General features: G+C 44.2%; 1 non-coding gene across 1 annotated transcript; it reads right to left on the bottom strand.

Annotated features, from left to right (window-relative positions):
* Positions 1-42,886: 42,886 nt before the first annotated feature.
* Trnas-cga (transfer RNA serine (anticodon CGA)) lies at positions 42,887-42,961 on the bottom strand. The gene has a single exon. It is a non-coding gene; the product is annotated as a tRNA-Ser (tRNA).
* Between the last annotated feature and the right edge of the window lie 29,128 nt (positions 42,962-72,089).

The following is a 72,089-nucleotide window of genomic DNA, read 5'->3' as shown; positions in this document are numbered from 1 at the left end:
GCATCGACCGACGCGCGGAATGCAATAACAGCTGTAACCGGGCGGTGGACGTCGTCGCGGGAAGCGCCCGAGGCACGAACATGGACATACACCTCGGCCCCCTCCAGGCTGAGCGCGGCCGAACAAAAAACACTGGCCGTGCGTGAAGAATCCGGGGGGGGGGGGGGGAACTGTCTCTGCATATGCAGGCGGGCAGTGGTCGTCGGTCGTCGATAAGCGCGGTTTCAACAGCGCGGCAGCCCAATCTCTCACGACAAGGGCGAACCTGGTAGAAGGCTCCGTATAGCATTGAAATGTCCGTCTGTGCTTGGCAAAAAGTGTTTATATACAGAGGGGTCCAAAAAAAATGTACCCACTGTTCAAAAGTCCATAACTGGCAAACTAATTGACGGAGTTGTGTCATCCTTGGTAGAGTAATAGTTTGTAGTTCCGGCAATCGCCACACAGGCGTTGTATTGCGCTGTTTTGTATTGTCAGATGACAGTCGCCAGATAGTGTTTTGTTCTTAGTTGCACCTAGTTACTCGAGTAAACATAGCTGGCGCAAGGCTTACAGTCGATGAAACGAAGTCAGTTTTGAAGAGGTATTTTAAGTACGAAAACATTAATGAGGTTCAGCGGCAATGGCGAAATGAATATCAAACAGAGCCACTGTCACGTTTAATGATTTGTCGCATTCGAGACAAATTTGAAGCAGAAGGCTGTGTTAAAGATGTACACAAACAACGATCTGGACGACCCGTAACAGTAACAAGTCCAGCTAACTCCCGTCGTGTGTTACAACAATTCACTCGCTCACCACAAAAGTCTGTGAGACAGTGTGCCCGTGAAACTGGAGTGAGTCGCTCAAGTGTTCGGCGAATTTTGAAGGCAGCAAAGTGGAAGTGTTACATCCCACGATTGCTACACGCAATGAACGAGGTCGACCCAGATCGCAGAATGGAGCACGGCGAATGGTTTACTAACATGGTGCGCAACGATGACGAGTTTGCAGAGATGATTGTGTGGTTTGATGAGGCACAGTTCAAACTCAATGGTACAGTAAATCGCCACAATTGCATCTACTGGGCCGCCGAAAATCCGAACGTCCGTGTAGACAAAGCCGTGAATTTGCCAGGAGTAAATGTGTGGTGTGGGTTGTCTTACCGGGGCTTGATTGGGCCATTCTTGTTTGACGGCACAGTTACCGGTGAGGTGTACCTTCAGAAGCTTCAGACATCCATTTTACCTGCCATCTGAGACTTGTTTGGAGACGGAAGAGTTTACTTTCAACAATATGGTTCCCCAGTCCACTACCAAAATCGTGTTAGGGCGTATCTCGACGAAAATCTACCAGGAAGATGAATAGGCCGTAGAGGTGCTGTGGAGTATCCACCACGTTCCCCAGACCTAACTCCTCTGGACTTCTACCTGTGGGGAAGACTAAAGGACGTCCTTTATCGACAAAAGCCACGCACATTGGATGAACTTCGAGAATCCATTGTACATTCAAGTGGAAATATCCAACTGAACACGTTGCACTCAGTAGTTCGTGCTGCAGTTCGGTGGCATCGTTTGTGTGTGGATGTTAATGGTGACCATTTCGAACACCTACAGTGATATCTTTAAGTTGGACTTTAAGCTACACTTTCACCAAAAATGAGACAACTCCGTCAATTAGTTTGCAAGTTAGGGACTTTTAAACAGTGGATACAGTTTTTGGACCCCTCTGTATATACCGTTTCTTGATATGTGCAATATCATTTATTTAATATCAGTGATTATTGGAAACTACATCAGTTGTATTATCACAGAAATACACACTACCTATATATTAATATTCTAAAATATAAATCACATATTGAATAATGAATGTTATTTGAACGTTTATTGATTGTAATTCAGTGCAATAGTAAAACTGAACCCTTGAACGTAGCCAGATAGTGTCTTGAATGGAGGTTGTAATGTGAACATCAACAAAAGTAAAAAAAGAGTAATGGAATGTAATCGAATTAAATAAAGCGATGCTGAGGGGATTAGATTAGGAAACGAGTCACGAAGTAGGAGACGGGTTTTGCTATTTGGGGAGAAATATAACTGATGATGCCCGAAGTAGGGAGGATATAAAATACAGACCGGCAATGGCACTAAAAATGTTGCTGAAGAAGAGACATTTATCAACATTGAATATAAACTGGAATGTTAGGAAGTATTTTCTGAAGTTATTTCTCTGGAGAGTAGGCTTTTTTAGAAGTAAAACATGGAAGATAAACAGTTCAAACCAGAAGAAAATATAACCTTCTGAAATATGGTGCTACAGGACAATGCTGAAAATTAGATGTGTGGATGAAGTAAGTAATGAGGTGGTGCCGAATCATTAGTTCAGTAATGGAAGTATATGCGTGGGGTGAAATTGTATAGGAGGATCTAGATTTGTATGCAGTAAGCAGATTCAAATGGATATAGCTCGCAAAAATTATACAGACAAAGAGCCTTGCGCAGGATACACTGTATCGAGTCACCAGACAAAAAAAGGATGACTACTACGTCAACAGTAAAATTATCTTTATTATTCATTTTAAATTCCCCTCCTTGTCACAGAAAATTTCTTTCCTCAGTAAAGAAAAATGTTTCCCTTTGTAAGAACCACGTGAAGTTGTTATGAAGATGTTACCTTCTTGCACTAAGCCGAAACTTCAATAATTCACTTTGTCTTGCTCTCACAGTTATTGATTACTAAGTTGCTGTAGAATTATTGCTGTTACGGTTGGAAATCGAAATTCGTCGGAGGAGCAAAAGTTACTCTTTTTTAAAGGTAAGAACCACAAAGTTTTGCTTACCCTAAGAATTGTTATGTCGATATAAACTGTCATGAAGGCTGAAAATCCAAGGGACTGCTTATGTGAGTGCATGGGTCAATAAATGCTGGAAGAATTCAGTAGTGTGTGCTAAGCTATAGAGCAATGTGCTAAGTGTGCCCAAATTTCTAGTGGTGTAAAATTGCAGGTGAGATTTGCATAAAACATGGCAGTCGGAATCATTTCCTTCGTGTTAATTCAGTTCTCCACAGCACTATGCTTATTTTCCAATAGTAACAAAATACTTATGACGTGGTGAATGGTTATGCGTAGTTAATATTTCAGTTCCATTAAGGATGAACAAAGATTACACCAGAAAGTACAAAAGAAAGAATTTCGTCCCTAAACAACAATAATAAAAGGATGATAAATTGCTAATTCGCTGTATATCATTCATTTCAGGACACTTTCACTTTGGCATACTAAAAAGCCATTTTGCAGTGTCACCGCACTATAAGCGGAGTCTCAGCAACACGGTGAAGTGCAGCACAATGCCTAATAATTATTAAAATAAAAATATATTTTTTATATAACACGTTTTTAAACCTAAATAAAAAGCATAAAATAATTTCTCCTATCCCCTATACACATTCCTAACCCCGTACAGATAGCGGCGAAAATTTGTGCTTGTGTATTTTTAATAGCTGTGACAATACTTGTAAATTTTCTAACGAAAAACGCAGGGCTGATGCATGAGTAGTTCACCTCCTACCTATTTCACTCACACCTCGTTTTTCGTTATGAATCTTACAAGCACTGACACAGCTATTAAAAATTCACAAACACAAATTTTCAAGACTATCTGTGTGGAGTTGGGACCTGTATGTGACTATAATAAATTATTTTATACACTGAGGTGCGAAAGTCATGGGATACCTCCTAATATTGTGTCAGGGTTCTTCCTTTATCCCAGCAACTCGTGCAACTTGTGCAGCAACTCGACGTGACGTTCGCCTCAACAAGTATCCTGAAGTCCCAAGCAGAAATATTGAGCCATGCTGCTCCTACAGCCGTCCGTTATTGCGGAAGTGTTGCCGGTGCAGGATTTTGTGCACAAAAGATTTCTCGATTACGTCCCACAAATTACCGATGGGATTCATGTCAGGTGTTCTGGGTGGCCAAATCATACGCTCGAATTGTCCAGAATGCTCTTTAAACCAATCCCGAACAAAATCAAAATGGTTCAAATGGCTCTGAGCACTATGGGACTTAACATCTGAGGTCATCAGCCCCCTAGAACTTAGAACTACTTAAACCTAACTAACCTAAGAACATCACACACATCCATGACCGAAGCAGGATTCGAACCTGCGGCCGCGCGGTTCCAGACTGAAGGGCCCAGAACCGCTCGGCCACACCGGCCGGCGACCCCATCTCTCCGTCCATCTCCCACCCCCCTCCTTTCTCTGTTCAGCCATACACGTCCTTTCGCATACCGCCTGGACCGCATTTCGGTATTACCTGCACAACATGACAGTGCTGCAGGGCAGTTGCGTCAGATGTTCCTCATTCCCCCCAACACGCAGACAAGAAAATGAGTTAATATTGAATTGTCATTGAGTTCCGAGACATGTTTAAAGTTTTAGAACTTAAGTTTATTGGGCCGTTAGTTCAAAATCAATTGCATAATTTGTACCGAACAGACAAACTAGGAAGCGATCAAATGGAAAGTGTGAAGAATAGTGGCGACTAACCCTTCTTTTTCATAAAAAACGTGGTATGCCCTATCGCTTTTCTGATCAAAGCTTTAAGCCCAGCTCATTTCGGACATCGTGTGCAAATTGTTAGTTTCCAAAGAATAAGGAAGAATTTCCTTTTTCCGATTTTATATTCCTTGTAATTTTGTTTCAAGAGAGTGTCCGACACGAACTAAAGAGGTATTTTCCACAGGATGGTTACGAAAACGTGTAAAATTGGAACGTGTAAAATTGAAATTACTGGTAAAATAAGTTAAAGCGAAACTGAGTGAATATCGTGTAAAATGTTATTTTAATCAAACAGATTTGCTGCTGCCAGAGAGGAATTTTATATCTTTAATTTGTCGTTTGTACGGTGGGTTTTGGAAAATAATTTCCAAAGGAAAGTGATTCCCTTGACACGAAACCTGACATAAATTTAGTAAAAGTAAGATGGCCGGGAGGAGGCAGGGGGAGAGAGCGAAGGCAGCAAGGGGTGCCACCGTATAGTGGTGGGAATGGGTGAACTGTAAAAGAAGCGTGATGTGGGTCTCGTTTCGATTGCTGACCATGGTTTCTTACAAAAAAGGAATTGAAGAAACTGGGCTACTCATTGTCACCCGTGAATTTTACTAGAAATAAGCATTCAGTCGGATGGCGGGCAAGAGAATTTTTTTTTTTTAACGTACGGCAGTTCGTAGTTTATCTTAACAAACTATTTTCCATAATGAGATGCACACAGAGTTACTAGCGCAGTCATTTCCTCGAACTCTTATCAAAAGCTTGCTGCAAAAGGTCTTCAGTTTTCTTGGATAAGGGCATTTCTTACAAATTTTCGTTTTGTCGGAAGCGCTGCATCGTCAGCAGAAGAAGAATCAGGAGCAATGCAGGAGAGGCTGGGGTGGGCGAGGGCTGGGAACTGAATGCCAAAGCAGCCCTCATCCCCTTTTTTCGTATCTTGTTTGTGCCGCCTCTTTTAAAACGCCTTTAAGAAATTTAATAAGCAGTACGGAAACGAACGGCCAATTTAAAGGCGTGGTATTGGAAAAAACTCAAGGCACGGTAAACAAATAAAGTGCTAGGCCCACGTCTTTCGCTTTTTGATAGGACATTAAATCTAATACTGAGTGTTCAATATAGAGCGGACAGAAAAGGCAGAAGCGCAGATGCTAAGCGAAGTAATATGTACTATAGAAGGCGTTAGAAGGGAACAGTAGTTTAATACACGCCTGGAAATTGAAATAAGAACACCGTGAATTCATTGTCCCAGAAAGGAGAAACTTTATTGACACATTCCTGGGGTCAGATACATCACATGATCACACTGATAGAACCACAGGCACACAGACACAGGCAACAGAGCATGCACAATGTCGGCACTAGTACAGTATATATCCACCTTTCGCAGCAATGCAGGCTGCTATTCTCCCATGGAGACGATCGTAGAGATGCTGGATGTAGTCCTGTGGAACGGCTTGCTATGCCATTTCCACCTGGCGCCTCAGTTGGACCAGCGTTCGTGCTGGACGTGCAGACCGCGTGAGACGACGCTTCATCCAGTCCCAAACATGCTCAATGGGGGACAGATCCGGAGATCTTGCTGGCCAGGGTAGTTGACTTACACCTTCTAGAGCACGTTGGGTGGCACGGGATACATGCGGACGTGCATTGTCCTGTTGGAACAGCAAGTTCCCTTGCCGGTCTAGGAATGGTAGAACGATGGGTTCGATGACGGTTTGGATGTACCGTGCACTATTCAGTGTCCCCTCGACGATCACCAGTGGTGTACGGCCAGTGTAGGAGATCGCTCCCCACACCATGATGCCGGGTGTTGGCCCTGTGTGCCTCGGTCGTATGCAGTCCTGATTGTGGCGCTCACCTGCACGGCGCCAAACACGCATACGACCATCATTGGCGCCAAGGCAGAAGCGACTCTCATCGCTGAAGACGACACGTCTCCATTCGTCCCTCCATTCACGACTGTCGCGACACCACTGAAGGCGGGCTGCACGATGTTGGGGCGTGAGCGGAAGACGGCCTAACGGTGTGCGGGACCGTAGCCCAGCTTCATGGAGACGGTTGCGAATGGTCCTCGCCGATACCCCAGGAGCAACAGTGTCCCTGATTTGCTGGGAAGTGGCGGTGCGGTCCCCTACGGCACTGCGTAGGATCCTATGGTCTTGGCGTGCATCCGTGCGTCGCTGCGCTCCGGTCCCAGGTCGACGGGCACGTGCACCTTCCGCCGACCACTGGCGACAACATCGATGTACTGTGTAGACCTCACGCCCCACGTGTTGAGCAATTCGGCGGTATGTCCACCCGGCCTCCCGCATGTCCACTATACGCCCTCGCTCAAAGTCCGTCAACTGCACATACGGTTCACGTCCACGCTGTCGCGGCATGCTACCAGTGTTAAAGACTGCGATGGAGCTCCGTATGCCACGGCAAACTGGCTGACACTGACGGCGGCGGTGCACAAATGCTGCGCAGCTAGCGCCATTTTACGGCCAACACCACGGTTCCTGGTGTGTCCGCTGTGCCGTGCGTGTGATCATTGCTTGTACAGCCCTCTCGAAGTGTCCGGAGCAAGTATGGTGGGTCTGACACACCGGTGTCAATGTGTTCTTTTTTCCATTTCCAGGAGTGTATTTGCTTCAAAGAATGCATGTGCGGCTGTTTGAAATGAAAATGAGACTTGAAGAAACAACTGAACAAAATTTACCAGTTCGCTTAAGAGATCAAGTTCCCACAAAATACACCTGATCGGTTGGTTCGTTCGAAACTGTTTCTGTTTCATCCAACATTCTAATGCTCTCCGAGCTTCTGCTTCGTCTCTGGTGATCTCGTCACCTCCGTGCCGTCGAATCTCTATCTCCCTTGCTCTTATCCATATCTGCATCAGGGTTTTTCATGCTAGTAACACATTTTGAGGCGCGTAATCTGTTTACAACAGGCGAAATATAAACACTGCTATCTAGGTTAGCACAACGCGTTGCAGCAGTTTTACGATGTAATGAGCTTTTCTCAGAAGCAGCATATTGTAAACTTTGTCGGATATTGGCCGGCGGATGTGTTTGATTTGAAGATGAGCCCAACTAAACGATAAATAATTCATTAATTTTTGAATAGCAACGATTGTGAACAGTAATGTGACAGTGTATGTGCCTAAGTCGCTTCATAGTAAGTTTAGACACTTAGATCCAAACATTATGGGAAACTTGTACTGGTGGGCCACGCGAACAGCCAAACAGTTTCGCCATTTCAAAGTTAGTCGGTCCGAGACGCCGAGCCGTAAAAGTCCGCCCTTTGTCAAAGTCTCTTATGTCAGTGGATTTTCCCATTCACAGCCTGTATCGTCGCTAGACTCATTGCCCATTCGTCTCTGCACCGCTTATACGTATACTTTCTATTGCAAACCCTCGTGGTCCAGTTTTGTAGAAGCCTCGTCGCTACTGCTGTGGGGCCGAGTTGCCACTGTTCTTACGGTAGGCCGAGTTTGTGAGTTCATGAAATGGTTTCTGGTGCAGTACACCGGTAAGACAATTTCTCCCTGCCACTATGGCTCCAGTACATTAGGACTTTGTTTTTATGAAACAGATCTGATGATGGTCATTAAAGACCGAAACCGGTAATATTATCAAACAGTTTGTGACCATAGACGTAAATTAAAGGAAACTTACCTGTAACTGTGATGTCGTCTCTCCAACTGACGGAGAAACATTCCAAATAGAACATTCAAAGATATGTGTTATAGAATACGCCTCTGTGTGTTCCTTAAGGGGCCGGATTTAACTGGTGCACCATTTTTCGTGTTGAATCCAGTCTGTTGCGGACTGAGCTTCCGCCGACATTTGCAAGGTGATTTAAACTCATTCGTTCGTCAGCTTATACAGTAAAAACGATATGGGTAAGACAGTATTACAGCCTTCGCCTGTATTACCGCTCTGGTAAGAGAAGCTATGTTCTAATCCAGAAAAGTTTAGAGATAAAAAGGTAATTCGAACAGAAATTTAGTAGGCACTATAGATACCAGCGGGTTATGTAGGGTAACGTAATTTTAAGCTTACTTCTGTTATTTAAGTAAACAGTGTTATGTGAACGCATGAGTGAAGAGTTAATATGCAGCCGTATTCATGCACTAATTTATGACTCTTCATATGATCACGATATACGGTAACTTTCCTGTCCCGTGTTCTGTCCCTAACGGACTGTTTACAACCGACTGGCCGCCAAGTTATCGTCTGCCAATGGCGTCATTTTAATGCAATATTGAGGGTGATGGTGGGGTCAGGGCACAGCTCTCCTGGCTGTTGCCAGCTTTCCAAAACTTTGAGCCTATATTTATTATTGAAGTATCACCTCAAACACCAAAACAAGGCAGTGCTCCCAGTTCCAGTCCTCTAATAAATGGCCCATTCAGTACCAGGAACTGAATTCAGAGCCCTCCACATGGTACCCAGACAAGCCGACCAATAAAGCTACGAAGGTGGACATATTGCTCCACTGAACACTTGACGACTTCTGGCTTATTTACGCCTTTCCCTTGCCTCTGATTGTTTTGAAGGACACACAGTCATAAATTTATGTTCTCTAATTGCATCCTCGTCAATTTAAGACAGTCCAAAGGATCCACTAAGACAATGACAGAGGTAGCAGGATTCAAATCATCATCCTACCATCGAGATACATGGTGGCCAGAAAAGCATGTAGGGGTGTTGCAGGGCAGGTTGTGCTGAGAAATAGCAGTTCGCTCTCATCGGATTATGGAAGGACGGGGAAGGAAATCGGCCGTGCCCTTCCAAAGGAACCATCCCGTTATTTGCCTGGAGCAATTTACGGAAATCACTGAAAACCCAAATCAGCATGGCCGGAATCGGGATTGAGCCGTCGTCCTGCCGAATGCGAGACCAGTGTGTTAACCGCCGCGCCACCTCGCTCGGTCTGCTACGATATGTTCTAACTTCCGCGCGCAGTGCGACTGTAGTGCTGTGCCGCCTTAACGGAGCTGGTTGCCGTCTGCTGTGGAGTGACTACAAGAGTTCTCTTTCGCCGACAGCTTGGAACCCATAGCGACTATCGACGCAGTCCAGCCGCCAGAGCCCTGGACATGTTTCTTTGCTGGCTCCGTATCGGCAATGGCAGCGTCTACCATCGAGTGATCCAGTGTGCAAATGGTCCTCTGTGTGTATCTCGTTGCATACTGGTACGTTCAAACGGTTCAAATGGCTCTGAGCACTATGGGACTTAAATTTTGAGGTCATCAGTCCCCTAGAACTTAGAACTACTTAAACCTAACTAACGTAAGGACATGACACACATCCATGCCCGAGGCAGGATTCGAACCTGCGCCCGTAGCGGTCGCGCGGTTCCAGACTGAAGCGCCTAGAACCGCTCGGCCACTACGGCCGGCTACGCGTAAGTGCTGGTTGGCCCCACTTCTTATGCAGGAAGTCTATGGTAGCGATTGAGAAAACCGTTGGTATGGCTGTCCTAAGGCAATCAGGCTGTCTTAAATTTATGAATGCGGTGGCTCCAGTCTTGGTGATTTGCTGTATTTACTCTGAGCTTACTTATGAGATAACACGTAATACATATAACATTTACCAACTGTGTTGACAAATATGGATGGTTGTTTATTATGTATAGAATTCTTTTATGCTTTATTGACGCTTAATGCCAATCATGTCGTAGCCGTTTTTTCAATGCATGGATGCCGAGGGTTTTATAACTGTTTTATTAAGGTGTTGTGACATAAATTCTTCTAGCTGCATTTTGCAATCGCGGAGGAAGTAGTGGAGGTATATCCATTTAACTATACAAAATATATGTACATTCTTTTAAACTGATTCGATGTGAGCTATGAATATTGTTGTTCCTTCCATTGATTATGTAGCACAATGACATAACCGTATCTGAAGCTCAGGCTCAATGACCAGATGAGTTATACAGGGTGTTACAAAAAAGTACGGACAAACTTTCAGGAAACATTCCTCACACACAAAGAAAGAAAATATGTTATGTGCACATGTGTCCGGAAACGCTTACTTTCCATGTTAGAGCTCATTTTATTACTTCTCTTCAAATCACATTTATCATGGAATGGAAACACACAGCAACAGAACGTACCACCGTGACTTCAAAAACTTTGTTACAGGAAATGTTCAAAATGTCCTCCGTTAGCGAGGATACATGCATCCACCATCCGTCGCATGGAATCCCTGATGCGTTGATGCAGCCCTGGAGAATGGCGTATTGTATCACAGCCGTCCACAATACGAGCACGAAGAGTCTCTACATTTGGTACTGGGGTTGCGTAAACAAGAGCTTTCAAATGTCCCCATAAATGAAAGTCAGGAGGGTTGAGGTCAGGAGAGCGTGGAGGCCATGGAATTGGTCCGCCTCTACCAATCCATCGGTCACCGAATCTGTTGTTGAGAAGCGTACGAACACTTCGACTGAAACGTGCAGGAGCTCCATCGTGCATGAACCACATGTTGTGTTGTACTTGTAAAGGCACAGGTAGAGTATCCCGTATGAAATCATGATAACGTGCTCCATTGAGCGTAGGTGGAAGAACATGGGGCCCAATCAAGACATCACCAACAATGCCTGCCCAAACGTTCACGGAAAATCTGTGTTGATGACGTGATTGCACAATTGCGTGCGGATTCTCGTCAGCCCACACATGTTGATTCTGAAAATTTACGAGTTGATCACGTTGGAATGAAGCCTCATCCGTAAAGAGAACATTTGCACTGAAATGAGGATTGACACATTGTTGGATGAACCATTGGCAGAAGTGTACCCGTGGAGGCCAATCAACTGCTGACAGTGCCTGCACACGCTGTACATGCTACGTACTGATGTGCTTGAGGCTAGTATGTAGAGCAATGAGTCGCATGTCAACACAAGCACCGAAGTCAACATTACCTTCCTTCAATTGGGCCAACTGGCGGTGAATCGAGGAAATACAGTACATACTGACGAAACTAAAATGAGCTCTAACACGGAAATTCAGCGTTTCCGGACACATGTCCACATAACATCTTTTCTTTATTTGTGTGTGAGGAATGTTTCCTGAAAGTTTGACCGTACCTTTTTGTAACACCCTGTAGATGTTCTTGCTACCAGGGGGTGGCATCTCTTTTTTGCCGTATACCCGACAAAACTTCTACAAATTTATGTATTAATCGTATTACTCAAATTTCTTGTAATTAGAGATTTGAAGGAGCGATCGTATTTGCTTTGAAGAAACTTCTAGTAGCCCTGATCGCATTCGATACTATTTATTCCTGATAACTGGTTTCAACAGTTAAGACTGTCATCATCTTGTCTTCAAAAGACGTCTTGCTACACGTCCTCTTCCATTATGACTGTATCACACGTCATGTGCCACAAATAAAAACAATGCACATAAAAAGCTAGTTGTTTAACTAGGGATGTCCACAAACACAACGTTCCACTGATGCTTGTACTATGTAACAGTGCAAATTTGTGCACGTGTTTACGTGTACATGACGAATTAAGTACATCATGGATTCACATGGTCTGAGTTGAACCGTGTACCTCAAAGAATTTGGATCCATGATTTATTTAACTTGTCTTGTAAATGTGTACATGTGCACAAATGTTGAGTGTTATGAAATTCAACGTTATACAAGCATCAGTGGAATGTTGTGTGTGTCGACATCACTAGTTACACAAGGTGAGTTTTAACAGTATTGTTTTTATTTTTGACAAATCTGTCTTTATTTTTAACGTGCGTGCGTGAATTCCTAATGGACCAAACTGCTGAGGTCATCATTCCCTAGACTTACACACTACTTAAACTAACTTACTCTAAGAACAACACAGACACCCATGCCCGAGGGAGGACTCGAACCTCCGGCGGAAGGGGCCGCACAATCCGTGACATGGCGCCTAAAACCGCGAGGCCACTCCGCGTGGCTTTATTTTTAACAAACCTGTGCGTGTTATAATGGAACAGGACGTGTAACAACAAGTTCTTTGAAGATCAGAATATGACAGTCTTTTTTTTAAATATTTATTTGGCCTTTGAGTGTATACTCAGTTCAGCCATCGGCAACACATAGTGACAATGTACACATAATTGAATAAACAAATACAGAAATGCATATTTACAAAAATAAAAAGCTTAACTGTTACAGATTTGTACATAATGTTTTAAAAATTGAATTGAATTGGAAAATAATTAAAAGTGTCTTGGCTTACAATTCACACCAATTCTGAAATATCTTCATCAGCAAGACATATTTATAATTTACGTACACCATTAAAACCTACAGATTGTAACCAGTACTCTTGATGAAGTTAACTATCACATTATAGAGACGAACGTCTTTGGTACACAAAAGAGAAGAAGCCGATTGAGGAAGATGGTAGCCCATACGCAGCAATGTCTTCAGAAAGGCCAACCGTTCACGGTCAAATTTGGGGCACATAAATAAGATGTGGTTGACATCAGCTTCCGACTCAGGATCACACTCACTTGCTGGTGAACTGTAAACGTTGATCCGATGTAGATTTTGTGGGAAAGAGGCATGATTGAAGCGGAGTCTTATGATGCTAGAAATCGTGGATCTGTCCAGATGTGTCCTCATGAACCACGGCTGTGAAGGAATCCGAGGTTGTAGCACTGCGTAATAACCGCCTTTTGTCTGCTGAGAAACGTTCCACATTTTCTGCCATTGTTGTCTTGCGTGATCCTTGACTTCACGTATGTAGTTTGGATAAGGAAGGTGCAGATCCAGGACGGTGCCTAAGGTTGCCGCTTGTAATTGTTGAAACCGGCCATCAGCCATAAAAAGTGTTGATTGAGATCTTAGCTATTAAAAGTTTGTCCATCCTACTAAAACTGTACACCCAGAGTAAGTAAAATTTGGTTAGTTGAGCCTTCCTGTTGCAATTTTATTGGCAAGCAGTGAAACTGCGCCCCATTCGCGCTGTACTCGTTTATTCTCTAGAGTTTCAGGCCGCCTTTGGCCATTATTGTTGAAATTTCATAGACCCGTAGTGCTCCTTTGCAGCTACAGCCGGTGAGCATTATTCGACCTCCGCCGTAGCATTAATGCAAATGTAGACTACGTGGTGGCGTGGCGTCTTCGGCCCGCAGCGTAGCGCGGAGCAGAGGATGCAGGGAGCGTTAATGAGGTGGCGAGTTGCCCGAGGCCCGGCCCTTGCCGAGACGACGGCGTGTGCTGGGAGGGCCCGCTGCGCTGATGAGGAAGTCGCCAGCCGGGGGCAGCAGCTAGCGGCTTCCAGCCGCCTGGGTCAAGATTGCGCGCTGCGCCGCTGCTGATGGGATGATGGCCGGCGACGACGACGACGCCTACTCCGCCCCACCGTGGCCTCCTAGACGCCCACTGTCCGCCACAGCCGTTCGCACCTCACCGGGACCCACACGCTGTAAGACTCCGCCAAAAATCTATTGCGTAATTTCTGGGGGGTCTTGTTTTCGCTCCACTTAAATGTTTAACAAAACATTTCCAGTGTTAACCAGACAGCAAAATACATCCTCTGCGTGCTGTCATTTTCGATATCTTGAACCGTTTACCAGATATGACGACTTTTACGATCACGTTATGCACAGGGATGGAATTGGCGCTCTACCAGTCCACCAGATATACACACATGTTCAGAAAAATCAGAACAACCTGAACGACTAGAGATAGGACGTTCATATCGACATGGAATGTACATTAGTATGTTCTGCAGAAATGATTAGCATTTGAACCATGTCGGCCTGCAGTTTCAAGGTCAACATCACCGGTAAAATGTGCCTGCGGCTCTATTTGTCGCTATAAGCCGATAGATCAGTGTGACTTGAGCAGACGTGCAGGATGCCTCGTAGACGTATGCGCGAACCGTACCGTCAAATCAGTAGGTTTGAAAGAGGGCGCATTATTTGTATGAGAGAATATGATGCATCCATCCGGGAAATTGCTTATCGTTTGAGACGAAGTGTTTCGACAGTGCAACGGATGCGTCCAGAATAGTTCACGGAAGCCCTTAGAAAAATGGTTCTGACAAGGGAACTTCCCCATCGCACGCCCCTCAGATTTAGTTATAAGTTGGCACAGCGGATAGGCCTTGAAAAACTGAACACAGATCAATCGAAAAAAACAGGAAGAAGTTGTGTGGAACTATGAAAAAAATTAGTAAAATATACAAACTGAGTAGTCCGTGCGAAGATAAGCAACATCAAGGACGCTAGCAGTCAAGGAGCGCCGTGGTCCCGTGGTTAGCGAGAGCAGCTACGGAACGAGAGGTCCTGGGTTCAAGTCTTTCGTCGAGTGAAAAGTTTAATTTTTATTTTTAGTTTATGTGACAAACTCCTATGTTTTCATCACTTTTTTGGGAGTGATTACCACAGCCACAAGCAAACCTAAATCGGGCAAGGTAGAAGAATCTTTTTACCCATTCGCCAAGTGTTCAAGTTAGGTGGGTCGACAACATATCCTGTCATGTGACGCACATGCCGTTACCAGAGTCGTATAGAACATATCAGACGTGTTTTCCCGTGGAGGAATCGGTTCACCAATGACCTTGCGATCAACTGTTTTCGGTTCCCATTGGAGAGGCACGTCCTTTCGTCTACTAATCGCACGGTTTTGCGGTTCGGTCGAAAAACACAGACACTAAACTTATTGCAGTGAACAGAGACGTCAATGAAGGAACGGACAGATCATAACTTTGCGAAAATAAAGAAAGTAAAATATTTAGTCGAGGGTAGACTTGAACCAAGGACCTCTCGTTCTGCAGCTACTCACGCTAACCACGCGACCACCGCGCTCCTAAGTTCATATTCTCCTGAGTTCATATTCTCCTTGTGTTGCCTATCTTGCTCATGGACTACTTAGTTTGTATATTTTAGTATTTTTTTTCATAGTTCCACACAACTTCTTCCTGTTTTCTCGATTGATCTGTGTTCAGTTTTTCAAGGTCTATCCACTGTGCCAACTTATAACTAAATCTGAGGGGGGTGCGATGGGGACGTTCCCTTGTGAGAACTATGGGACATAACATTTGAGGCCATCAGTCCCCTAGAGCTTAGAACAACTTAAACCTAACTAACCTAAGGACATCACACACATCCATGCCCGAGGCAGGATTCGAACCTGCGACCGTAGCGGTCGCGCGGTTCCAGACTGAAGCGCCTAGAACCGCTCGGCCACCCCGGCCGGCGAAGGCCTTAGAACACGACAGGATGTTTCAGGTGGCACCACGCAGACCACCACCCGAGAAGATCCGACACATTCGAATGGCACTGCAAGACAAATCTGCGTCCTCCTCGGCTCTGGCGCAGCACTGGAGCAGTGTAACACATCTTATACTACCAGCGATGACAGTCCGTCGCTGTTTATTACGGCCTGGTATGATATTCCTGGCTGTGGCCACCAGTATTTTATTTTACTAGATGCTCGCCTTGCAGCTTGGTACACGTGAAGCAGCATATAATACATAAGTGGAGTGAGGTACAAGTAACAGATGGTACAATATGTACCAGTCCCGTGGGAGAGGCCGGCAATTGCACTGAACTTGCTTCTGATTGATCGGCACGTTCGGGTGCTACGCGCCTAAACGCCTAACTTCTCTTATTAATTATTTATATACTTTTCATTGTACTTAACCCAGTTTTTACTGTGACAGTCTCCCATGGTTAACCCACGAGTCTATCGTTTTTGTTTATTAAATTTCACTGGTTTTGAGAAACATAAGAGTAACGATATTGCAACCGAAGTGCTTCGGACACCATCGGGTTGCTGTGGCGCGCCTGGGAGACGTACTTCGGCTGCGCTAGTAACTCTGTTTCGAGCGTACTGGAGGGCCGGAAACGTATCTCAGTATCGAGATTTACGTAGATGTAAATATGTAATTGTCACTCTGTTCCGGGTGTTCTCCAGAGCGGGACATGTTGTACTCTATATCGGGCGTAACTTAGGGAGCATCGGAGAGCCGGACATGTGTATGGTATTTGGGAAGTTGGATGGAAAAGGTACCATACAATTAAGAAAGCTATGTCGAGTGTTGTAAAAGACAGTGTAAATATCTGAATAATAACCAAACAGGATACATTAATGAGAAGTGTCGCCTACCATCATTGTCAATATTACATATCTTGCTCTCTGTAGATACGGAGACTAATCTGGAGATGTACCATCCTGCAAAAAGCACAATCACAGGTTCAAATTGACAGAGTACCAGCCTCCGCTGAAGAAGATCCCACGACCGACGATCTGCCTTCTGCCCTGGGGACACAACTTTAGAAGACGAGGTCGGTGAGAAGAACAGTCAGAAACTCTTGTTCAATCTCTCCAGATCTGACTTCCAAAGGGACACACAATTTACATTGGGCTACGTGCGCGTCGTCCACTTCTCCGCCTACCTCTGACGAAAGTGCAGAAACATGCTGGATGGCAATGGTGTATGGAATGACGTCACTGGGAACAACAGCAATGGCGTAACACAGTGATTTCGGATGAATCCAGGTTCTGTCTAGTGCACTTTGGTTCGCTGCAGTCAGTGGTAGTGGCATCACAGCGACTGCATTCGCAGAAGAGATGCAGCACCAACTGAAGGCCTTATGGTGTGGGGTGTTATTAGGTACAACTATTGTGTAAAACCACAAATCACTGTTGGTGCGTGTCCAGGGCAGTGTGACCCACGTGAATGACATCCTGCGACCCGTAGCCGTACCCTTTATGCACGGCACCCCAGACACCGTTTTTCAACAAGACAACGCACGACCACATGTTGCTGCATGAACACGTGACACTTGATGTCACAGGATGTCAACTTTTTGCCCTGGCCTGTCAGATCACCAGACTTGTCGTAAATTGAAATTTTATGGCATCTGGTGAAACGATGGGTGCAGCGCAGTGACCCGACACCAACCACCACAGATGAACTACGGAACAAGATGAATGCAGCATGGATGGCTATACCACAGGATGCCATCATGCATGGAACAAGTTATCAGGGCCCATGGTGGACCATTTGCCTACTAGGCTTCAGGACACGTACTTTGCCCACGTGACTGAAATGCTAGTCACTTCTGCGGAACGTACTAATGTGCATGTCCTGTTTTTTCTGAACATGAGTGTACAACACAAAATCTCAGGAATGAAGAGAGATAACGTTCTGTTCTCAACTTTAAATACAATTTCGATATCTGGACTACATTTCATACACAGATATGTAAGACTTAAAATGTACTATACGCGAAGTCCACAGAGTGCGTTTTTACTCTGCAAAAACACAAAAATTCCGTGCAGCCATTTAATTAGTTTCGTGCTGCAGACGAATAACGAAAACAAAGCCAGTCCTTTGGCGAGCTAAGGTATCAAGCTGTAAGATGAGAAATTATAGAAGTTTTTAAACGAATAATTTTCTTAAAATTGGATGATAAGTATTTCATAGCAGCCGGCGCGTCCGCTCCAGCGCTTTGCCGAGGACTCACAGCTGTCGCTCTCTGTCGCACGCTTTGCAGCGACTAGATCAACACGTTCGAATTCAAGTGTCGTCGCTAGTTGTAGCGGAGGACAGGCAGCGCCGCGGACGTTGTTCAACTAGGACACTTCCGTAAGTACATCTGCAGTTGTGTTTCGTCGTCTGAAACTGTCGCGTGCTGACGGTCCCTTCTATCGCTTACGTAGAACGTGACCTAATACGACTGAAGTAAGCTACATAAAGCACACAGTAAAAGTATTTGGTTTCTTCGAGGAGACATCACGTATCACTTTGTTACGCCGTCCTCACACGGGACGTGTTTCCTGTCTCAGAGCATACCAGACGTGATTTCCATCGTGGTTCGTGCACGCTTACACGCGAGCCGCTGCATCACACGGAACGTGTTCCTCGACGCAATTTCCGACTGCACCACTCTCCAAAGATAAATATTGTCATGTGTACCTGACTTTCACATCAAACAGTTTTTTACCAAAATGGACGCGCGTAAGTTGTAATGGTAGCTCTAATAAAATGTACATTTCGTCCATGTCCCATATATGTTTTTATCTATAATATACATAAATATATACAACGCAAAAAGGAACGTTCTGTGTCCGCCCAGTAAGGACATCCATTTCTTAAATTTGTATTCCAAATAGTACGATACAAATTTACAATAGTCTTGCACAGAAGACAAAACTTATTACTCTTTTGTGTAGATGGGTCCACAGCCTCTGTGAATTTCTTGAGGGGAGTTATTTTCCTGCATAGGCTGTTTTCATTTTTGAAATATATGTAAGACCCGAGGTCCGGGTTTTAAGGTGAATGAGAAGAACAGTCCAATGAAGCTTTGTGAGCGCCTCTCAGGTGAGCAGATTTTTGTGAGGCCTTCGGATGTCACGGAGAAGTTGGTTTGAATGACTGTGGCGACAAACACGCTGAAGGCACTTTCTTCAATTTCCTGGGGGTGTGTGCGGTTGGCCTCCGCGCGGGAGATCGGAAAGGTTTTCGCGACCTTGTTGCGATGATGACAGACCCCACGCACAACGACTCATCGTGCTTTTGTTCACTGCCAGGTCTCCGTAAACATTCTGAATATCTTCCATGCTCTGCTTTTCGCCGAAAGAAACTCAATGTCCGCTCTCTGCTTGGAACGCACTCCATTACAGACGCCAAACTGAAAGCTATTTATAGCGCCACCACCTATAGGAACTTCGTGAAACTATAGGGGCTGGCTCTGAGCACTATGCGACTTAACTTCTGAGGTCATCAGTCGCCTAGAACTTAGAACTAATTAAACCTAACTAACCTAAGGACATCACAAACATCCATGCCCGAGGCAGGATTCGAACCTGCGACCGGAGCGTTCGCTCGGCTCCAGACTGTAGCGCTTAGAACCGCACGGTATAGGGGCTGAAGCGGGAATATTCCAAGATGTGCCACAACAAATTCCGTATTTTTTCAACCGAAATTTGAGGAGAATAAAGTGTGCTGCCTTACTTTGAAAGGTGGCTACACTGAGCCACAGCGCCAAAAATCGCGCCAGAGAGAGTATTGTTCCGCCGCCTCCACTGGCAGTGCGTGTTGAGAGGTAGCGGCAGGCAGAGTTCTTGTCGAGAAGTTGTGGTGGACACTGATTGTAGCTGAAGTTAGAGTGAGATGCGGTAGTGGAGAGTGTTGTTCCATGTTTATGCAGTTATTTGATGGGAGACATAGCAGATGTTGTTCCAATGGAGATATTGTAATGATCTGAGTGCTTTTCGTCAATATAAATTAAGGTAACTAACTACTGTTCTTTATTTTCTTATTATTTGTGTGTCCTGAATAATGCTTCATTACAGGTTCAGTCAACAAAGCATCTGGCGTGTGTTCTTGTATTAGAGTGTAATTTTGGTTTTCTTGCACAATTATAGTATTTGTAATTTTCTTTTATCACGTCAGTATAATTGCTATTTAAAAAAAAAATTCTTGTCTTGTTGAAGAAGAACCGTGCCAGATGTGCGTTGAGTCATACTACCACATACAGAACAGCTACACTTGTGCTTGTTGTTTCGTAGGTTTTATAGTTGCTGGGGGCTTAATTAATTAACTGTGTTAACGAAAATTTTCTTACATTCTTTGTTGTCATTCTATGCAGTCAGATAGCGTAACAATTAGTTGTCAGGGCCAGCCGTTTACGGCGAGCAGTGAAGACCTAGAACAAATTTCCTTTGATAGTGCAGACTTGAAACGAGGGGTTTCCATGATTCGTCTCCTAACTATATTTCCAACTTCCTTGACCACTGAATCCCTGTAGGACGAGATTGTCGCCAGTATTCTGACTTTCCCATAATCGATGGACTGGTCAATGGAGACACAATGGTCGGCCACAACAGATTTGTTGAACTCTAATAGGAGAGTGTATCGATTGGGTTCAATGCAACGTTCTTCTACATTGCGTATTTTTTGCCCTATGTATCACTTACAGCTCAGAAGAAATTTCGTGTATACCCGCCTTTCATAAAAGAAAATCATTCTTCACAGATCCCAGAAGAGCTGCTGCCTTGGCCTGTGGAAGGAAGATCACATCCACTTTATTTTTTTTCATTATTCTTGTGATTTTTGAAGATGTATTTCCCACGTACGGTAGAAAGCCCGTAGACTTCACATCGCTCTCTTCTTCAGCAACATTTACAAGTCTACTCTGCAGTTCGCACGTAGATGCCTGGCAGAGGCTTCTTCGAACCGCCTTCAGACTATTTCTCTATCCTTCCACTCCCTAACAGTGCTTAGGAGAAATGAACACTTTTTGCTCGTGCTCTTATTCCTCTCATTTTATTATGAAGATCATTTCTGTCTATGTAGGTTGGCGATGATAAAATCTTTTTCTTCTTCTGGTTGGTCTGGCATTTTCGTTTGGAAAGTTATATCAATTTGATGTTTTGTGTACCCATTCTTACGGAATATTTCATCCAAGCGTATCAATTCACTCTGCAGGTTGCCAGCGTCGGATACTACATGAGCCCTGTGTGCTAAAGTATTCTCACAGTTCGCGAAGGATGGTAGCATCTAGGAGCTTGCAGGTATAAATCGGTAAACGGAACCAGAGTTACTAATATCCCGGATGCACTCCCGAAAGACGACGGAATATGGTACTCCGTAGTTACTAGCACAACTAACTCAGATGTGAGTTCCGAGTGCAGCTAGAGTCGCAGTTTTCTCTTGTTTCACACAGAATTCATGTGCGAGATAGTTGTGCCCGAAAGTATCCTCTACCATGTTCGTAAGCAACCGTTATTAGGAGCGCCATCACATGTTGCTTGCTGCACACAGATGTGTGGAATGTGTGATGCTATATGATTAATTACAGTTTTTTTTATTGTGATGCAAGTAACAGAGGTTGCCTTAAAATATTAAATTTTTAAATAAAATTATTTCAAAAATAAATTGTATGTAAGAAAGGAACGCTGTAAAATGATATTAGTTGTAGTTCTTTGAGTGAATAACATGTTTGCAATCTTGGGTGAAACTATTGGCGTCACAAATGAAATATTCACTTGGTTTCATTAAATGTTACTGTTTATAGTACTGCAGCGTCGCACGGTAGCGCATATAACAATTCTACCTTTAATGGGGAATGCGTGCAATCTGAGCCATTCAGAAGGTATCTCTCTCTCTCTCTCTCTCTCTCTCTCTCTCTGTGTGTGTGTGTGTGTGTGTGTGTGTGTGTGTGTGTGTGTGTGTGTGTGTGTGTGTGTTCTGCATGCCGAGGTTCTGAATTTCCTTGCACGGCGTTCTCTTGTTGCATTTATGCCTTTAAAGTGAGGGTGTGTACAGGTGTCTAAGACTTAAGCCGGCTGCTGTTTAAACATTTTATGCACCGAGAGGAACTTAGTATTATCTCTGTCATGGAAAGTATTCATGAGAAAAAAAAACAGATTTGTAACAGCTTGCGAAAACTACTTACTTATGGAATTGGGTACGGCTTCTGGGCGCGAAAGGACAGCTTACCTGGAACACAAACAAATATTGCTAAGAAGTGAGAAAACAAAGGAGGTGGGCTAAAACTTCGTTGTGAATAATATGAAGGCGGTGAAGAACACATTCATGGTCAAAAGAAGCCCGCCGGCCGGTGTGGCCGAGCGGTTCTAGGCGCTTCAGTCAGGAACCGCGCGACCGCTACGGTCGCAGGTTCGAATCCTGCCTCGGGCATGGATGTATGTGATGTCCTTAGGTTAGGTAAGTTTAAGTAGTTCTAAGTTCTAGGGGACTAATGACCTCAGCTGTTAAGTCCCATAGTGCTCAGAGCCATTTGAAAAGAAGCCCACTAGCATCAGACATCTGCATTAATGTGAGGGGGACATTTCTGAAAATGTAGGTAGAGGGTACAGCACTGTATGGCAATGAGGCATTGACTGTGGGAAAGCGGGGAAAAGAAGAGAATCGACGGGTTTGAGATGTGGTGGTACAGGAGGATGCTGAAAACTAGGTGGTCTGATAAGGAAAGGAATGAGGTGCTCTCCACAGAATTCGTGAAGAAAGAAAGGAACGTATGAAAAACACTGACCAGAATAAGGGACAGGTACTAGAGGGAGATAGAGAGGGCAAAAACTAGAGGAGAAAGGTCTGAATATATCCAACGAGTAATTGAGGACGTAGAATTTCAGTGCAACTCTAAGATGATGAGGTTGGCGCAGCGGTGGAATTCGTGGCAGGCCACATCAAACAGCTCAGAAGCCTGATGACAAAGTATAAAAAATGGTTCAAATGGCTCTGAGCACTATGGATCTTAACTACTTAGGTCATCAGTCCCCTAGAACTTAGAACTACTTAAACCTAACTAACCTAAACCTAACTAACGTAAGCATCACACACATCCATGCCCGAGGCATGGTTCGAACCTGCGACCATAGCGGTTGCACGGTTCCAGACTGTAGCGCCTAGAACCGCTCGGCCACTCCGGCCGGCTGACAAAGTATAGATCGAGTATTCTGAAATATGGCACTAACAGACGAGAATGAAAATTTCAGGCGATGCAAGGTCTTAAATGAGCAATGCGAGTGGACTCGCTCACATAATCTTTACCAGAGTTTACAATTCATGACCAGTTGTGCAAGGTGGAAGAACTTGCAGATATGCATTAAGATTACGAGGGACTCTGCCATTTGAACCACAGAATTCTGATCAACTTTCCGAGCAAAAATCTGTTTGCACAGTGTAAGTCGAAGAATAAGTGTTAGATGGTGAGGAAAAAAGATTCGTCTATAAGCAGCCGTCAACTTTTCCGTCAAATGTGCACTTGAATACAGTGAGGAGAGTACTAGCGCAACAGTAGTTACATCCCTGTCGTAAACGAAGTCCACAAACAGTGGGGCTAAATGTTCTTAAATCCCCAGTTCAGTTCTGTACGTGGATTATTCAGTGCAGCACTGAAGTGCTAAACTTCCTCCCGTTTGTATTGTTCACTTCAACCATGGCGTCATGCCTAGAGAGGTGAAAATTTGTATGCAGTGTTTGATACCAACGTTATCTGTCAGCTAGTGGATTGGAAATGTCGAGGTCAACTAAATAAACCGTAGTTTATGAATGTCGCTTAATTTATTACTTTCTGTTTAAGCGAGGTTCAAGCCACTGTCATGAGATCAAAGCGTAGAAATTTGAAAAAAAGAAAGAAAGAAATGTTCAGCGTCGTATGAACGAAACCTATGCCTAAGTTGGTTGTCAACTCAACTAAAGGTGTTTTACAAGCTATAAGATCCGACGATGTAATGGCAATAGCCGGAATGTCGTTATACGAAAGTGAGTCAAATGGAAACCTTAAATTTGTAATAACAAATCGAAATTTTGCGCCCTTATCCTGTAAGTTGGTAAGCGTGCTACAAACAGCGTGCAGTATGGCCTGTAGGTGCAAGCATAGTGCAGATGCACACATACCGTCGCAGTATCAGTCTAAAGATGGCCGCCACACTTGCGACTTGCACCAGGGAAGAAGAGCGGTCTGTTATTTGGTTTTTGCGTAGTGAAGGTGTGAAACCTATTGAAATTCATCGACGAATGAAGGTTCAGTACGGTGACGCATGTTTGTCACAGCAGCAAGTCTACGAATTGAGTAGGAAGTTCGCAGATGATGTGACTTCAGTGGAAGATGCTCCTCGTCCAGGTCAGGCACAACGAGTTGTGACTCCACAGAACACTGCAGCAATTGAAGCCATGGTGAAGGAAAACCGCCAAGTTACACTGAATGACACAGCAGCATGTTTACAGATTAGGCATGGGTCAGCACACCACATTGTGCACGATGTGCTCCAGTTTCACAAAGTGTCTGCAAGATGGGTGCCACGGCAGCTGACTCCTGAAATGAGAGAACGACATGTTGATGCTTGTGAAGAACTTCTTCGGAGCTTTGATCAAGAAGGTGATAGCTTCCTTGCAAGAATCGTTACTGGGTACGAAACCTGGGTTCACTTCCACCAACCGGAAACGAAGAGAGCGAGCAAGGAATGGCGCCAAGTGATTTCCATATATTTGGATCACTCAAGGACGCAATGGGAGGAAAGAAGTTCCGTTCTGATGAAGAGGTACGCCACGCGGTGCGTGAGAGGTTGCGCGGACTACCAAAAGAATTTTTTTCTAAAGGAATTTATGCACCTTGTAAGCGCTGGAGGACTTGCATTGAGCGTGAGGGAGGTTATGTTGAAAAGTGACACAGCTATGTACCACTTCTGCACAATAAATAGTATTTATAAAAATATTCAAGGTTTTCATTTGAATCGCCCTCTTATACAGTTTTGATACGAACATTATCATGTTGTTGTTGGTCTATAGAGCGACGGTGTACGGCCACCCCCTATTGATGATAGTGAACAACTCTCGAAGTTAGTGCTCTTGCACTACTCACGCTCCGGCGAAATTTAGAGTACTGTATCATAGTTATTTGTATGAAAAGGGATGCATGACGTGAGGACTAGAAGCCAAAACCCTGGAAAAAAGTCTTACGGCCACACCGGTCTAGCTAGACACGAGTACAACGCGCATAACTGTGGCGCTCTTTGTATCCAGCACCCGGCATAAAACGGCTGACTACCGTAATGATGATTTACTGTTAGGTAACTGTCCTTTAATGAGACTGAGGACTATTTCAGTAATATGCTGCAACTTAACTACGTCGACTTTATGAGCCACAAACGTTGTTAATGTACACCGCATCAGTTTCTGCAAACGAACTAACTGCGCGTAGTTCATTCCTGCAGCCGATTGTCGCGTTTTGTAATCGACAGCTGAGTTGCACTGAAATAACTATGACTGACTGGAAGTAGGTCGATACTGCCATGTCGACCTCTTGAATACGGTCACAACAGCGGCAGACAGCCCATTAAAAACTTGCGGCACGAAAGTGATTCTTACAAAAAGAAATAATAGGCAGTGAGGGGTATTTAAACCTGAGGCAACACTGTTAGGGTCGATTCACACACATCTGACGTGACAAGTCTTATGTGATGTGTCCGATCCAAAATACGTGACACAGAGTTACAAAATTATAGATGCAGCAACACTCCAATAAAAATGGGAAAAAATAGTACAAAATCCACCTTAATATTTGTTGTTAGTTATTATTTTATTAACAGCAACATGTTATGAATCAAGTTACTTCAATTTACGTTGCTCATCTGTTACAGAAAATGATTACAAATTTACGTTGCTCATCTGTTACAGAAAATGATTGCAAATTTACATTTCCGTTTAGCCATGTACATGGTGAGCAAAACAAAAAGCCTTGGACATACCTCTCCTTAAATATTAAATACCATCATTCTGTAACTGCAGTATCAAAATCGGACAGGTCCAGCGCCGTGATTGTACCTTTGCTTGCATACCACTAAATCACGTTCCACCTTCTCCTCCTCCACTCCAGTCTTATAACTGTGTAAAAAACTGCCGTATATCCAATTCTAACCTGCGTTCAATACGAAGCTTTAAACTGCATCTGCACCTACGTTCATACTCCGCAAGCCACCATCGGGTGCTTGGCTGAGGGTACCCTACCGCGCGACCGCCACGGTCGCAGGTTCGAATCCTGCCTAGGGCATGGAAGGGTGTGATGTCTTTAGGTTAAGTTAGGTTTAAGTAGTTATAAGTTCTAGGGGACTGATACCTCAGAAGTTAAGTCCCATAGTGCTCAGAGCCATTTTTTGGAGGGTACCCTGTACCACTACCACCATTTCCTTTCCTGTTTCACTTGCAAGTAGAGCGACGGGAAAACGGCTGTCAATATGCCATCGTATGAGCCCTAATTTCTCCCATCATATCTTCGCCGTCCTTATGCGAAATGTATGTTAGCGGCAGTAGAACCATTCTGCATTCAGGTTCAGATGGCGTTTCTCTGAATTTTCGCAACAGTGTTCCTAGAAAAGAAGTTTACTCTTCCTCTGGGAGTTCCCCGTTTGACATCCCGAAGCATTTACGTAATACTTGCGTGTTCTTCGAACTCATAACTGGAGGAGGGGCGACAAACTGCAGTGGAAACTGCCAGGGATAATTTTTTTTGTCAGGAATTTCGTACGAAAACTTACCAGTAACTGTTTAACAAACAGTTACAAAAGCCGGCCGGTGTGGCCATGCGGTTCTAATCGCTTCAGCCTGGAACCGCGTGACCGCTACCGTCGCAGGTTAGAATCCTGCCTCAGGCATGGATGTGTGTCATGTCCTTACGTTAGTTAGGTTTAGTTAGTTCTAAGGTGTAGGCGACTGATGACCTCAGAAGTTAAGTCGCATAGTGCTCAGAGCCATTTGAACCATTTCCAAAAGTTTTTAATCAAAATATCAACAGATAACCTTTCTACAATTACTGGAGAAAATTCCATAATCCTAACAGGGAACGCAGAAGGCGTTTTAACATATTACCAAAGAAAATTCAAAACAGGATTCGCAGGAGACGATCAGGAAGCAGAAGGCAAAGCAATTTGTATGCAAACACTGTTTGGCAGGATTGCGGAGAAGGTGACTTAGTGTGTTTAGAGAATAACATACTTATAAAAGTGCTTCCGTAATAACAAAACATTTTAACCAACAGGAAAACAAATTAATAGAAAACACAAGGATTGTTCAGCTGAAGGCTCTTAATTAAATGGGAGGCACAGTTATTCAACTGCAGTTGTGCAAGGAATACTATTTTAAAGGAAATATACATACACGGAAATTTCGCTGAAATGCGAGATTACTCGAACTGCACAGAAGCCAACTTACAGAGTTAATAAATTATGTTATAAACGTAACAAATAAAATAGAAATAACAAAGCTGGCGAAATGTCAAAGTTCCAGCGAACTGAATGTTAGATGCCTTACATGAACAGGTGCAAGTAGTAAAATTAATTTTATTTCAATTGCAAGGACGTTCAAAATCCAGTCACCATAGATTGCTTCCGCTTATGGATGACAGTTCAAAATTTATAGTGAGCGACCTGACTGTCAGTCAAAAGCCTGCACGAGCTCATCTGCTAAAGTAACATTAGATCAACTGCGTCTGAATAGTCGACCAGCAGCACCCTCTGAATAACAGTAATTACAGGCCAGACAATAGTGACAACCATGTGCAACTTTTTCTCGGCGGCAATCAGTCCACATTTGTTACAAAAGTTGACCAACATTCAAACGTTCTCGCTACTGTCCTTTCTGAAAGACAATTCCATCTAATCAGTGCCCCTCGGACACCGACACCTATGTAAATCCCAGTCCGCCGCGCACCCTCATAAGCAATCGCCGGCCAAGCCGACTCTTGGTTTTGTGACCAGCCCAGCCAGCAGCCACGAGGGAAACTGCCCATAGGCGCTGCAGTCGGCAACTGCCTACCCCTCCCCAGAGGAGTCGTTTAAATCACCTTTTCAGGCCACGCCTTCTCACGGCCGGCCAGCGAAGCCGTAGAATTCTCTGAGCGAAGATAGGCGAGCATAGTGACTATCAAAAGCGCACTCGCACCGATCACGAACCTATCGATCACAAATCTAGCACCCCGCCTCTTGCAGTGCTTTGATGTTTTCCTTTGATCCGACCTGACGGGGATACCAGACCCTTGAGCAGTACATAAGAACAAGTCGCACTAGCGTCCTATTTATGGTATCCGTCACAGATGAACAACATTTTCCTAAAATTCTCCCAATGCACCAAACATTCGCCTTCCTTTTGTACCGTATTGAACTGGGGACCTAGAAACGACGGAGAAGTTTCGTCCCTGCCGTAGCCCTCAGTTGTTCACAACCCCACAATAGGCTACAGCAGTCCACTCACCCCACCGCCTACCCACACCGAACCCAGGGTTATTGCGCAGTTCGTCCCCCAGTGGACTCCCCCGGGAACGCCTCACACCAGACAAGTGTAACCCCAATGTTTGCGTGGTAATTATGGAGTACGCGTATGTGGAGAAAGTGTTTGCGCAGCAATCGCCGACATAGTATAACTGAGGCGGAATAAGGGGAACCAGACCGCATTTGACGAGGCAGATGGAAAACCGCCTTGAAAACCATCCACACACTGGTTGGCACGCCGGACCTCGACACTAATTCGCCGGGCGGATTCGTGCCGGGGACCTGCACGCCTTCCTGCCCAGAAAGTAGTGCGTTAGACCGCACGGCTAACCGGGCGGGCCTTTTCGTCGTGCTTACCACAATCCTCACATGCTGGTTCCGTTTCATATCGCTTTGAAACGCTAAATCCAGATATCTAAACGACGTTACTGCGTCAAGCAGGACGCTACTGATGCTGCATCCGAACATTATTTTCCTACTCATATGATGAACTTATATTTTTCTACATTTAGAGCTAGCTGTCGTTCACGACACTACCAACAAATTTGTCTTAGTCACTTGTATCCTCCTACTGTCACTCAACTTTCACATTTTCCCATACACCCCAGCACCGTCAGCAAACAACCGAAGATTGCTGCCGATATTGTCCTCCAGATCATGTGCGTGTATAGATAGTAACAGCGGTCCTATCGCGCTTCCCTGGGGCACTCTTGACTCGAGCGTTGTCTCTGATGAACACACGTCGTCGAGGACAACGTTCTGATTTCTATTAGCCGTCGAGTCCTCTAACTGAGGAGGTATCAAGAATGGTGTCCCACAGGGTCCAGTCTTGGGTCCCTTATTGTTCTTAATATATATTAACGACTTGTACTCTATAATCATGAAGATGCAAAGCTAGTTCTTTTTGCTGATGCTACAAGTATAGTAATCACACCAAACAAGCAAGAATCAGCTGAGGAAATTGCAAATAATGTCTTTCAGAAAATTATTAAGTGGTACTCTGCAAATGGTCTCTTACTAAATTTTGATAAAACACAGTTTATACTATTCTGTAGAGTAAATGGCATAACACCATTGCTATATATAGACTATGAACAGAAGTCTGTTGCTAAGGCAGAATACTCAAAATTTTTGGATGTGCATTGATGAGAAATTGAATTGGAAGAAACACATCGATGATCTGCTGGAAGGGTTAGGTTCAGCTAGTCATGCTATTAGGGTTATTGCAAATTTTGGTGATAAACATATCATTAAATTAGCCTATATGCCTATTTTCATTCACTGCTTTCATATGCCATCACATTTTGGGGTAATTCGTCATTAAGAGGTAGAGAATATTCATTACACAAAAGCTTGTAATCAGAATAGCAGCTGGAGCCCACCCAAGGTCACCTTGCAGACATTTATTTACGGAACTTGGGATATTCACAGTACCTTCGCAATACATATATATACTCTTATGAAATGTGTCATTAATAATCCATCCCAACTCAAAAATAATAGCGAAGTGCATAGCTACAACACTAGAAGAAAGGATGATCTTCACTATTTTGGATTAAATCTCACTTTCGCACAGAATGGGGGGTGAATTACGCTGCCATAAAAATATTTGGTCATTTGCCAAATAGTATTCAAAGTCTGACAGATAGCCAACCAACATTTAAAAACAAATTAAAGGAATTTCTGAGTGACAACTCCTCCTACTCAACAGATGAATTCTTAGATATGAAGCAGTAACTGTAAAAAAATTAATTATTTTGTGTAAAAGAAACTTATGTTAAAGTGACACGTTCCACATCATTACGAAATGTCATATTCATGATCTACGGAACTAGGATTAATGTATGTATGTATGTATGTATGTATGTATGTATGTATGTTCTGTCACTCAAGTCTTAAGAAGTTACTCAAGTCTTAAGAAGTCTTCGAGCCACTCACATATCTCGGAATCTAATCCGTACGCTCGTACTTTTATCTTTTATCATCAGCGAAGTGTCCTTTCTCTACGTGCCACCTACTACGTATCCTTTCGTCCTTCAGGAAACCAGCATCTCTTTGACACTGTAATCTAGGTTTTCATCAGCCCTTTCTATTTCTGTTTATTTTCTTCCATCTCACCTCCTAATATTACCTTATTTTTTCTGGCTATTTCTGTTACCAGCCCGCATCTCGTGGTCGTGCGGTAGCGTTCTCGCTTCCCACGCCCGGGTTCCCGGGTTCGATTCCCGGCGGGGTCAGGGATTTTCTCTGCCTCGTGATGGCTGGGTGTTGTGTGCTGTCTTTAGGTTAGTTAGGTTTAAGTAGTTCTAAGTTCTAGGGGACTGATGACCATAGATGTTAAGTCCGATAGTGCTCAGAGCCATTTGAACCATTTTTTTCTGTTACCAGTTGGCTTCTTCTCAACATTCATTCCTCCTATACTACTGCCACACATTTCTGTTAGATATTATTCACATCTGACAAGAACGAAACGAGTAAATAACATGACAATGACATTTCTGTACACGTGCGGAATTGACTTGATCAGGTTGGCGAGGATGAGGACATCCTTACTCAACGAAAGAGACGGTTAAAATTATGATAACAGTATATTCAATGTACTGCCGCGCCAATGTCGGTATGTGAGGTCGTCAACACGTGTTGGCGGGCCACGATATGAAGTTCATTATAGTGTAGTAACAAAATTCGGAAAAAGGAGAAAGGAGAAGAATCACGTCATCACCTGCTGCAAGTCAGCCTCGGAGAGCTTCCGGTCCGAAATCGACACTCCATGCGGCATCAAGTAGAAATCACATGACTTCCCTCCCACGCTCCTTACTGGTTACCCACAGCGGGTGGGTAGGGGGCATTTTGTCGGCGTATCACGTTCCACACGAAAAGACTTCCTCTTCTTAAGCGATGATCTTACTTATAACGTAGGCCACAGTGAACTGTACAGTGTGGTTGTCAATAAACTTTCTCTACTTGAGAGGGCCCCCGTTAAACGGGTGATCGTAGGAAATGACAGTTTGTGAACAATTGTATGACTTGCTGAAGAGAAATAACGACTAAACCATTGAAAGAATCACGTTTTAATTTCCGCAAGAGAGGGTAACAAGCTATAAACGTTGCTCAGTGTGACGATCATCTGCATTCATGACAGCCTGGAGGCGCTCTAGAGATACCATTTCACAGTTGTTCGCAGTACTTTTTTAACGGTGGTGGACGGAATATTCGGCTGTCGTTACACAACTCGTGTACTGCCTGAAGATCGCACATTACGTCCAGCATTCTCAGCCACGACACCAATAACTTCAACAACCTGTGGTGCAATCGGCCGTCGGCCTCTCCCAGGGGCAATTCCCGAATGGCAGGTTAGCTCGAACTTCTGGATCATGGTCTTCAACTCCGGTGGGGAAAAAGGACTTCTCCGTATTTCTTTAATGCGTCGATACTCGCGAAAAGCAGCAGCATTATTAGTATGTTGATAAAACGGTTTTACGAGTAAAGCTCTGCTCATCTGGTCCAGACCCACGTTGACTGTCTGCAGCTGTAATGCACACTGGTGCATGAGTTTGAACCCTACGTCGCAGTACCAGTGTCGGCGCCTAACGGCAAGTCGTGGCACTAACACTATCAGCAACGCCAATCTTGCAGCGCACTGCCTTGCCATCACTCTTATAAAGTTGGGTACCATAAGTTGAACAATTTTCCGTCCTTAATTGCTCAAGCAGCGGAAGTTTAATTATAACCACCCTGTGCCAAAGATTACAAGAAAATATTAAACTGAAGTATTAGAAATATACGTCACAATTGATAGGCGACTTGCACATACAGGGTGAGTCACGAAGTTTTCTCCTGGTTGTTGGAGGTTATTCCTTAGGTTATTTGGAACAAAAGATGTAAATACAGTAATGTGATCAGACCCATAATTAAGCAGCGACAACAGAGTTCCGAAACATGCCACGGTTTATGGAGCGCTACACTTGTGTTCACAGGACACACGATCTGTCTAAGGTAGACAAGTGCAGCGAGTGGTACGTTTGCATAACAACCACGTTGTTGATACTGCAGTCACTGTTTACTGTTATTGTCTCCTGTGTGCAGTACACTTTGCGATGCAGTACAAGTTTTCATCGCAGGAGTATGCAGAGGTGGTGAACATTTTGGGTTACTATGATGATAATGCGAAAGCTGCTGTTGCCGAATATCGCTGTCGCTATCCTAATCGTAATCATTCAGTGGAACATATCGAACATTGCTACAAACTGGTGCTCTTCCCAATATTCGTATTCACTCCGAGAGACATCGTGACGTTCAAGAAGAGGAAAACATTATTAAATCAGTAGAGCGCAGTCCTCGTTCAAGTACAATACGCCTAGCTACTCGATTGAACGTTTCACGATCTAAGATATGTAGGATTCTTCATGAGAACGGACTGTATCCTTTTCAAGAGCATAAAGTTCACCATTTAGAGACAAATGATTGTGCCAACCGTTTGCTCTTTTGTAACTGGTTAAATGGAAATCGGCAGCTTCATAATGTTCAGTTTACAAGAGATGGCATCAAAAACATGCATAACATGCATTTCTGGGCAGACGAAAATCCCCATGCCACGGTAGTATCTCAATTTCAACGCAGATTCAGTGTCAATGTCTGATGTGGTGTTGCGTGTGACCAGTTACTGGGGCCGTTTATTCTCCCGAGTAATTTAAATGGTCGGATGTACGGTAACTTTTTACGAGAAGACTTACCGCAGCTTCTTGAAAATGTTCCTCTGCAAACAAGACGCCACGTGTACGTCCAACATGACGAGGCACCTGCTCACTTCTACCATCTGGTAACAGCTTATCTTAATCGGCGATTCCCACATTGATGGACAGGTCGCGGGGGCCCTAGCAACTGGTCTGCCAGATCCCCAGATTTAACACCCCTAGATTATTGCGTCTGGGGGTGGATGAAAGACGTCGTGTACGAAGTAATGGGGGAAACACGAGAAGAATTGATGCAACGCATTTTCGATGCCGGAAAGTCAATAAGGAACGACCATGTGAAATTACAAAATTCTATACAAGCGGTTCGCTCCCGTGCAAATCTTTGCCTTCAAATGCACGGAGGAAATTTTGAACACTTGCTTTAAATTCACTCTGAATGCAAGAGACTGCTACAGAATTGTTTAAATTAATTATTACGTGCATTTTTGATAGTTAAATCCTGCAATAAAGGTTTTTTCTGCCATTTTCCTGAGTTTTTCAATTACTATAGCTCCTTAATTATGGATCAGATCCCATTATTTTATTTACATTTTTTGTTCCAAATTACCTAAGGAATGCCCTCCAGAGACCGGGGGAAAACCTCGTGACTCACCCTCTATAATAATAATCTGTATGTAGTGCTCACGTGCTACACATGTTGTAATGTTACCTCAGGAAGATAGTCTCGTATGTAAGAGAGGACCTGGAGGCCCTAATCTTCCCAGGTGAAGTAAATGCGTAAATAAATAATGCTTAGTGAGTAAAATATAAATACAAAAACCCATGAATTCTACATGCCCACCCAACAGACGCGCTTCCTTAGTCATATCCTCCTCGCTCCGCAAAACGTAGCGGACAATTTTGCAGTGTAACACAACATGCTGTTGCAGTACTAGTTGGCAAGAAGTCCAGTTTTTTCGTTTGATAGCGATATTCCTATGATATAAAATTTTTCATCGTCCTGATTCGAACCAGTTGCCTCCGGATAGTGCTGAATCATTTCAAAACAATTTAGCGACTGCTGTCATGGAACCGGAAAGCTTGTCAATTGCAAGGCTGCTGCCGAGCCGTCCCGGCTCCGCAGGGGTAGCGCTATCTACTGCCGGCCCACTTGTGTGGCTTAGCGGTAATTATATTTATGGGCCAATGCGTAGAGCTGTGATTGAAGTCCAGACAACAAAGTTAGGCAACTGAGTAGTATCACTTTCGTATAACTTAACGATTTAAGCAGCACACAGCAGGAGAACTCTCAGAAAGCAGTTGTTCGGAGTGACATCTCGTGGCAATGATGAGTTGTGAGCCATCAAGCCATCCGGTCTACGTGTTACTGAAAACCCTATCAAAATCTTTCGCAGTAGTTCCTGAAGTTTGATATAGATAGAAAAACGCGACGGACGATTTTAATTTGTAAGAAGTAGAGGAAAAGGAGGAGGAGGAGAAAGAGAAGAAGATTAGGATACATATAGATCTACGTATAGAACGTGGTATCAATAGTTCGTATGGCCCAATGGCCTAGTGCAGATCTTTTAATTAGACGCCAGTTCATATCCGTACTGGGCAACATTGGCTTGATCCATTAATATGCGTGGGCTGTACAAAATGTACAAACGCAAGAACGGACAACAACAGAAGACCACAGAATCGCGAAGATGGTGCCTCGGAGCGAGCGGAGAATCGTAATGCTGTAGGGAGCGGTGGAGATTAAAAAGACGCCAGCAATCGCGCAGTCCCAGCCAGCGCTGGCAGTTATGCCATTCACCGCGAGATGGCAATGACATCGTTTACACAACAGTACAACGGTGGTTGACTTCACTTCGTCATAGTCCAACCAATTTGCACGAAATATTTATAAATCATACACACAAACCTTCACCTAACAGTGAAAATCGTACCAAAGTTACTACTGTAGCTCGTGACATTAAGCCGAACATACAGATAAAAGCGAGCAGGAGACTTCAATTTATTATACATGTTGAGAAGAAGACAAGAGAAGAGACGCCAAATGGCGAACGCTTCTCCCTATCCATCATCGCGAAGCGCGGTTTCTCAGAGACACTGTATTCGTGTGCGCTCTTAATGCAAACAGTCTCCATTTCAGTTTTTGCTGAATGCAGGGACTCTGCATCCTCGTTAATGAGGAGCACGCAGCACGCTCAGATTCAAATTAAACTGCTGAAATATTTTTATCTCCCACTCTAAACACTGTCTGACAGAACTGCATCGTGCAACATTGTTTTATTCTGTACTGCTATTCAAAAGAACGACCACTGTTGACTTTTTTCACGTATGGTAATATTTACTGCGGACAGTGCTTTTAGGTGTGGGCACGTGCCAGGTCGAACGCATGTTATGTATTCTAATGAAGTTACGCTGCGTGACAATGAACACCGTGATGAACTGGTTAACAGTTCTGCGTAATGGTAACGTAACAACCCGTGTACGGCGCGCAAGGTAAAAAATTCTCACAGTTCGTTATACAAGTGTTTAATATGACTTAAGTATTCACTTATTCCCGATAATATGTTCCACTTAAAAATGAAAATACAAATAATGAATGGAATGACTTATTTTATACTACAACTGCATCTATACTCCGCAAACCACGTCACGGTGTGTGGCTGAGAGTACTTTATGTGTCAGTTCCCCATTTTCCTGCTACAGCCGCGGATGGTTCTTTGGAGCGATCGTTGGTAAGCCTCCATGTGGATTCGAAACCCACTAATTATTTTCATGGCCTTCTCGCGAGGTATACATAGGAAGAAGCAGTATATTTGTTGGTTCTTCTACGAACGTACGGTCTCGGCACTTTAACAGTACACCTCACCTTGATGCAGAAAGCCTGTCTTGTAGCACCTGACACTTCAGTTGGCTGAGCATCTCCGTGACACTTCGCGCTTACTAAATGAAACTGTAACAAAACGCGCTTCTCTTCTTTAGATCTTCTGTATTTCCTCTATTAACCTTATCTGGCAGTATTCAAATGTTTTTCGAACAACGGAGTACATTTACTGAGGATTCTTCCAACGAATCTCTATCTGGTATATGCCTTACCCGCGATTAATTTTATTTGGTCGTTCCATTTCAAATCTCCCGTACTCATAATCCTAGATATTTTATGGAATTAAGTGCGTCCAGTGACCGTTACGCAACTACTGAGGGCCAACTGCCACTTCCTGCACCAAGCGTCGATCGTCTGCAGGCCTTTCTGTATTTCGCTACAATTTTCTAGCTTTGTGACTTCTCTGCAAACAACAGCAAAAATCAAATGTTCAAATGTGTGTGAAATCTTATGGGACTTAACTGCTAAGGTCATCAGTCACTAAGCCTACACACTACTTAATCTAAATTATCCTAAGGACAAACACACACACCCATGGTCGAAGGAGGATTCGAACCTCCGCCCGGACCAACCGCACAGTCCGTGACTGTAGCACCTTAGACCGCTCGGCTAATCCTGCGCGGCAAACAACAGCTTTATCCGCGAAAAGCCTCATGTGGCTTTCGATGTTATCACTACGTCATTTATATATACCGGAAGTAATAGTCTTATTTTTGTAAACCCTCGTCGCCAGTTTTGTAAAGGTCTCGTCGCAACTGCTGTGGAGGCCGATTTGCCGCTGTTGTTACGGTAGGCCGAGTTCGTCAAACAACGGCTTCTGCTGCAATACACTGCTAAGACAATTTCGCCCTACCACTGTTACACAGCTATACCCCATGGTCAAGTAACACGATAGCAGAACGAAGGTTCTACAACACTCCAACAAATTAGTAACAAAGTGACACAAATGACTTAAAAAGGTTTACTTAACATTGCGACTAGTTGCATAACGAAGTCTGTAACACTGATTGTAATGTAATACAAAAAAGGGGCCACAATCGTTAAGTGCAAATAATTGTAGGTAAACTTCACAGTACAGAGCAAATGCGATTTACAAGTCTGTTCACTTCTAAGATTTCACTAAACGACGTTCCCTGTCTAAGATAGTCCTGGACTATGATCTATAACCAAGTGGGAGAGAGCTGTTCTTCTATCTTCCGAGTAGGTTCCTGTCGGTTGTCGTCCGGTCATTGGCGGATTGTTCTCGACGGGCAATTGTCCTAAGCGAAGTCGCTATCTTCATCCTCAGCGCCGCGCGTGGCGTGTCTCTATGACACCGACACCAGCTCGCGTCTTTCCGCCTGTGGTGTTTTTGGCCTGGCTGTCTTGTTCGGACACCACAGGACTTACAACACTACCTTGGAATACGCCGAAGACTCCTCTTCATTGAGACAGGCTGTGTTTTGTTTGATAGAAACTCTTCAACGTCATCAGACAGTTGGTCTGATACTCCGTACGCTCGAATTTTTTTTCATTAGGTGGCATTGCGGAACTATTGGACGCCTTCCGGAAGTCAAGGAATACGGCATCTACCTGGGCGCCTCTGCCTACTGCTTTCCGTGTCTTATGGACGAACAAAGCGATCTGGATTTCACACGATCGCTGTTTTCAGAACCAATGTTAATTCATACAGAGGAGATTTTCAGTCTCTAGAATTGTCATAGTATGCGAACATTAAATACGTTACAAAATTCTATAACAGACCGACATCATAGATAGAGGCCTATAGTTCTATGCCTTTGTTCATTGACCTTTCTTGGAAAGAGGAATGACCTGCGCTTTTTCCGATCATTTGGAACGCTTCGCTCCTCGGGAGACCTACGGTACATTCTTGCTAGAAGAGGAACAAGTTCTTTCGCATACTCTATGTAGAATCGACCTGTATCCTGTCAGATCCAGTGGACTTCCGCTGTTGGACGATTTCAGTTTCCTTTTTTTCCCTTGGTCACTTATTTAGTTTGATGGGAAAATCTGCTTCCCGCTACTGTGCAAGTTAAGAAAATTATTCTACCAGATATGAAGGGTGCTGTTTGTGCGTCACGGATTTATTTGAATAGTTGGTCAGATCTTAGTTATTAAAAAAAATTGGGACTTTCCACTTTTTGCTCAACATTCCGCCGTTTGTTAAATAAATCGCTGCAGTCTTCTGCGTTGTGAACGTTCTGATGTTTCTAATCGTTTCATGAATCACTCCCGTGGTCGAAAGGTGAGCGCGTCATGTTCCGAACTTGTAGACTGTTCTTGAAAGACATAATATTCCCCTTTGACTATTAAAACCATTGATACAAAAAAATCCAAAATTTCAATTTCAGCAGTCCGGCCATTTTTAATTGGAGTACAGCGCACTGCATAAACAGAATGTACGTACAGTATTGAGTCATTCATCTGTTTACAAAATGGCACTAAGTAACTGAAATCATTAAAATCTGAATGTGCACAATGTACTGTACTTTACCCTAGCTGCCACTTGAAAATGGCTAAAGAGCAAAAATTGATTTACATTATTTCATGACTATATTTTAACAGTCAAAGCCGATGATAATGCGTTTCAAAAAGTTTTATATTATTGAATCCCAGCAAAGAAGTTAAAAAAAGGAAAAGAAAATAGACTGCAGACAAATATGCCTTCCGATTACTAACTAAATTTTTATACCGTAAAAAATGCTTTTTCCGTCAATACGTACTTTATCATTATAAATAGTATTATTAACAACACATAAAAGAAAATGCGAACGTTAACATTTAACTATATATGACGGTAGTATCTGTTCCCGAAAGAACAGTTACCGTAGATGACCATGCAGCTTTGCTAGAAATGAAATGATAATTAAATGGACACCCTAGCTGCAAACAGGCGTTGATGAACTTCATTGGGGACATGTTGAAAATGTGTGCCCCGACCGGGACTCGAACCCTCATTATTTTATTTGTTAGTTTTTGTCGACCAGAACCACTTTACGTTTAGCTTCTTCTCAGCCCAGAATCTCTCCGCTCTTTATGTGTGATCTTCTGTGCGGTGCTCTGTCCCGAGCGGCAGAGCGTCTTGTTTTAAATATCTCTCAATGTAACAGATCTTCGTCAAAGACGTTTGGAGGGCTGCTTTGGTATTTTTAAGTCAGGGGATGTCAGTTATGGGATTTTGATCTAAAATGTCAAAAATCTTTTTGGTCAATCAGTTTACGTGCGTTTATTTTAATTGAACATTTTTTTCTTTTATGAGCGTCGTTCTTTTAATTGCATCCAAGAATTATTTCAAATGACTTTGCGTCATTCCTACTCAGACTAACTGTATGCTACTTTCAGAAATGTTATACACTGAAGTGCCATAGAAACTGGTACAGGCATGCGTATTTAAACCCAGAGAAATGTAAACGAGCAGAAAACGGCGCTGCGGTCGGCAACGCCTATACAGTATATGACAAGTGTCTGGCGCAGTTGCTAGATCGGTTACTGCTGCTACAATAGGAGGTTATCAAAATTTAGGTGAGTTTGAACGTGGTGTTGCAGTCGGCGAACGAGCGATGTGACACAACATCTCCGAGGTAGCCGGCCGCTGTGGTCGAGCGGTTCTAGGCGCTTCAGTCCGGAACCGCGCTGCTGCTACGGTCGCAGGTTCGAATCCTGCCTCGGGCATGGATGTGTGTGATGTCCTTAGGTTAGTTTGGTTTAAGTAGATCTAAGTCTAGGGGACTGATGACCTTAGATGTTAAGTCCCATAGTGCTCAGAGCCGTTTGAATTTTTCTCCGAGGCAGCGATGAAGCTGGGATTTCCCCGTTCGACCATTTCACGAGTGTACCGTATCAGGAATCCGGTAAAACATTAAATCTCCGACTTCGCTGCGGCCGGAAAAAGATCCTGCAAGACTGGCACCAACGACGACTCAAGAGAAACGTTCCACGTGACAGAAGTGCTACCCTTCTGCAAATCGCTGTAGGTTTCAGTGCTGGGCCATCAACAACTGTCAGCGTGCGAACCATTCAACGAAACATCATCAACATGGGCATTCGGGACCGAAGCCCCCCTCGTGTACACTTGATGTCTGCACCCCACAAAGCTTTACGTCACGCCTGGGACCGTCAACATTGACATTGGAGAGTTTAGAAGAAAAATTTTGAATGGTCGGGCGAGTGTCGTTTCGAATTGTATCGAGTGGATGAAAGTGTACGGGTATGGACACAACCTCATGAATCCACAGACCTGTGGCTCTTTAATGGTCTGGGGCGTGTGCAATTGGAGTGACATGGGACCCCTGATGCGTCTAGGTACGACTGACAGGTGACACGTACGTAAGCATCCTGTCTGATCACCAGCATCCATTCGTGTCCATTGTGCATTCCTACGGACTTGGGACTTTCCAGCAGGGCAATGCGACACCACAAACGTCCTGATTGCTACAGAGGGCTCCAGGAATACTCTTGAGTTTAAACACTTCCGCTGGCCAACAAAGTACCCAGACATGAACATCACTGAGCGTATCTGGGATGCCTTGTAACCTGCTGTTCAGAAGAGATATCCGCCCCCTCGTACTCTTAAGGATTTATGGACTGCCCTGCAGGATCGATGGTGTCAGTTCCCACCAGCATTACTTCAGACATTAGTCGAGTCCATGCCACGCCGTGTTGCGGCACTTCTGCGTGCTCGCGAGGACCGTACACGATATTAGGCAGGTGTACCAGTTTCTTTGGGTCTATTCCTCAGTTCTTAATGTCTGCTCAATTTCCTTTAAGTCTGGCTTGTTCATTTTGCTCCTCCCACCGTTATGATAAAGGAGCTAAAGTGAAACTACCTGCGCAAACATATAGCTGGCTTTTCTGTAGTCACGTTGGACCGATGGCGCAACCTGTTGCCAGCAGGCTGAAAAGTTGCCAGGCTAGCCGAAACACAAGTTGGCCTGCTTTAATAATTGTGATGGAGATAGCGGCATGCAGGCTGGCAGGAGAATTTGTACACCTCTTGGCAATCCGATGTAATGGTGTGGATTTGGCGAATGCCTGGAGAAAGTTAGCTACCATCAAGTGTAGTGCCAACAGTGAAGTACGGAGGGGACGGTGTTACGGTGTGTGGGCGTTTTTCACGGTTAGGGTGCAGTATCCTTCTTGCGCCTAAGAAAACGCTACATGCGGAAGGACATGAACAGATTTTACAGCATTGTATAGTGCTTAGAACAGAGGAACAGTTCGGAGAAAAAGATAGATTGTATCAGCTTAACAATGCACTCTGTCATAAATCAGCGACTGTGAGGCAATATTTTGTGGACGATAGCACTACTGAAATGGACTGACCCCTCTAGAGTTCCGATATGAAACTAGTGGAACAGCTTTTGAAGAGTTAGAATGTTCAGTTCGTTCCAGACCCCAGCTTCCAACTTCTCTGATTTCAGATCTCGAGGAAAATTGGACTGCCATTACTCCATATACATTCAGAGACCTCGTTAAAAGCGTCGCCGGCAGAATTCAAGCTGTCATAAAGCCGAAGGGTGGACACTCCCCGTACTAACGTCCACTGATAGGTGTACGGAAACTTGTGATGAGATAGTGTGTAAGTCTACTTTTTGGAAAAAGTAAACCGCCATTTGATAGTGCATTATTTATATTTTGTACTACCCTGATTTCGGCTTTTATTCCGTTATCAAATACAATGTTAAAAGCTTTTAGACCATTATTAAGTCATGTTTGTTAAAGCAGTTCCAAGCAGGTAAATAAGGTAAACACCTGCCTTTAGAACGTAACAGTCATGTGTTAGCCATGCTTACCTCCCTTGGACTGCCTTAACAAATATGACTTAATAATGGTCTAACAATTTTTAGCACTGTACTTCATAATGGCATAAACGCCGAAATCAGGATAGCAGAAAAAATAAATATAATAATACACAGTCAAATGGTAGTTTATTCTTTTCAAAAGTATTTCGTGACTGTGGCTCGACGCCATCGGAAATTTCTGATAACTCAGCTGGTTTCGTGATTTTGTTTAGCAGGTTAAATTGGATACGAGCGGTTTCGATAATGTTTGGCAGACGTCGCCGGCAAAAGCTGTTCCACACATACATCGGTCCTTTACGTTCGATTTCCATTCTAAGTGGTTTGTGCCCTCTTTTTCTCAGTTTCGTTCGCCAGTTTCAGATGATCTTATCGAGATCACAGGTGAAAAGCAGCCTACTGACTCTGGAGTACTGCGATTCTGAACTTATTACATTAAGGGAAATGACAGACAGTATTCCGAAGTTGATCACTGATTTATTTAGCTGGCGCGAGAGAGTTATACAGAGAAATGCTCAGTCATCTCCAGAGGGACGCCGTGAATCGGAGACATCGTACTTCATTCTTGTTGCTTCCATTGCGCTGGAAGAAATGGGGACGTCACCATTTGTGTGAGCGATCTGTTAGTATGAAGCTGCCGGCCGTTGTGCCCGAGCGGTTCTAGGCGCTTCAGTTTACGGTCGCAGGTTAGAATCCTGCCTCGGGCATGGATGTGTGTGATGTCCTTAGGTTAGTTAGGTTTAAGTAGTTCTAATTTCTAGGGGACTGATGACCTCCGATGTTAAGTCCCATAGTGCTCAGAGCCATTTGAACCATTGTAAGTATGAAGCCCACTTGCCTCTATGGCAATGATTTGAACCCTATCTCCGTTCGAAAAATGGCGAAAAAACTGTACATATACTGCAAACTGGCCGCGCGGGGTAGCCGCGCGGTGTAAGGCGTCATGTCACTGTTCGCGCGGCTCCCCCTGTAGGAGGTTCAAGTCCTCCTTCGGGTATGGGTGTGTATGTTGTCCTTATCATAAGTTGGATTAAGTAGTGCGTAAGCCTAGGGAACGATGACCTCAGCAGTTTGGTCCCATAGTCCTTACCACAAATTTCCAAATACTGCATACTGTGTTGTGAGTCTCAGCTGAAAACGTCCAGTAACGTAACGCATACCAACCAGCCAACAAAGACATGTATCATTCCAGAATGAGATTTTCACTCTGCAGCGGAGTGTGCGCTGATATGAAACTTCCTGGCAGATTAAAACTGTTTGCCCGACCGAGACTCGAACTCGGGACCTTTGCCTTTCGCGGGCAAGTGCTCTACCAACTGAGCTACCGAAGCACGACTCACTTGCCCGCGAAAGGCAAAGGTCCCGAGTTCGAGTCTCGGTCGGGCACACAGTTTTAATCTGCCAGGAAGTTTCATATCAGCGCACACTCCGCTGCAGAGTGAAAATCTCATTCTGGAAACATCCCCCAGGCTGTGGCTAAGCCATGTCTCCGCAATATCCTTTCTTTCAGGAGTGCTAGTTCTGCAAGTTTCGCAGGAGAGCTTCTGTAAAGTTTGGAAGGTAGGAGACGAGATACTGGCAGAAGTAAAGCTGTGAGTACCGGGCGTGAGTCGTGCTTCGGTAGCTCAGCTGGCAGAGCACTTGCCCGCGAAAGGCAAAGGACCCGAGTTCGAGTCTCGGTCGGGCACACAGTTTTAATCTGCCAGGAAGTTACATGTATCATTCTTCATTTAGAGGAATGATTTTTCCTGTACTCGTAATAAGCTTGCATACGGATTGAATGGCCGGCCGGTGTGGCCGTGCGGTTCTAGGCGCTACAGTCTGGAGCCGAGCGACCGCTACGGTCGTGTTCGAATCCTGCCTCGGGCATAGATGTTTGTGATGTCCTTAGGTTAGTTAGGTTTAATTAGTTCTAAGTTGTAGGCGACTGATGACCTCAGAAGTTAGTTCGCATAGTGCTCAGAGCCATTTGAACGGATTAAATTTTAATCCACATATTCCACAGGCATTGAAATACTTTAGTATTACGTTGGTAGCATTAGGTCAAGGTGTTTCTGGTGTAACGCTTTCAGTTTTTGTCAGTGTATTTTATACAAACCACACAGGTGAAAGTGTCCGAGGTTGACTGAAAGAACTCAGAATTGCAAACTTTCAGTACAGTGCTTTCATTCTCTGAAAAAAATTAAATTCTAGCACGTCAGAATTCCTATTACCCTCAGACACCTCGGTTCTTAGCAATAAAGACGGTCGCTTAACGGCCCGGGTTTCCCGTATGCTGGGCAAACACAGGCACTGATTAAACCTTTCACCCAGCGTTAACGCGCTCGTAAAAGACGGCTGCCCTCAGATATATTCGGTGCCGGTTCATCTCGGTGGATCTGCTCGCTGCGCTAAAATTAGTACGTTGCCGTAACCTATAGCAGCAGCTCTTTGAATTTTCACGGATAAAATACAGAGAGCGAAAGCTCACCTGCAACTCGTGCAGGAAACAGACTGAAAGGAAAGCAGTTATTGTGAAGGGAGTGAGACCGGGTTGTAGCCTAGTCCCGCTGTTATTCGATTTGTGCACTCAGCAAGTACTAAAGGAAACTAAGGACAGACGTTGAAATGCAATTTAAATTCAGGAAGACGAAACGATAACTTTGAAGAATTCTGCCAGAGGTAGCAAAAAAGTTGAAGGACAGTTGAATGTGAAACGTAGCAACTTGGGTACAGACACCAATATGCCACGTTTTTTTCCCCCCAAATTTCTTTTATCTCCGATAAAGCCCCTGGCAAAGAGTGTGACAGAGACACAAAAACTGCAAATCCGTAAATAACGCTAATTTAACTTAACTTTATTACCCAGATCATTCATCTAATTATTGTGAATCCATCAGTATAATTAGAAAACTTCATTAACTGGAAATATTAATACAGTACAACTCTGCAGATTTTTATGAGCTGATATACACATTTCAGTATAATGACCTATTCTATAGCACAATATTCCGATTTTCAAGCAACGTATTTTAATTTTTCCTGAAATTAATTATGTTCTGTATTAATTCGATTTGATGTTCAAAGAGGCGGCCACATTCCATTGTAAACTGTTATAGCTGTTAATACTATCTGTGAGAGTCCGGACTTAGATTACATACTTTTGCTGCCCGGAATTTTTTTGAATAACCTTACATACAGTACTAAATAATTACTTAATTAACAATATGACACAGACGTATAGAGTAATATTTCAGGATGGCGTATGTTCATGTAAACAGAGCGACTCACATTGCAAAAGAAAAATTGTGTCGTTATATTTTTCTAAATTTGTAACCAGCAACATTTTTCTGTAATCCAGAATTCCGTTGGCTCTTGTAGTTCGTCGAAAGTAGTAAATTCCAATCCAACCAATTTAAAACATTACGTTCAAATGGTTGAAATGGCTCTGAGCACTATTGGACTCAACTGCTGAGGTCATTAGTCCCTTAGAACTAGTTAAACCTAACTAACCTAAGGACATCACACACATCCATGCCCGAGGCAGGATTCGAACCTGCGACCGTAGCGGTCTCGCGGTTCCAGACTGCAGCGCCAGAACCGCGCGGCCACTTCGGCCGGCTAAAACATTATGTAATTTCCAAACTAACAGTTTGTTCTTACGTGACTGTTCAAAATGGTTCAAATGGCTCTGAGCACATGGGACTTAACAGCTGTGGTCATCAGTCCCCTAGAACTTAGAACTACTTAAACCTAACTAACCTAAGGACATCACACACATCCATGCCCGAGGCAGGATTCGAACCTGCGACCGTAGCAGTCGTGCGGTTCCGGACTGCGCGCCTAGAACCGCGAGACCACCGCGGCCGGCTACGTGACTGTTCATAAGACCCATCTCTACAACGAAAGAGTCAGTCTCTGTTGAGTTAGTAAAGGTGTACATCTCCCTGTATGACAGTATGTATGGAAATGTACCGTAGGCGGCCCGGTGGATACGTTAAACCAAGAACGTGTACCCCCGCTCGGGACGTGTCTCGTGCCCTGCCGCATATTACTCTATAACTGAGTGGTAATTTTTCATACTTTTAATGTGAACTTATTCGTGATACCAATGGCTGCGTCAGTCTCTAAGGATGACCCACAATGGCAGTGTTGTTTAATGAGGACAAAGGCTTACTGTGCACTTCTAACAAACAATGATTCTACGCAAGTTGGAGACCAGTGCGACATGCTGTCTAAACTGTGTTGCTATTTTAGAGAGTTACTTAGTTTGTCACTTACGTCGACTCCTTGTTTTCCACACAATAGTGAAGTGCCGTGTCGTGGTTACCGCACTTGGACCGCAACTCTAGAACTATTGCCAGGGTTAGTGCGTAGCCACCTATTTATTCGTACCGAACTGAAGTGTATGAGGCCAAACTGGCCATCAAGAGTAGTTCAGACAACATTCAAGTGTTGCCGAAGTCTTTAAGCTTCAAGTTTTGATGTGGACTACAATACTTACAATTACACGACGAACATTCACAAACATAAAAAGGATTATGGTCAAATTGAAGCATACGAGGTGGGAGGGGGGATTTGATTAGCATACGAGACAAATTAGCAGACTAATTTTGCAGTCTGCGCAGCAGAAAACATAAAGGAATATATATATATATATATATATATATATATATATATATATATATATATATATATATATATATATATGTGTGTGTGTGTGTGTGTGTGTGTGTGTGTGTGTGTGTGCAGATTTTCAATGCATATATAAAAAAACGTCAATGAAAACGAAAAGTAGCTCTGTGTTAACACCAAATATAAACATAAGTAATAGAAAAGAATGTTGTGTCATTCTTTGTCTAGAGAGCAGCTACGTATCGTAGTGAACCTTTGACGGTGAACTGTATAGGGAAGCAGAAAGTAGAAGCCCTGGAAATGTGGTGCTACACGAGCCTGCTGAAGATTAGACTGGGAGACCAGCTAACTAACGAAGAGGCACTGGATCTGTTCGTCGTTCGGACCTTGCTTAATCTACTGTAACACAGCTGTAGTAAGACGGATGTTCGAACGGCTATACAAATGGCCACTAACCCGGGCTAAATCAAAAGCGTTCCATCGCAAGCTCCTAGTTCAGATAAGAAACGAGCAACAAGCCCCCCCCCCCCACCCAAACGCCGATTCTGCGGGTGGTCTCTTCATAAAAAAAAATGGTTACGGCGCTTCCGCTGTAACTATTATAAAGAGTGTGAGTGATATTGGACGCCCATGTCGTACGCATTTATTAAAACACCGTTTTTTGTTTCAGCTGTATCTATTAAAATGTTTATATACTTTCATATTATAAAGATCTAAAATAATGTATAAATGAGCCAGTGTAGCAGATAGCATGAATTCATTACATAACTGCCGGCCGGAGTGGCCGAGCGGTTCTAGGTGCTACAGTTTGGAACCGCGCGACCGCTACGGTCGCAGCTTCGAATCCTGCCTCGGGCATGGATGTGTGTGATGCCCTTAGGTTAGTTAGGTTTAACTAGTTTTAAGTTCTAGGGGACTGATGACCATAGCAGTTAAGTCCCATAGTGCTCATAGCCATTTGAACCATTTATTACATAACTGAAAAAGTCATTCTGTCGACAAAAACAACTTCTACAGTACGGGATAACCCAGTCTCGTACAGAGTCTTACGAACTCAAAATGAGTGGCATCTACTTTTATACTCAGCAAGCTACCATACGGTTCGTGGCGGAAGATACTTCTGGTACCTCTGTCAGATCCCCACACCCCTTTCCCTGCTCCATTCGCGAATAGTATGTGGGAAGCAAGAATGTCGCAGAGCCCCATGTGAGCCCTAGTTTCTCGGCCTTTCTCCGTGCTCTAGTTGGAAGCAGAGTCCCAGAAGACTCATCCGATCAAATTACTTTTTTCCATTGCTCCATGGTCCAGGTTTTAAAGCTTCGTCACCACGTTTTCCAGTTACGGACATTTGCATCACTGACGAGTTGTTTTGGGATTCCAGTTCCCACTGCGATTCCTTGTTTATGAAGCTCACTTCGTGTTGTTAGATTGCGACACGTTTCATGAATACGACATTCAGTTCTGCAGTGAATTTTGCAGCTGTTTTCTGTATCTTTCGTACAATCCTCTTCAGCCGGCCGTCGTGGCGAGCGGTTCTAGGCGCTACAGTCTGGAACCGCACGACCGCTACGATCGCAGGTTCGAATCCCGCCTCGGGCATGGATGTGTGTGATGTCCTTAGGTTAGTTAGGTTTAAGTAGTTCTAAGTTCTAAGACCTCAAATGTTAAGTCCCATAGTGCTCAGAGCCATTTGAACCATTTTTTGAAAAATCCTCTTCAATGACCGTCCGTCACGATCACTCAACACGGGTTATTGTCCACGTTGTGAATTGGCGTATGATGTTTTTCCATTTTCCCTGTATGCGGAGTAAATCTTCGATACGATGCCTCTTGAAACACCACACTTCGGCTACCTTAGTTACGGAGGCATCCACCATAGGAGCTCCAAAAATTTGCCCACGTTCGGATTCAGCTACGTCCGACAACTGAACTCGACTCAGAACACTGTTCTGACCTGACTGAGACAACGTGTTGAGGAAATTGCACACGTGCCGTTCCTGGTCAAATAGAACAGTGCAACCTGCAGGCTTTGCTAGCATCTACGTTTATGTTCGAGCCTGCATTTCTCGCGATGCTCATATTTTTTTTCCTCTCTTCATACTTTCGAGGAAGTACTACGTTGCCTGACTACTTGGAACGTGAACTCTCGGAAATTTAACAGTACATCTGTCCGTAATGTACACTGTGTCTACTATAACGTCTGCCACTGAGGTTTATAGAGCGCATCTGTCCACATATCTTTCCACCATTGATTCCAGTACATTTCTTTATTCCGAGATGATATATCTCAGTATTTGTCATTTCAAAGTTCGTACTATGATTGAAGGGAGAAACTGCCGCAATGAAATGATTTTGGAGGACATAATGCAGTATTTCGGTATTCTTGGCGTCACCTTACGTTTCAGGCCAGTATGGTCACTGAATGACAAAATGGAATATTTCGATCATCTTACTGACGTGACGTACGACCAAAGGTTCTTAGGCTTGCCTGTAAAATTTTAATTTCGAATTCATCGAACACTTCTAATGCTCGTTCTGACTTCATTCACCTAATCAAAATAAAACAATTATCTGTGTCAGTCACTCTTTATTTCATCACACGAAGCTTTTCGAGAGTTCATACTCTCATCTTCAGTCAGAACAATGATATTATGATACGTATTTGTCAGCCAGATGCAGCCAGTTGCTTTTTGTGGCTTCATTTTGCTACAACAACGTATAACGGGAGCTTGTTTCAGTAATTTGGCGTTAAGATTATAAATTTTAAACTGTGATAGAGTTACTTACAATCCGGTTCTATGCAGTGAAACAGATTGTAAGTAGCTCTATCACCGTTTAAAATCAATAATTTGAGCGCCATATTATTGTAACAAATGCCTGTTATACGTTTTTGTAGCAAAATGAAACCGTAACAAACAACTGGCTACACCCCACTAGCAAATATGTAACAGTATCATTGTTTCCAACTGAAGATGAGAGTATGAACTCTCAAAACCCTCCGTGGGATGAAATAAAAAGAGTGACTCATGCAGATAATTGTTTTATTTGAACTTTTACTGTCATAAACAGTCGCACTTCCTTGCAACAGCCCGACATGGACGACAAAGTTTTCATTCAGCTACTGTTTGTTAACAAGAGTTTTCTTGTTGTACGATACTGAAATGCACTGTCTTCGTTGTGACTTTCACTACTAAGTGGGATAAAACAATTTCTAAAGGTTTTAGCACTTGTCAGCTGAAAGCATGAACTGTTTTAATGCCACAATAACTTTTTCCAAAATGTATTCGAAAGCTCCCTCTGTCACTAGAACCAACAGTTGTTGACAACAATAGACAACGAAGTTAGGTATAAACACACGAATCGCCTGGCTACTATATAATAAATTTATTTGTAACTTTTTTGCAGTCTCATGCTTCTCGCAGATAGCTTCCTGCCTGGTACATTGTGACCGCGATATTCGCAGAATACGCTAAGCAGAAGTTACCACATAAATATGTTATAGTTGGCTCTGATTCTCTAACTAGAAACGGACTTACGTGTATGTTCTTTGGAAGGCACATAATGTGATAAACCTCTCTTACGAAGTTAACTATAACGTTTACATCGGCGGCTTAGACATCTGCACTGTTGACGATTGGTTACAGACGTCATTTTTCGTGATAGTTCACCTGCAGTATTTATTCCGAGGTTGCCGTAGCGTTCACTGGAATATGGAAGCTATGGAGAGGAGAGACGAAAATTGATTGGCTTGTACGAACAGGCAGAGTGCGGCTGGTCGCATGAGCGACTAGTTTTATTTTCATTGATATATTATTAGTGTTATTGTCTTACGATAACATGCAAGAATGAACCAGGTAATATTTGTATTTTTTTGGTGTAATTCATGCTTCATTACTGTCATTAATTCTAATCTGCTTGCGTCATAGCATATTAATGACAAGGCAGACAACATCGACTTTTCGACAGTTATTTAAGAGGACCATTTTTTGAAGGTTCTATCGGCCGTGAAGTTAAAACCGCAGTGAAAATCCTATGAAGTTTTGCACCGATGTGTTGCACAGTGTCTCCAATATGCCCGTCGATGACGTCACGTGACACTTGTCAGTTCAAATGGCTCTGAGCACTATGGGACTTAACATCTGAGGTCCTCAGTCCCCTAGAACTTGGAACTACTGAAACCTAACTAACCTAAGGACAGCACACACATCCATGCCGAGGCAGGATTCTAACCTGCGACCATAGCGGTCGCGCGGTTTCATACTGAAGCGCCTGGAACCGCTCGGTCACTCCGGCCGGCTGGCTCCCTCTGATTTTCATCTCTTCGCTTACATGAAAAGCTGGCTAGGACAGCATTTTGGCACAAACAATGAGCTGCAGAAGCGTGGAGAATTGGCTGAAAGCACTTGTGGCTGCCTTCTGTGACGACGGTATTGAAAAGTTGGTACTAAATGTTGCAAATAGATCATTTTTGATTTTCATTGTGGACATGGAAAAAAATTACCCACATTCAATAAAGTACCGTCTTAAAAAATAAAAAAGCTTCACAAATATTCAGCCAGATATTGATAACATTTCATAACATTATCTTCAGAAACGTAAAATTACAGGGTGTTACAAAAAGGTACGGCCAAACCTTCAGGAAACATTCCTCACACACAAATAAAAAAAAGATGTTATGTTGACAAGTGTCCGGAAATGCTTAATTTCCATGTTAGAGCTCATTTTAGTTTCGTCAGTATGTACTGTACTTCCTCGATTCACCGCCAGTTGGCCCAATTGAAGGAAGGTAATGTTGACTTCGGTGCTTGTGTTGACATGCGACTTATTGCTCTACAGTACTAGCATCAAGCACATCAGTACGTAGCATCAACAGGTTAATGTTCATCAGGAGCGTGGTTTTGCAGTCAGTGCAATGTTTACAAATGCGGAGTTGGCAGATGCCCATTTGATGTATGGATTAGCACGGGGCAATAGCCGTGGCGTGGTACGTTTGTATCGAGACAGATTTCCAGAACGAAGGTGTCCCGACAAGAAGACGTTCGAAGCAATTGATCGGCGTCTTAGGGAGCAAAGGGGCTCTGAACACTATGGGACTTAACTTCTGTGGTCATCAGTCCCCTAGAACTTAGAACTACTTAAACCTAACTAACCTAAGGACATCACACACATCCACGCCCGTGGCAGGATTCGAACCTGCGACCGTAGCAGTCCCGCGGCTCCGGACTTCGCGCCTAGAACCACTAGGCCACCGCGGCCGGCTCTTAGGGAGCACGGAACATTCCAGCCTATGACTCGCGACTGGGGAAGACCTAGAACGACGAGGGCACCTGCAGTAGACGAGGCAATTCTTCGTGCAGTTGACGATAACCCTAATGTCAGCGTCAGAGAAGTTGCTGCTGTACAAGGTAACGTTGACTACGTCACTGTGTGGAGAGTGCTTCGGGAGAACCAGTTGTTTCCGTACCATGTACAGCTTGTGCAGGCACTATCAGCAGCTGATTGGCCTCCACAGGTACACTTCTGCGAATGGTTCATCCAACAATGTGTCAATCCTCATTTCAGTGCAAATGTTCTCTTTACGGATGAGGCTTCATTCCAAAGTGATCAACTTGTAAATTTTCACAATCAACATGTGTGGGCTGACGAGAATCCGCACGCAATTGTGCAATCACGTCATCAACACAGATTTTCTGTGAACGTTTGGGCAGGCATTGTTGGTGATGTCTTGATTGGGCCCCATGTTCTTCCACCTACGCTCAATGGAGCACGTTCTCATGATTTCATACGGGATACTCTACCTGCGCTGCTAGAACATGTGCCTTTACAAGTACGACACAACATGTGGTTCATGCACGATGGAGCTCCTGCACATTTCAGTCGAAGTGTTCGTACGCTTCTCAACAACAGATTCGGTGACCGATGGATTGGTAGAGGCGGACCAATTCCATGGCCTCCACGCTCTCCTGACCTCAACCCTCTTGACTTTCATTTATGGGGGCATTTGAAAGCTCTTGTCTACGCAACCCCGGTACCAAATGTAGAGACTGTTCGTGCTGGTAATGTGGACGGTAGTGATACAATTCGCCATTCTCCAGGGCTGCATCAGCGCATCAGGGATTCCATGCGACGGAGGGTGATGATGATGATGTTTGGTTTGTGGGGCGCTCAACTGCGTGGTTATCAGCGCCCGTACAATTACCCAATCTTTGCTCAGTCCAAGTTCGCCACTTTCCTGGATGATGATGAAATGATGAGGACAACACAAACACCCAGTCAGCGACGGAGGGTGGATGCATGTATCCTCGGTAACGGAGGACATTTTGAACATTTCCTGTAACAAAGTGTTTGAAGTCACGCTGGTACGTTCTGTTGCTGTGTGTTTCCATTCCATGATTAACGTGACTTGAAGAGAAGTAATAAAATGAGCTCTAACATGGAAAGTAAGCGTTTCCGGACACATGTCCACATAACATATTTTCTTTCTTTGTGTGTGAGGAATGTTTCCTGAAAGTTTGGCCGTACCTTTTTATAACACCCTGTATATCCTTCTGAATACGCAAAAAAGTTGTTTCCTATGGTTACACCAACAATTAATCATAGCTGGGGTTATTCAAATCTCAGAAATACCTATGTGTAAAAATTTGCGGGAATATGAATTGGGAAGGTCATATATGCTCAGTTACAGATAAAGCATGTAGCAGAGTTCGGCTCATTGGTACGATGCTAGGGGAATGCAGCCTGTCTATGAAGGATATTGCTTAGAAAACACTCGTGTTTCCCATCCAAGACTATTGTTCAAGTGTGTGGAATCCGTACCATATACTGAACATGTACGAAGAAGGGCAGTGCGGGAGAGCCGTGAACCGCGTGGCCAATCCGAGTGGCCGCACGCGCCTGTGGTGTGCGAGAGCGAGCCCGAAAACGTTTACCGATCGTTGGCGAAAGTTGTCGAAGATTACCGATGCTAATGACAGCCGCGTGAACGCATATACACTGGACACAGGCCTGGCACAGCCGCATGAACGCTTGGCTGCAGTCACGTCGATTTCACGCGCCTGCACTCCTTCCACAAAGGCTGCGAATCAGCATCATGCGCTTCGCTTACGACCAGAGTTCGGTGAAATTTATGCAAATAACGAATACAGATATAAATTTTATTTATGTATTCTTTCATTACTTCTTGGTAGAACTATTTCGTATGTAAGATTAAATAACGAGTTCACCGTTTTTGTTTTACTGATTTTTGTTTACTTCGAACTAGTTTTCGGCTTATTAGGCCATCTGCAGGAAACAACTGACTAGCGCCTGGAAGGGACACTGGTTCCGGTAACCAAACATTATAATCAAAGATATAATCACTTGCACAAAATGTTGTGCATCAAACATGTTTCTTAACGTTGAAATTACACTTCACACAACTGACAATGTTGAGCACAATAAATAAACTACACGATATTACAGGTAAAACTGTTATATTTCCTGTTCTTTTGTGGAATTGACATTGGCTAAGAAAATGTTGAACTGAGTACTCTTCATGTATGTTGTGCAACAAACATGTTTTTTAACATTGCAAACTAGACTTTAGGCAATGGACAGTATTATAAACAACAATTATAATACATTATCTTTCAGTATTACAGATTGTATGGTTATGACTCTATAGTTTGTGAGTTCGTGACATCAGTTGAGAACTGTCTAACTGAGCAGTACCGAGCGAGGTGGAGCAGTGGTTAGCACACTAGACTCGCATTCGGGAGGACGACGGTTCAAACCCGCGTCCGGCCATCCTGATTTAGGTTTTCCGTGATTTCCCTAAATCGCTTCAGGCAAATGCCGGGACGGTTCCTTTGAAAGAGCGCGGCCGACTTCCTTTCCCATCCTTCCTTAATCCGATGGGACCGATGACCTTGCTGTTTGGTCCCATCCCCCAGACCTACCAACCAACCGAGCACTAGTACCTTTTGTTGAACAACAAACATATTTTATATTATAAATAATATTTTTATGCATTGGGCAATATTAAATATTGTACATGGTTAAAATACACAATATTAACGTATTACAAGTTATACTGTTGAAGCTTGTGGAGTAAGGAACAAGAAATTCTATTATTCTTTCATTTCGTGTAACAGAATGTGTCATTGTGGCGCTTTTTCGGTGTGTGGCTGGTTGAAAGCATCACGTCAAACTAAAAAGCGGATATGTGATCAGCTGTAATCTATCATTTAGAACCAGATGGGGATTTTGAGCTAAATGTCTCATTACCGCAAGTGCTTCCAACGGGCTTAGTTTTCTTCCGTTATTGCCTATATATAGTGCTTCTGTGTTGACCTTGTATTTGTGTCCTTCCTTTCAAAGGAAGAGTCTGACTTACGCAATCTGCAGCTGCGTTTGTGTTCAATCAGCGTAATTGTTATGGCCCTGCCTGTCTGACCAATATACTTTTACAGTTCGTTTCAGTCATTGCAAGTGTTTTTGAAAATACCTCTTTTACTTAATAAATTTGTTTTGCTCTTGGTGTTGAACAGGATATGGGCTGCAGTGACTCTTACATAAAATGAAGTTTTGTAACTGCAGGATTTAACGGTTCTGACTGATTTGTCACATAGCTTTCCTAAACATGGGGTAGTACATCAGTTGGTTTTAGATATGACTATTGCTGAAGAGAGGACATACACATAGGATAAATTTATTTTTCTTCTTTGTTTTGAGTGTAAAGTGTTGTAAATTCGACGTATTATTATTATGTGTTAACTGAGAATAACAAATATTTTTCGAAAGATTATTTACGTACACGAAAAAAAAAACACTTATTCGTCATCTGTGAATAAATAGTCAAGAATAAAAGATAAATCTAAAATCCAGTGCCATTTATTGCTCCAGTTCCTTGTTATTCATTAAATGAATGTACTTTTCTTTTGTTTTAAATTAGTTTTCTGAGAAACTGTTTCTTTTCTAACATCTCAGCAGAAACTTCGTCCGATTTTCGCAGATTTGTCGTTCTGAAACGAAAGAAAGTGCGTTCTGCATATGCAAGACACTCCTGAATTTGTTTTTAATCATAATAACGATATACCATTTTTCTACATCTACATCTACATCACTACTCTGCAATTCACATTTAAGTGCTTGGCAGAGGGTTCGTCGAACCACAATCATACTATCTCTCTACCATTCCACTCCCGAACAGCGCGCGGGAAAAACGAACACCTAAACCTTTCTGTTCGAGCTCTGATTTCTCTTATGTTATTTTGATGATCATTCCTACCCATGTAGGTTGGGCTCAACAACATATTTTCGCATTCGGAAGAGAAAGTTGGTGACTGAAATTTCGTAAATAGATCTCGCCGCGACCTAAAACATCTTTGCTGTAATGACTTCCATCCCAATTCGCGTATCATATCTGTCACACTCTCTCCCCTACTACGTGATAATACAAAACGAGCTGCCCTTTTTTGTACCCTTTCGATGTCCTCCGTCAATCCCGCCTGGTAAGGATCCCACACCGCGCAGCAATATTCTAACAGAGGACGAGCTGTCTCTTTAGTGGACTTGTTCCATCTTCTAAGTGTCCTGCCAATGAAACGCAACCTTTGGCTCGCCTTCCCCACAATATTATCTATGTCGTCTTTCCAACTGAAGTTGTTCGTAATTTTAACAAAAAAAAAAAAAAAAAAATGGCTCTGAGCACTATAGGACTCAACTGCTGTGGTCGTAAGTCCCCTAGAACTTAGAACTACTTAAACCTAACTAACCTAAGGACATCACACACATCCATGCCCGAGGCAGGATTCGAACCTGCGACCGTAGCGGTCGTGCGGTTCCAGACCGTAGCGCCTTTAACGGCTCGGCCACTCCGGCCGGCGTAATTTTAACACCCAGGTACTTAGTTGAATTGACAGCCTTGAGAATTGTACTATTTATCGAGTAATCGAATTCCAACGGATTTCTTTCGGAACTCATGTGGATCACCTCACACTTTTCGTTATTTAGCGTCAACTGCCACCTGCCACACCATACAGCAATCTTTTCTAAATCGCTTTGCAACTGATACTGGTCTTCGGATGACCTTACTAGACGGTAAATTACAGCATCATCTGCGAACAACCTAAGAGAACTGCTCAGATTGTCACCCAGGTCATTTATATAGATCAGGAACAGCAGAGGTCCCAGGACGCTTCCCTGTGGAACACCTGATATCACTTCAGTTTTACTCGATGATTTGACGTCTATTACTACGAATTGCGACCTACCTGACAGGAACTCACGAATCCAGTCGCAAAATTGAGACGATACCCCATAGACCCGCAGCTTGATTAGAAGTCGTTTGTGAGGAACGGTGTCAAAAGCTTTCCGGAAATCTAGAAATACGGAATCAACTTGAGATCCCCTGTCGATAGCGGCCATTACTTCGTGCGATGTTTTCTGAAACCATGCTGATTACATATCAATAGATCGTTCCCTTCGAGGTGATTCATAATGTTTGAATACAGTATATGCTCCAAAACCCTACTGCAAACCGACGTCAATGATATAGGTCTGTAGTTAGATGGGTTACTCCTACTACCCTTCTTAAACACTGGGGCGACCTGCGCAATTTTCCAATCTGTAGGTACAGATCTATCGGTGAGCGAGCGGTTGTATATGAATGCTAAGTATGGAGCTACTGTATCAGCGTAATCTGAAATGAACCTAATCGGTATACAATCTGGACCTGAAGACTTGCCCGTATCAAGCGATTTGAGTTGCTTCGCAACCCATAAGGTATCTATTTCTAAGAAAATCATGCTAGCAGCTGTTCGTGTTTCAAATTCTGAAATATTCCATTCATCTTCCCTGGTGAAGGAATTTCGGAAAACTTCGTTCAATAACTCCGCTTTAGCGGCACAGTCGTCGGTAACAGTACCATCAGCACTGCGCAGCGAAGGTATTGACTGCGTCTTGCCGCTTGTGTACTTTACATACGACCGGAATTTCTTCGGATTTTCTACCAAATTTCGAGACAATGTTTCGTTGTGGAACCTATTAAAGGCATCTCGCATTGAAGCCCGTGCTAAATTTCGCGCGTCTGTAAATTTTAGCCAATCTTAGGGATTTCGCGTTCTTCTGAACTTCGCATGCTTTTTCCGTTGCCTCTGCAAAAGAGTTCGGACCTGTTTTAACTCACATTCTTCTTCAGCAAACATTAAAAAAAATTCTGCTGTGGTTTTTGGCAAATAATTCGTTGTGATTCCCCCTTAAATTCACTTTCAAAATCATATTCCAAATTAAATCACCTTTTTAAGCATTAATATCATTCGCCCAACTCGTGACCCGATTTCTTTCACATTTCTTTCACTATTATACGGTCCGGTCACATTTATGTGGCCGCCTTTGTAAATCCTGAGTAACTACCCTCTGCAGCCCAAATGTGCAGAAAGAGAGTGGGATTCTGGAAGGTAGTAGAAACATGCTGACTAATGGCCTGCCCAGCAGCGCTAGGTTTCTCGATTGAGGACCCATGGCGAGAAAAGTTCGATCCAAGTGGTTCGTCAGATTCTTGATTGGGAATAAATCCAGGGAATTGGTGGAATGTGTGTACTCATTTTCTCATTGGTCAAGAAATAAAGCATTTCTTATCTTACGAAGCTTCCACATCCACCTTGCAGGCTGCATGTAATAATACGATTTCTGTTTTTGTTTGGTTAGTTTATTGGGGTGGTTGGTGGGGGGAAAGGGACGAATCAGTGAGGTCATCAGTCCCTCGATCCGAGACTGGTGCGTCTGGAAGCAGGGATGTCCTTTCAACTCTGAACAGGAAACTCAAATGGCTCTGAGCACTATTGGACTCAACATCTGAGGTCATCAGTCCCCTAGAACTTAGAACTACTTAAACCTAACTAACCTCAGGACAGCACACACATCCATGCCCAAGGCAGGATTCGAACCTGCGACCGTAGCGGTCTCGCGGCTCCAGACTGTAGCGCCTAGAACCACTCCTCTGAATAGACTTACGCAGCCAATTAGCGGGCGGAACTACATTTCAACAAGTGCTCCGAAATACGATACAACTTGACTTAGCATTAAATAAAATATGGCGTTTCAGTCTTCGATCGCTATTCTTTATTTTCAATTACCGGTTTCGCGCTAGCTGCCCATCTTCAGATCTGTTAGACAAATTTAAAAATGTAATTAATAAAAGAGATACAGTTAGTGATAGAAATATCTTAGTTTACAAAAAGAAATTTTGGAACGTATTAAATGGCAACATACCATATATTGTAGTTACAGAGTAACTTGTCCGTACAGAACACTCGGTTCGCTGTTCGCATACGTGTTAGATGATCACCGAACAACAGTGAGACAAGAGAGGAGCTCCGTATTCTATAAGTAGTACAAAAGAAACAACGACATATTAATGAATGGCTTGACCATCTGTTACCTATGGACCAAAACAGGCTATGACTACAGACCGAAGCGTAGGAGGGGTATAGGAAGAACACAAAGAAGATGGTGCGATCAGCTTTAAATTGGTTTCGGAACAGGAAAATACGTCTAATCCGGAAATGTTCATGGTGATAAGGAAGTTTTTGACTGGTGGAAGAGCGGTTCAGGGCGCTTCAGTCTGGAACCGCGCGACCACTACGGTCGCAGGTTCGAATCCTGCCTCGGACATGGATGTGTGTGATGTCCTTAGGTTAGTTAGGTTTAAGTAGTTCTAAGTGCTAGGGGACTGATGACCTCAGATGTTAAGTCCCATAGTGCTTAGAGCCATTTGAACTGGTGGAAGTGCAATCAACAAAAACCACGCCTCACATCTTTTTAAGTTCTGAACTCCAGAGAGAAGCACAGTTTGACACAAAGCCCATGCGTCAACTACTAATGCATGTCTGAAAGACTTTCTTCATGGGTTAGCATCTGTATCAGGTCGAGAGATATGCCATGGAGTACCCAGAGCACTGAAAACGCCTTTTTCGAAAAAATATGGCACTTAGAACGTTTCTCATTTACACTTTTCAATTCTCCCCGAGCTCCAAGCGTGAATGGAATGGAAGAAGCCTTAACGCATAGTATAACGGCAATTACCCTCTGTCATACACTTCACAGTGGTTTGCAGTGCATAGAAGTAGATGTAACTCTCTCTGCTTAACATGGCACAAGTGAACGTAATGTCCTTTCGGTAATACCGACAAAAATGAAAGAGCTTACGTAAGAATAGACGTCAAGGACGGTAGAATGGCGCGTGTCGACAAGGTCGCAAATTGCAGGTGCAGCTGGGTTACTCCCCGGGGTCGCGCCCCTTACGGTGGCCATCATGTCGGGACACACATCAGCCACCCCGCTGGGAGGTGCCCGGGGCAGCCGCCCGGCGCGTACGTCAAGGCGCTCCCTGGGGACCGCCTGCACTTACGAGGCCGGCGGCACACCGGCGGCAAACGCTATCATCACATGTCTTTGCTCAGAGGCCACAGGCAACCACCCGGAAACCTACATTTATACCCATACACTCACAACGCAGTGAGGCGGCGGCCTGTTTCAGGTCTTTCTCCTCACATTTTACCCTATTAGAAAATTGAATTTGCGTACGAGACACTCTTGCTTCGTTTACTTCCCGATCCAGTTTTTATTTGTCGACTTTTTACTACACTCACGCTCATAAATTAAGGATAATGCTGATACATGGTGAATCAACGCTCTGGTGGGCGGTTTGCGGGTTTAAATCACCTCAGGGTATGACCATGCGGTGCATCTGACCTGCGGTCATCGCACGGTGGCGCTGCCAGCAGTCCACATTCGCAGAGGTGTGTTGGTGCGTGTCAGAGTACGGTGCAGCGAGTAAGTGTGCATACGTTTTCAGACGTGCTAATGGTAACTGTGTGTTGAAAATGGCTCAAAGAACACATATTGATGACGTTATGAGGGGTAGAATACTAGGGCGACTGGAGGCTGGTCAAACACAGCAGGTCGTATCACGGGCCCTCCGTGTGCCACGAAGCGTGATCTCAAGATTATGGCAACTATTCCGGCCGACAGGAAACGTGTCCAGGCGCTACAGTACGGAACGTCCACAGTGTACAACACCACAACAAGACCGATATCTTACCATCAGTGCCAGCAGACGGCCACGGAGCACTGCAGGTAGACATGCTCGGGACCTTACCGGAGCCAGTGGAACAGTTGTCTCCAGACACACAGTCTACAGACGACTGATCAGTCATCGGTTATTCGCACAGAGACCTGCAAGGTGCATTACACTGACCCCTGGTCACAGGAGAGCCCGTAAAGACTGGTGTGAAGAACATAGTACATGGTCATTGGAACAGTGGTCCCAGGTTATGTTCACGGACGAGTCCAGGTATAGTGTGAACAGTTATTCTCGCCGAGTTTTCATCTTGCGTGAACTAGGAACCAGATACCAACGCCTTAATGTCCTTGAAAGGGATCTGTATGGAGGTCGTGGTTTGATTGTGTGGGGTGGGATTATGACTGGTGCACGTACACCCCTGCATGTCTTTTGACAGAGGAACTGTAACGGGTCAGGTGCATCGGGACGTCTTTTTGCACCACTGTCTCCGCCTTTTCAGGGGTGCAGCGTGTCCCACCTTCCTCCTGATGGATGATGATGCACGGCCCCACCGACCAGCCATCGTGGAAGAGTTCCTTGAAACAGAAGATACCAGGCGAATGGAGTGGCCTGTCTGTCCTCCATACCTAAAACCCATCGAGCACGTCTGGGATGCTCTCGGTAGGTGTATCGCTGCACGTCTTCAAACCCCTACCACACTTCAGGAGCTCCGACAGGCACTGGTGCAAGAATGAGAAGCCATACCCCAACAGCTGCTCGACCACCTGATCCAGAGTATGCCAACCCGTTGTGCGGCCTGTGCACGTGTGCATGTGATCATATCCCATATCGATGTCGGGGTACATGCGCAGGAAACAGTGGCGTTTTGTAGCACATGTTTTTCGGGACGGTTGTCTCAACTTACCACCAATACCGTGGACTTACAGATCTGTGTCGTGCGTGTTCCCCATGTGGCTATGCTATTAGCGGCAGTTTTGTGTAGTGCCACGTTGTGTGGCACCACATTCTGCAATTATCCTTAATTTATGAGCATGAGTGTAGTTTTGCGTCCTGATTACTTGACTGGCCAAGAGGCAGCCTGTAACAAAGCAAGTAATACACTCCTCAGTACCAATTAGAACACTTTATTATGGTATTACAATGAAGCGTCAAAGAAACTGGTATAGGCATGCGTATTCAAATACAAATATACGTGAACAGGCAGAATACCGCGCTGCGCTCAGCAACGCCTATATAAGACAGTTGGCGCAGTTGTTAGATCGGTTTCTGCTGATATGATGGCATGGAATCAAGATTTAAGTGAGTTTCGACGTGGACACAGCACCTCCGATGTAGCGACAAGTCAGGATTTTCCCGTAAGACCATTTCAAGAGTCCGTAAACATCAGGATCCGGTAAAACATCAAATCTCCGACATCGCTGCAGCCTGAAAAAGATCCTGCAAGAACGGAACCAACCACGACTTAAGAGAAGCCTTCAACGTGTTAGAAGTGCAACCCTTTCGCAAACTGCGGCAGATTTCAATGCTGGGCCATCTATAAGTGACAGTGTGCGAACCATTCGACGAAACATATCCGATATAGGCTTTCGGAGCCGAAGGCACACTCGTGTACCCTTGATGACTACATGACACGAAGCTTTACGCCTCACCTGGGCCCGTCAACACCGACACAGGACTGTTGATGATTGGAAACGCGTTGCTTGGTCGGACGAGCATCGCTTTAAATTGTATCGAGCGGATGGACACGTACGGGTATGGAGACAACCTCATGAATTCATGGTCCATGCATTAAAAAAAAAATGGTTCAAATGGCTCTAAGCACTATGGGACTTAACATCTGAGGTCGTCAGTCCCCTAGACTTAGAACTACTTAAACCTAACTAACCTAAGGACATTCCACATATCCATGCCCGAGGAAGGATTCCAACCTGCGACTGTAGTAGCAGCGCGGTTTCGGATTGAAGCACCTATAACCGCTCGGCCACAGCGGTCGGCCCCTGCATGTCAACAGGGGACTGTTGAAGCTGGTGGAGGCTCTGTAATGGTGTGGGACGTGTACAGTTGGAGTGATATGGGATCCCTGATATGTCTAGATACGACTCTGACATGTGACACGTACGAAAGCATCATGTGTGATCACCTGCACCCGTTCATGTCCATTATGCATTCCGATGGACTTGAGAAATTCCAGCAGGACAATGTGACACCCCACATGTCCAGAATTGGTACAGAGTGGCTCCAGGAGCACTCTTCTGAGTTTCAACATTTCCGCTGGCCGCCAAACTCCGCAGACATGAACATTGTCGAGCATATCTGGGATCCGTTGCAAAGCGCTGTTCACAAGAGATCTTCACCACCTCGTGCTCTTACGATTTTATGGAGAGCCCTGCAGGATTCATGGTGTCGGTTCCCGCCAGCACTACTTCGGACATTAGTAGAGTCCATGCCACGTCGTGTTGCGGCACTTCTGCATGCTCGCGGGGGCCCTACGCGATATTAGGCAGGTGTACCAGTTGGTTCTTCAGTGTAGTTTTTCCGTTAAATGCATCCTGTCTTGACCACGGGAAGTTCTTGTCGCTGGGGCCGGCCGCCGGTTCTAGGAGCTTCAGTCCGGAACCACGCGGCTGCTACGGTCGCAGGTTCGAATCCTGCCTCGGGCATGGATGTGTGTGATGCCCGTAGTTAGGTTTAAGTAGTTCTAAGTCTAGGGGACTGATGACCTCAGATGTTAAGTCCCATAGTGCTTAGAGCCATTTGAACCATTTGAATCTTGTCGCTGGGACGAAGACACGAGAAGCTTTCGCACATTCTGAAAGAGCTGCCGGTCAATTAAAGTGCAAAGTCTCAAGCTAGTGGGGCGTATGGGCAGTCGAACGAGCCTTTGTAAGGACTATCCTCCTGGCTCAGCTTCGCGGAGAATGAGCGGCGGAAGGAAGACTGCTGCCTTTTACGGCAGAACGGGAAACAACTGGTGGAAGGGGTGAGAACTCTGCTTTGTTAGTCAACTTCGGGTCCCTAGTTGTCCACTTCCCGGTATGCTGTTGTGTGAGGTCTCCAGACACTTTTCCTCAAACAAAATATACAGCCTATAGCGTGTCTGTAAATTACCAAACTTTGCCCTTCCCATGGGAACGGTGTGCGAAGCTCAACAAAATTACGAGAATTTCCGACGAACAAGGCTGCGACAAACGAAGCTGGACGTGGCAACTGAGCGAAACTTGTCTCCCTTCTCCATACACACGTATCCACATGGCAGATAAATGTTAACTTGACGATGGGAGCCAGAAGAAGCTTAAGGGATATTTTCTTTCTCGTAACCACTCATGTTTTGTTCCGCTATGGAATCAACTCACTGGAGCTCACATGCCTAGTGATGTTTCTTTCCGATCTCTTCCTTTATTCATTGATCTGTTACTGTGTTCTGTTCGAATTCATCTCTTTTTGTGTAATTACACAGTTTTTTCTATCACGGTGGAAGGGATAATCTGTGTCTTTGTGTGTCTGTGCACCATCTCAGTCCTGCTGGTGGCGACCCTAAATACCATTCATTTTCCAATCATTGTTCAATTTTAATAATGTAAATAGTTTTATAACCTCGACGTTTGTGTATGCTGAGTAATTTTTACACATTGTTTGAATAAATATTATTTTACCAGGTCAAACTCTACCTTTCAGCAACCATTAAAATCAATTATGCAATTGAAATGCTCATGTCCTATAACTATAAGCAATAGGCGAGGCCTCTGACGAGTTCAGGAACATATCAAACAAAGATTTCGAATATGCGCAGCAGTGGCATCTTCAAGCAGCGTATTAACTTCATGGGGGTAATTTGTCATCTTGTGTGATCTGCGGTGATACTGTCAGCATCAGTCTAATCAGCATAACCACGGAGCACCTCATAAGCAAGAGGTCCTTTTCACAGCATATACGGCTTTTAGCAACGCTTAAAATGACAACGAGATAATTACGATTCGAAGACAATGCCGTGACCTTAAGCGCACTCATTAACCATGACCCCTTCGCTTCCTCTAGAAGCACTGTAGGCATGTCACGTAAGTTAGTCAAACAGGTATTTATTTATTTAACCTGATCAGATGTGGATCTGGATTTCACACGTGTAGTATTTTTCTTATATCACAGATAAGAAATAATGCTTTCAATGTGTTACAGAGTAGTGAAACGATATTAATAGAATTTACAAAAATTGGTTGTTTGTATAGACGAAGTGAATAACAGTACTAACAGATAAAGCTGTCTCGGAGGATTCGCAGCATCTCTGTGTCCTTACGAACAGCGGTCACTCAACATCCGAAGCTTTTAACGTCCCTTATATAACCTACCAGGCCCGGTAACAACAATAAACACGAAAACCCTTATGCACTCTGTCGGATGTTACCTGCCACAGAGGATAGCCGCCAATTGTGTGCATACTATGTCACACTGACATGTGGCTATTCTTACGAGGGCAATCGCTTTTCTTGCCTGGCAGCGTTTTACAATTATTAATTTTATTCTTTGGAATATTTCGCATTATATAAAGATAATCGAAGAGGAAAAATCCATTGTCTTGCAAAATTTTGTTAATGGAAAAAAAACACGAGGTTTAGTATTCTTATTCATTACCAGAAGTTTGGGTTTCCTTAGATCTGGCTCGTAATATACAGGGTTATTACAATGATTGAAGCGATTTCACAGCTCTACAATAACTTTATTATTTGAGATATTTTCACAATGCTTTGCACACACATACAAAAACTCAAAAATTTTTTTAGGCATTCACAAATGTTCGATATGTGCCCCTTTAGTGATTCGGCAGACATCAAGCCGATAATCAAGTTCCACCACACTCGGCGCAGCATGTCCCCATCAATGAGTTCGAAAGCATCGTTGATGCGAGCTCGCAGTTCTGGCACGTTTCTTGGTAGAGGAGGTTTAAACACTGAATCTTTCACATAACCCCACAGAAAGAAATCGCATGGAGTTAAGGCGGGAGAGCGTGGAGGACATGACATGAATTGCTGATCATGATCTCCACCACGACCGATCCATCGGTTTTCCAATCTCCTGTTTAAGACATGCCGAACATCATGATGGAAGTGCGGTGGAGCATCATCCTGTGGTATGTTTAGCTCCCTGCTTGCTTTATTCGTCGACTTCTGCGGGCTACGCGTGAAACTTGCCCGCACGCGTTCAACAGTTTCTTCGCTCACTGCAGGCCGACCCATTGATTTCCCCTTACAGAGGCATTCAGAAGCTTTAAACTGCGCATACCATCGCCGAATGGAGTTAGCAGTTGGTGGATCTTTGTTGAACTTCGTCCTGAAGTGTCGTTGCACTGTTATGACTGACTGATGTGAGTGCACTTCAAGCACGACATACGCTTTCTCGGCTCCTGTCGCCATTTTGTCTCACTGCGCTCTCGAGCGCTCTGGCGGCAGAAACCTGAAGTGCGGCTTCAGCCGAACAAAACTTTATGAGTTTTTCTACGTATCTGTAGTGTGTCGTGACTATATGTCAATGAATGGAGCTACAGTGAATTTATGAAATCGCTTCAATCATTTGTAATAGCCCTGTATATGATTATTCGACAGACAGAACTCGGAATCACTGCTTGTTGTGATATGGAAACTTGCCAAACACGACTATGTTTCTGGGTGATAGTCCTGGAATAAGCTGGATCTCGACGTATGTTTAAAATATTTTGCTGCCTGTTACAGAAAGATAGTACCAACGTTTACCTTCTGAGCCACATGCGTAAAGTGAAAGCGAAGCGAAACCCATGCACAACAATTAAACAATGACTGGCACTCTTGTTTGGCAATGTTCCTCGCACTGTGTCACTCTGCCAACATTTATTCACTGTATAGTGTACATAAAAATGGTTCAAATGGCTCTGAGCACTATGGGACTTAACATCTGTGGTCATCAGTCCCCTAGAACTTAGAACTACTTAAACCTAACTAACCTAAGGACATCAGACACATCCATACCCGAGGCAGGATTCGAACCTGCGACCGTACCAGTCCCGCGGTTCCGGACTGAACGCCTAGAACCGCGAGACCACCGCGGCCGGCATAGTGTACATAAATCCGCGATCAATTTCTGTGCTTGCGCTGACTTAGTAAATGCAGGCGTTACTTTCAGATGCAACATGGCGGTACCTAGTCACGTGATCAAATTTGTTCCCGTTTGTAACGGTCCAGATACATGCCCCTTTTTCTCTCTGATAAAGTACTAGGTGTTTCAAATTGAATGTCGTGGTTTTAAGGCTCTGAGGTATTTATTACCTTCAACTTACAATTATAAAAAATACACAAAATGAAAGAGCAGCTCAAACGGTTGTTTTCCTACAAGTGTTTAACGTGAGCAGTATTTGTCAACCCGCACACATCGAGTCGACTGGTGAGGTCTTCCCAAGCTTTAATCAGCGAGTCGGAATTAAATGTGGCAACAACTGTTTCATTCCTGTTTCTTAAGTTAGGTAGATCATCTGGTAGCGGAGGCACAAACGTATGGTCCTTTATGAATCCCGAAATTAAAAATCACATGGTATGGGATCGGGTGAACGCGGAGGCCATGAGGAACAAGCTCTGTCATTTGGCCCTGTTGTGGCGTAGCAAGACAGCCACGCCACTAGGAAGTAGCCGAAAGGCACGCGTACCCACACGTCGGCTGGCGTGAGTTCTGGAACAGGATACTTTGTGAATGCTATAGAGAAAAGTATGCAGTTCCTCGGATACTTAACTTTATTCCATCATTGTGGTACATCGCTCTTGACGATACAAATGAGACTTTAATTACAAGCACTGTAAGGCTAATGGTGCCTTGCTAGGTCGTAGTCATGGACTTAGCTGAAGGCTATTCGAACTGTCTCTCGGCAAATGAGAGAAAGGCTTCGTCAGTGTAGTCGCTAGCAAAGTCGTTGTACAACTGGGGCGAGTGCTAGTCCGTCTTTCTAGACCTGCCATGTGGTGGCGCTAGGTCTGCGATTACTGACAGTGGCGGGTCCGACATGTATTAATGGACCGGGCCGATTTAAAGCTACCACCTAGCAAGTGTGGTGTCTGGCGGTGACACCACAGGCCCCTTGCAGCTAGTCCGGCGCTTAATCACGTGAGTTATGCCATTGAGGTGTGCGCCATCTTTACACCAAACAGAGATCTGTGGTTCAACGTCTTCTAGCTGAAGAGAGGGCCATAGGTCCAGCGCACCATGATAAGAAACGTCAGTTAAAGTAACTTCACCGAAAAATAAAGGTCCATATATTTTCCACTGGGATACGGTTGAAAAAACATTCAATTTAGGAGAGTCTCGATGCACCTGTATTCCCAGATACGCACATTATGTGTGCTCACATTTCCACTGTGGTGAAGTGTCGATTGATCATTGGCGTCGACAAGAATCAGAAAATCTTCGTCATGCAGCAACATTTCGCTTGCAAAGTTTGCACGTAAACTGCAGTCTGCAGGCTTTAATGCTTGCAACGACTGTAGTCGATAAGGAGGTAGTTGTAAGCACCCGCTTAAAGGTCTCCACACATATATCACTGAACTGCTCATCCAGGAGTAGCCTTCCGAACTGATTTCTTGGGGCGACACGCTTAAGGCACCAACTAGTTCAACAGGTTCTTCATCCACTCTTGGTCGTCCCGTGCTCTACCCCTTGCAAACACAGCCTATGTTTTAAAACTGATGATATTATGTGCGGATGTCATTATCACATGGAGGATTACAAAGGAACTGAATGCGAAACGCACGTTGCACTGTAACATTATGAATTACATCGAAGAGAACGGTCTATTGACACACAGCCAACACGGATTTATAAAACATCGATCTTGTGAAACACAACTGCCTTCTTTACTCGCACGAAGTGTTGAGTGCACTGAGAATGGATTTCAAACTGATTCCGTAGTTCTATATTTCCAGACGGCTTTTGACACCGTATCTCATAAGCGGCTTGTAGTGAAACTGCGTGCTTACGGAATATCGTCTGAGTTATGTGACTGGATTCGTGATTTCCTGTCAGAGAGGTCACAGTTCGTAGTAATTAACGGAAAGTCATCCAGTAAAACGAAAGTGATTTATGGCGTTCCCCGAGGTAGTGTTATACGCCCTCTGTTGTTCTTTATTTTTAGGAGACAATCTGAGCAGCCGTTTACAGACGATGCTGTCGTTGGTCGTCTAGTAAGTCACCATAAGATCGAATCAAATTGAAAAAGGACATCTGTATGGGGTGAATTTTGAAAAATCACCATAAATAGTGGAAAGTGTGAAGCCACCCACATGACTGCTAAAAGGAATCTGTTAAACTTCAGTTGCCCGATAAATCATTCAAATGTACAGGCCGTATATTCCACTAAATACGTAGGCGACCCAAGCATTGCGTTTTATCGGCAGAACACTTAAAAGATGCAACAGATGTACTTTTAGCGACTGGCTACACTACGCGTACCGGCCGCGGTGGCCGTGCGGTTCTAGGCGCTCCAGTCCGGAGCCGCGCTGTTGCTACGGTCGCAGGTTCGAATCCTGCCTCGGGCATGGGTGTATGTGATGTCCTTAGGTTAGTTAGGTTTAAGTAGTTCTAAGTTCTAGGGGACTGATGACCACGGCAGTTGAGTCCCATAGTGCTCAGAGCCATTTTTTACACTACGCGTGTCCGTCCTCTTTTGGAGTACTGCTGCGCGGTGTGGGATCCTTCTTACCAGATAGGATTAACACAGTTCTTCGAGAAAGTTCAAAGATGAGCAGCACGTTTTGTACTATCAAGAAATGGTGGAGAGAGTGTCACTGACATGGTATAGGGTTTGGGATGGACATCATTAAAACAAAAGCGTTTTTCGTGGCGGCGGAAAATTCTCACGAAATTTCATTCGCAAACTTTCTCCTTCGAATACGAAAGTATATTGTTGACGCCGACCTACATAGAAAGAAACGATCATCATAATGAAATAAGGGAAATCAGAGCTCGGACGGAAAGATAGACACTCATGCTCATAAATAAGGGATAATGCTGATACATGGTGAAACAACGCTCTGGTGGGCGGTTTGCGGGTTTAAATCACCTTGGAGTATGACCTTGCGGTGCATCTGACCTGCGGTCTTCGCACGGTGGCGCCGGCAGCAGTCCACATACGCAGAGGTGTGTTGGTGCACGTCAGGGTACAGTGCAGCGATTAAGTGTGCAGACGTTTTCCGACGTGCTACTGGTGACTGTGTGTTGAAAACGGCTCAAACAACACATATCGATGACGTTATGAGGGGTAGAATACTAGGGCGATGGGAGGCTTGTCAAACGCAGCAGGTCGTAGCACGGCCCTCCGTGTACCACAAAGTGTGATCTCAAGATTATGGCAACGATTCCAGCAGACAGGAAATGTGTCCAGGCGCTACAGTACGGGACGTCCACAGCGTACAACACCACAAGAAGACCGATATCTCGTCATCAGTGTCCGGAGACGGCCACGGGGTACTGCAGGCAGAGTTGCTCGGGGCCTTACCGCAGACAATGGAACACTTGTCTCCAGACATACAGTCTACAGACAACTGAACAGACATGGTGTATTCGCCCAGACACCTGCAAGGTGCATTCCACTGACCCCTGGTCACAGGAGAGCCCGTAAAGCGTGGTGTCAAGAACACAGTACATGGTCATTGGAACAGTGTTCCCAGGTTATGTTCACGGACGAGTCCAGGTATAGTGTGAACAGCGATTTTCGCCAGGTTTTCATCTTGCGTGAACTAGGAACCAGATACCAACCCCTTAGTGTCCTTGAAAGGGATCTGTATGGAGGTCGTGGTTTGATTGTGTGGGGTGGGATTATGATTGGTGCACGTACATCCCTGTATGTCTGCCAGAGGAACTGTAACAGGTCAGGCGTATCGGGACGTCATTTTGCACCAGTATGTCGGCCTTTTCAGGGGTGCAGTGAGTCCCACATTCCAGCTGATAGATGATAACGCACGGCCCCACCGAGCAGCCATCGTAGAGGGGTTCCTTGAAACAGGTGAATGGAGTGGCCTGCCTGTCCTCCAGACCTAAACCCCATCGAGCACGTCTGGGAAGCTCTCAGTCCACGTATCGCTGCACGTCTTCAAACTTCTACGACACTTCAGGAGCTCCGACAGGCACTGGTGCAAGAATGGGAGGCCATACCCCAACAGCTGCTCGACCACCTGATCCAGAGTATGCCACCCCGTTGTGCGGCCTGTGTACGTCTGCATAGTGATCATATCCCATACTGATGTCGGGGTGCATGCGCAGGAAACAGTGGCACATGTGTTTTGCGACCGTTTTCTCAACGTATCACCAATACCGTGGACTTACAGATCTATGTCGTGTGTGTTCCCTATGTGCCTAGGCTATTAGCGCCAGTTTTGTGACGTGCCACGTTGTGTGGCACCACATTCTGCAATTATCCTTAATTTATGAGCATGAGTGTAGTTGTTCGTTTTTTCCGCGCTCTATAGGCGTACGAGACTGGAATAACAGTATTGTGAAGGTGGTTCGATGAACCCTCTGTCAGGCACTTAAATGTGATTTGCAGAGTACCCATGTAGATGCAGATGGAGAAGAGATTTAGTCCTTGCAAACTGTAAAACACAAAATATTTCGGTTCGTTAGTCGCTATCTTTGCCAGTAGCGCGTTCTAACGGTAAAAAGAAGTAACTGTGCACGCACGTGTGACAGGAATACAAAAAAAGCTGTTTGATTTGCTCTTCTTTTTGATGTATTGTATATAACAGCGATCTGAATATAATAAATGCTACAAAACCTTGAACCGCCGAAATTAATTTTGAAACTCCCGGTATTCATATCAAATACAATTGAGGAAGAACATTAATTGCATATTGTTCTGAATGATGGGAGATGAGCAGTAAATGGGGAAATTCCTTTTATTAATATTTATGGAAAAAAAGTCTCATATCCTCGTCAATTAAGAACTTCCGAGCCGTAAGCCAATTTCGAATCCCGGGGTATAGAGTACCGTGAAGACCAATGTAGAAGCGGCGGAGCGACAGAACAATAGTCAAGAAACAACAGGCACGGCGAGCACAAACAGCCGTTGTTTTCTGAAGAACGAACACTGAAAACTGATTGTACGAGGCCTGTTTTTTTTTAAGGAAGTACCGTTTTTAAATTAGAAAAAGACGTGCTAAGATATCTCAATAATTTTATTTTTTCATGAAAGCCTATACCTTCATCTACTTTTCTACATAATTTCCGTCAATTTTAAGGCACTTGTCATAACGTTGTACCAGTTTTTGAATACCCTCCTCATAGAAGTCTGCCGCCTGACTTTTTAACCATTGCATCGCCATTGTTTTGACTTCGTCATCGTGTTCAACACGCTGACCGCCCAGGTGTTTCTTCAAGTGCAGGAACAGATGGTAGTCACTGGGCGCAAGATCGGGGCTGTACGGTGGATGATCTAGAGTTTCCCATGGAAAATATGTGATGAGATCTTTGGTCTGATTCGCCACATGCCGACGGACATTGTCTTGCGGAAAAACGATGCCCTTGCTCAACTTCCATGGACTGTTGCTTTGATTCTGGTGTGACGTAGGCCACCTATATTTCATCACCCGCAATAATTTGGCTTAAGAAATCATCACCGTCGTTGTGGTACCGCTGAAGGAAAGTGGATGAACTGTCTAAACGTTTGGTTTTGTGCACATCCGTCAACATTTTCGGTGCCCAAAGTGCGCACTTTTTTCGGTAATTCAAGTGCTCGGTCACACTATGAGAAACATTAGGAAAGTCATCCCACAATGAGGA

This window comes from Schistocerca cancellata, chromosome 6 (genome assembly GCF_023864275.1).
Source record: "Schistocerca cancellata isolate TAMUIC-IGC-003103 chromosome 6, iqSchCanc2.1, whole genome shotgun sequence".
NCBI lineage: Eukaryota > Metazoa > Arthropoda > Insecta > Orthoptera > Acrididae > Schistocerca > Schistocerca cancellata.
This window is presented reverse-complemented; position numbering and strand designations above follow the sequence as displayed.